The sequence below is a fragment of the Arvicola amphibius genome, chromosome 1, assembly GCF_903992535.2.
Source record: "Arvicola amphibius chromosome 1, mArvAmp1.2, whole genome shotgun sequence".
Lineage (NCBI taxonomy): Eukaryota > Metazoa > Chordata > Mammalia > Rodentia > Cricetidae > Arvicola > Arvicola amphibius.
The window spans coordinates 60,277,912-60,350,000 of NC_052047.1; the positions used below are offsets into that span (position 1 = coordinate 60,277,912).

At 42.3% G+C, this 72,089-nt stretch overlaps 1 protein-coding gene across 2 annotated transcripts; it reads left to right on the forward strand.

Moving 5' to 3' along the window:
• The first annotated feature begins 22,795 nt into the window (after window positions 1-22,795).
• Hs3st1 (heparan sulfate-glucosamine 3-sulfotransferase 1) lies at window positions 22,796-52,580 on the forward strand. 2 transcript variants are annotated; one of them, XM_038347414.1, is made up of 2 exons: window positions 22,796-22,996; window positions 51,266-52,580. In XM_038347414.1, exon 2 carries the CDS (start codon window positions 51,372-51,374, stop codon window positions 52,305-52,307), a length of 936 nt encoding a protein of 311 aa, XP_038203342.1. In that variant the 5' UTR covers window positions 22,796-22,996; window positions 51,266-51,371; the 3' UTR covers window positions 52,308-52,580. The 2 variants fall into 2 exon arrangements, with proteins under 2 accessions (XP_038203342.1, XP_038203349.1); XM_038347421.1 differs by lacking the exon at window positions 22,796-22,996 and adding an exon at window positions 27,578-27,692.
• The last annotated feature ends 19,509 nt before the right edge of the window (window positions 52,581-72,089 follow it).

Consider the following 72,089-nt stretch of genomic DNA (forward strand, 5'->3'; position numbering starts at 1 on the left):
TCCCATCTTCCTCTTCCATCTTTTCTTCTTCCTCATCTTCTTTCTTTTTCTTCCAGGCTCTTATGAGGCAAGCCTGTTAGGTGGCTCCACAGTCATGAGCTCAGGCTTATCTCAGCAACAATAAGGGCTAGTTGAATTAGGATAAAGTCCAGGTATGTCCATTCTCCTTTTCAATTGTTTTCCTTCTGATATTGTTACTGTGATAAGCAGTGAACACAATGGCAAGCCTTGGTGATCTGATAAAAGGAGCTTTTGCCTAGGGCCTTGAATGAAGTGTAAACAAAAATTAGTCAGTGGGAAGAACACCAGATTCTGAACCCCTGACCTCATTTTTCACATTCCCCTCCACTGTGTGTCCTCTGACTCCATTCTAGCCCCCTGCTGTCCTGCTGGCCTCAGAGCACAATAATCCTCAACTTTTCCAGCCAGCCAGAAAAGACTTTTCACTTAACTCCCCACTGCACAACTGAGGTGAGGCTGGAATTAAAAATAATGAAAATCAATAGGCCTTTTACTAAATGCTGAGGAGCAGAAACAGGGAATAAACAGCCCTATAATATCAAAACTTCATCTAAGAGGCTTTCCCTATCCCAGAGGGACTTGCAGGAAAGGAGGCTATGCCTGACTTCTTGTCCTCTAGGCCCCTGTCTTCCTTAACTTAGCGGTTGCTATTTTTATCTATGTCTATTATCTGGATGCCCCCAAGTCTAGACAAGCTGATGGGCAATGATTCTCTTCAAATTTGGTGCCTGCCCTCCAAGGTGCAGCCTCCTGTGTTAGAACTCACCCTTTATCCTTATGGGCTACCATTTCTTTATGATCTTTCAGAGACTGTCATGGCTACCATCTCTGAAATCGGAGCTGGATGTTGCCATGAATTAATGGCATAAATTTGGTGCAAGCATTAAACCTCTCCAAGTTTCCATTTTACTGTCAGCAAAATTAAGGGTTTGTATTGGCACTAACTCAGCCTGTTTCTGCATTCCCTGGGGCTTCCGGGGCCATCCAGTCACATGACTCAAGATGTTCAGACCATACACTTTGGTTCTGGGCTGTAATTCATTAAGGGACTTTCTGACCCTGGAAGTCTAGCATAGGATGAAGGCTCACTTCCCTAAGCTCAGGAGTCTCTTTTTCTTTAAAGAAATCCAAGTGTGCAGGGTTTGTGTTTTCTAGCCCTTTACACACCGTGTTGAACTACAAGAGGGATAAGAAGATCACTTTTGGGCAAGCTCCTCTGTGTGTCAAAGTAGCTGGTATGAAAATAAAGACCAAAACCTCAGAGTTTCCCTCAGGCCCCAATGTCCAGTCACTGAGGCATCAGAAACGACAAGCAGGATTCAAACTAACTCATGACATAAAGAACGTTCCCGGCCTTCAAATTATGACCTGAGTAAAGTGTCATAGGAATGTCAGCTCAGACACAGAAGTGACTCTCAGCCAAGCCCTGTGCTTAGAGTCCCATCATGCACCTATACAAAATATTTTGAATGACAACAATAATAAGCCTCAGACTGAAAATGGGAAAGAATCCCAGAGTATGTAACAAATGCTTTAGGTAAATCCACTGATATCACTTGCAGGGATCTCTGTGATGCGCCCACCTAAATCCCCACATACTATGCTACATTTAGCCTGCTAACTTTAAATGTTTTCACTTTAAAAGATAATGCTTTTTCTGCATTTTGAACTAAACAAGACACAGTTAAAAGTGTAGGTTAAATGAAAAGATCTAGGAATTAACCAAAGGAAAGGGCCTGATGTTCTTCTGATATCAGGGCAAGGTGATGCTTGTATCTTTCCCGAAAATAAATGCAGTCTCAGATGGCTCCTACTCCAATACATCTGACGAGGACAGCATCCCAGAGCCCATGGGATAAATGAAATGTCTGGAGTAGATGACAGGAGATATCAAGGCTTTAACTTCTCAAGTCGAGACCTTGGGAAGACAATAAGAACACAATACTGCTGACCCCCAAACAGTGCTGCTATGCTTACTGACTATATTACGTGTTAATTCTCAGCTTGTCAATGCAGATTTTAAAAGCCTTTTGTCAAGGGGGATAAAAGGCATACATGTAATAGGAGATGGTATGGAGTTATTTTGCCATGCTAAGAATTGTTTTTATGTATTTTATTACCAGTCCCAGGGATGATTACTGGAATAAAAGGAGAAGTTTCAAAAATGGCCTATATGTTTAGTAAATCTACTAATATTACAAAAAATCTAGCAGAAATTAACTAAGAGATGGGCAAATGGAGAACGACAATTTTACAAAATCAGGCTACTTCTGATTATCTGTTGCTCAGCTGTCATCTTTGTTGTCAACACGTATTGCTTTAATATGTCAGATTTCACTCACACTATAATCAATGGCCAAAATGATGATGCACATGAAGAGATAAGCAAAATCTCTCAAGTGACCTTTGAATGGACATCACAGTTAAGATATCTATGCCTTTCCTTAGCGCTATTAGATATTCTTATAATTCTGCTATGTTTATCTATATTAATTAGACCAGCCATTCAGGCAATACATTCAACCTTGCCCTTTATTACAGCCACAATTTTCTCTTTAAAAAAATTAAAGGGGAAGAGATGTCAGCGGCATGGAAGCACTTATGTTCACAGATAAGCACTAGGAAACCTGGAACGTTAACTTCGTGGGGTTGTTTCTTTAAAAGGAAGAGATGCATAACCTGTTAATCATGCAGAAGGCTGGGATCAAATGTGGCAAATAGCCTGGTTATCTTATGTACTATCTGTATGGCCAGAGACCACACTGGATCTTCCTCCAAATCCCTATCATAAGCTTGTTTTTTTTTTCTATAGAAATCATCTTTATGGAAGGTGCCAATGTGTACTTCACAAAGAGTTTTAATGCAGTCACATCCTATCTTTATTTAGCTTACCTTGTGCTTTACTGTACATGGGACTGAGTTAATTATCACCAGGAAAGTTTTCACCAAAATGTGCTGTGCTTAAATATGCCTGAAATAAACAACTCAATGTCAGGAATCCCAACGTTTGAACAAGCACCTTAGTTGTGTTGAACTGATCTGCCTTCGTGCTTACATCCTTACGCTCTTGATGATGGTGGTCCCAGAGATTCCCCAACCCCCAACAACTGGCATCTACTAAAATTCATGCTAATGACTGAAGTCTTTCACCAGTTAAGGAACTTAGAATGTGAAATGTTTCTCCTTGGGCAGAAAGACTAGGAGAATCAAAACTGCAAGATAAAGAATAGAAGCAAGATGTAAATATCGGCTTGTGTGAGCACAGGGGAAATTACATTGGGGAGCACTACATCAAAGGAGAGTCATAGTCAAGAGGTCAAGAGGAAAGGGAAGCAGCTATTCAGATCTGGGTGAGCATCAACAGATTGAAATGACAAGAAAAGGTGAGAGATGAGACCGCAGAAGCAGGTGGGTGCACAGAGAATTAGTCTGTGGAAGGGCTCCAGAGCCTCTAAATTTCTCCAGGAGCCAATAATAACCAGTAGCATCTAAGCAGCCAGAAGTGCGGGGAACAGAAATCATCACAGCTTCTCTGAGTCATTCTAGCCCTCTAAAAAGATATAGTTATCTGTTTAGTTGACCTCACAGTGTCATAGGCTTTTAATTTAATTTGGATCCTGTTTTTAGTTACATATAGAAGAGTTGTGCATTGATGGAGAAAAATAGCACATAATTTAGCACATCACAGGTTCTGGGGATCAGGAGCTAAGGCCTGACCGTATTTCATCCTATGCTTCCAAACTCCTTCTGGAATCTGCAGTCGAGGGTGAGGCAGGGTTGCAGCCTCCTTTCAATGTATGACTAGAGAACCATCCTTTCCAGGGCCTGTGTGTGCCTGCTGTTTCTTTCCAACAGCATGGGTAAGGGCCTCAGTTTCTTGTTCTCTACCAAATAGTAACTTCCCTCAGCTCCTAGCAATGTAGCCTTATCCCAACACAAAGCAACTATCAACATAGGAACTGATTTCTTCATAACTAGCAAGGTGAGACACTTAACAACACAATGTTGCTATTGTCTGTAATCTAGTCATGGGTGTGCAACCACATATACCCCAGCAGCCTTGTCTACCATATACTGTTGGTTAGAACCAAATGACAGAATATGCATTTGCACTCTCAGAGACTGAGATGGGGGAGCCACGTTAGAGTCTGTAACATAGAGACAACTAGTGTTGGTGCATGGTACCGGGGATCTTCTTCTTCATCAAACAAATAATATTCCACACCAGTACAAAGAGCAACATCACAAAATAAACTACAGGGAACAAGATGGGACAATGAGGTGCTCAAGCCATGTCAAGTTAATGGGACAAGGTTATTTCTTTCTTCTCTCTGCTCCTAGGTAGATTTCTTTCCCAGAAATCTAAGCCTTTCTTTTCCCAAATAGACAGAAACCACAAACACGGTGAAATTAGATGAGTAATCTAGCAGGAACAAGTGTAAAGATCAAGATTTGGGTCTCTAAATTGACTTCACAAGTTGAGGCAGGGCTGGGTAATAACGGCTTGTGAATAGGGCTTAAGGGATTTGGCTGACTCAGTGAGTCAGCAGCATGAGGTGGTTGCCAAGAATAGCAAAGCAATTGTGGGCAGCGTTAGACAAGTATAACTCCTCCATCCAGAGGGAGAGAGATGACCCTTCCTCACTGTGCTACTGTGAGGACACATGGAGAATGGTACACATTGTAGGCTCCCCATCCTAAGAGGAATATAGGTCAATTAAAGTACCTACAAAAGGGATGTCCTAGGAAACTAACATATTGAGATAACAGCGTGGTTATAAACCAAGACTATTCAATCTGCAAAGATAACATCCTACAGTGGATAACCATAACCTAGAGATCTTTGTTCAGGGTAAACAGTTAGATGGCATACCAGTGATTTGTCTGTTTGCTGTGACCAGATAACTAACAAAATGGAATTGCAGAAAAGAGGGGTTTGGCTCTTGTTTTCAGAAGAAAACATAGGCTATCATAACACAAAAGACTTAGCAGGAGTAGAGCATTCATGCATTAGGCCCACAGTCAGGAAATAAAGAAATGAATGCTGGTACTCAGCTTGCCCTTTCCTTTTTATTTTTGTAGGATTTCACCTCAAGGGATAGTGCCATATTTAGGGCAAGCCTTCTTTGCTAAGTTAAGCCTTTCTGTAAATAACCTCATAAACAAACCCACAGGCATGTTTAAGAGGTTGTTCCAGACCCTATGAAGTTGGCAATGAAGACTAACCATCAGAGATAATTTTATCTAGACAAAGAAACCCAAACTCATAAATAGAAATAAGTCCTGCAGGGGCAGCTTTTGCTTGGGGTGAAATCACTTCCCGTAGACATTGATGTCCTAGCAAGAAACGTATGCTTCCCACTGGAGGCTCTCATTGAACAGTGGACTTATTTCACTGACTGCCAAGCATAAGCCATGCCTAACAAAGAAGCTACATTCCCTGTCACCAGGTGGGTCCTGCGAATAAGACAAGCAAATAAACCTTTGGAGAAAAACTGGATCTCTTAAGTATTGCAAATAACCAGAAAAACTCAAATCTCCATTGCTTATTTCATGTGCATGTCAAATGCTAGTGGCCAAGGATCAATGTCTGTGGTTTCTGGAGTCTTCCTCTCATTCTTGGGATTGAGCTGAGGGAACTGTGGACACAGGAGCTGGTAGGGGTATATGCTTTTGGACTTTTCCCCTGATGCTGTTAATCAGATCACTCCATTGACTGAAGGAGGTCACATGGGCAAGGACAGCATGAAGGATGAAGAAGCATAATTTCACTGTAAGTGGATAGAATACTACAGATCTCACAGCAGTGGGCAAGTCCAACTCTCTATAGAAAAGGACCCCTGGGAGGCCAAAATACTCCTTTTCCTCACAAGTCAGATGTTTTCTATGGAAGCAATAGCTCTTTCAAAGAAATGCCCAAGAATAATTTTTTCCAGTCTGGGATTTTCATTCAGTTTTGGAAAGCTCTATTCACATATACAAAGGGTAGCAGTGAACTTCACTGTGAGCAACTATAAACTGATTAGCTCTGGTCTATGGAGAACACGTCCCCCACCTGGGAGAGAGGTGGAGGACAGAAATTACTTGGGAAGAGAAAGAAATCTACAGAAAATTCCAATCTTGTAAACGAAGCCCAACAGCTGAGAAGGCACCACAATGAAGAGCTAAATTAATCTGGGGCTGGGGGAAGGGAACAGATGAAAAGAAAAATAGAAGAAGCTGACTTTAATTAAGGGACCTTAAAAGAAAGTATTAGTAGCTAGTCTCTATCAGGAGTAATAAATGAAAACAGCCAAGTTGGGCAGCACAGGCATAAATTGTGGTGCCTCTTATGTTTCCTTCCCCCCAACTGAACTTATTTATCTGTGAAAATTCCATAGATGGTAGGAGAAAAATCAAACTGATTAAAGCTTATGCATCTGCTTTTCAGAAATTCTTATTGTCTTGGCCACCAGGAGTAGAACAGATCCCAGTGGTGTGGAGAAGAAACACTGTTCCTTGTTTCCTCAGTGTGCCCAGGATGCCAGGGGATGCTGGGCGAGACAAGGGACACTTAGCATAAAATACTCCACTATTCACCTGAGCATCCTCTAATTTTTAAAAGATTTTATTTTGGAATTCAAAGGGTAATTTTATTTGTTTCCTTGGTTTTTTTTTTTTCTCTTGTTACGACAATTTTTAATCTCTTATAATGCAGACTAGGGATGTCACTCAGTTGGTAGAGTGTTTGCCTAAAATGCATGAAGCTGTAGGTTCAATACTCAGATTCCTAAATTGAGGACTGGAGTGCATGCTTGTAATTCCAACACACTGGAGACAGGCAGGAGGCAGAAGTTCAAGGCCATCCTCAGCTACACAGTGATTTCAAAAACATCATGGGCTGGGCTACATGTGATCTTGTTTCAAATAAGTAAAGCAAAACACGCTCTTGAATTGTTCAAGTCCAAAACTACCTACATTACCCATAACTTATGAGAATTCAGATTACCAAGTAGCTCTGTTTCAAGACCAACTTGCTAGCCTATGGGGAAAACATGCCTTAAAAATTGTAGTGTGGTAGCCAGCTCAACATCGTTCACCTCTAAAGCTGGTATTATGGTTCAGGGTAGCAAGAAGGTGGTAAATGAGCAAAATTTCTGAATGTCAAGTCTTCATCAGGCCAATAAAAATTGAAAAACTTGTATGGAGGTCTCTGTCTCCAGGGAGCCCTCCAATCTTGGTTAACGCTATAAACACTAAGTTCTTACTTTATACCACATGTTTCTCAGATTTTGCTTGTAGTATCTCATAAAAATATCATATGTTAGAGACATTATTTTTGTGTCCAGTTCACATTATTTTTGAAAACAGAGCCAGAGTGGTAGGCTCGCACATATAAAAATTTATAGAAATTCATTATGCTAAAAAACCAATCAGTATGCCAAGTGTGGTGGCATAAACCTTTAACCCTAGCACTCAATAGGCAGAGAGCAGAGAACCCTCTGTGAATTCCATGCCATTTTTGTCTAAAGAGCAAGTTCCGTTACACAGTCAGTCAACAGTGTGTCCAAAATTGAGTGGATTGGTGTTACCAAGTCCTGGAGAAAGAACAGGGCAATACAATCAATGACACATGAGTAGATCCTGCAGCTTAGGAAGACAACTCAGAAGACTGCCAGGCTGGAGTTTGTTCTGGGAACTAGCAGCCTTACTTGGAGGTTTCACCAACATACATGTTTGTCATTGTGCACCAAAGATTGTAAAAGAGTGCTCTGAGAGGCAGAATTCGCCACACTGCTAACTACCCAGAAACCACAAAAATGACATCCACAGAAAGACAGCTAAGAAGACCTCTCACATTCAGGCCACAGCACCCGGAATTTAAAAGGAACTATAGCCATGTGCAAAGAACAGGTGAATTTTGTAAACAGTGATGAACAGTAGGAGAGAAAGAAACAAAATACATGGTGGCATTTAAAACAGGGAACCATTTGCAAAACTCAGGCCAAAACTGAAGTTATTAGGGGTTCAGGGAGAGAATGTTGGTGAGGAAGACCTCCAGGGCCTCCTGGAGTGACATCAGTATTCCACACTTTGCTGAGAGAAGAAAAGATGTCTGTAGGCTTCTTACATCCTGCTTCATGAATTGAGCTCACAAGGCTGTAGCTCAGTGGTAGAGCAGTCCTCATGTACACAAGAGGGCCTGGGACAATTCCCGACACCCAAATAAGTAACAATGATATATAAGAATGAAAATGACTGCAAGTTTATATACTGCTTGTACTTCTTTAGATCTCCATGTATAAGTATGCCGGTTTTAAATTTATTATCTTATATAGCAAGTGTTGAAGTAATTGCTTTTGAAATGAAAATTTCTGCTCTAATTGTACCCGAGCCTAAGAAATCAGGAAACTAAATAAACAATCAGCATTATGTTTAATAAAGCTAGATGCAGGTTGCTTTAAATGCTAAAGACCTAACAACGATGAAGTATAACAGATCAAAGGCTGAATTCCCCTCTCAGCTGAGTCTTGTTCTTCCCCAGTTCACATGTGAGAATTGCCTTTGGATAGTGGAATTACTGCTGCTTTCTTCTTTATGATTTCTAATTTTCCCAATCACCTTTAGTGTTTAAAAGGGAGTACTTTATAATGAACCAAATACAGAAGCATACCAACCATTGTGTTTAATTAAGTCTTGAAAGCCAAGATGAGGGGTTAGAAACAAGGCCCAGTGCTCTGGGTATTGGTCCCTCCTGCAGCGCCTGCTTCTGTGGCCACATCATCTCACAATATACTCAGCACAGAATGGGATCATTTGGATATCCTCCCAGGACAGTAAGGCCATGCTACATGAGTTGCTTTCTCTCATCTCTCTTGTGAGAACTACATTCTCTGACCAGCAAGAAAGAAACAGTACTCTGTAAGTCTTACTGGAGGATGCAGAAGGATTAGGATTTCATGGTCATCTTTAACTATGTGGAGAATTCTTGAACAGCCTAGACCGTATGTAACCTTGTCTCAAAAAAAAATCTCATTTTATTTTTTTATCTATGACCAGCATTTTCAGTACTGGTACACATTCTTAGGATAGAGTAATGTCCATATCATGAAGGATTAAATGGTTTACCAGTGTCTCCATTTTTAATTTAGGTTTACGTATTATTTTACATTTCATTATAATATTATTATCTATTATACAATGTGAAAGTCAGAAGAAAAATACCCAGAATACGACCTGAAAGATTTTTAAGAAATAATATATTGCAATTTATTGACCTTAAGGCTTTGTTTTTTAACATTTTAATGTCTGAGAAAATTGAAATGCCTCATAACTGAGGACAACTTACTCCTGCTGCTGGCCAAGTGGTCACATGGTGTTAGTGCCATAGATGCTGTTGTGCTATAGCTACTCCCTTGTGGAAGGATGTTTCCCTGTGCAAGGATGGACCCCTGTGGAAAGAGGCACCACTGCGGAAGGATGCAACCCTGTGCAAGGATGGGCCCTAGAGAAGATTGCACCGCAGCAGAAGGATGCACCACTGAATAAGGAGGCACCACTGCGGAAAGGTGCACAACTGCTAAAGGATGTGGCCCTGTGGAAAGAGGCAGCCCCGTGGAAAGATTCACCACTGCAGAAGGATGCACCCCTCTGGAAAAATGGACCCCTGTGGAAGGATCCACCACTGCAAAAGAATACACCACTGCAGAAGGATGTACCCCTGCAGAAAGACACACAACTACTGAAGGACGCAATCTGTGGAAGGATGCACCGCTGTGGAAGCATGCATGCTGCAGAAAGATGCACCCTTGTTGAAGGATGGACTCCTGTGGAAAGAAGTACTACTGTTGAAGGATGCACACTTGTGGAAGGATGCACCCCTGAAGACAGATACACCACTGCAGAAGGATGAAACACTGTGGAAGGATGCACCTTTGTTGAAAGATGCAGCACTAAAGAAGGATGCAACCCTGTAGAAAGATGCACCTCTGCAAAGGATGCACCCTTGTGGGAGAATGAAGCCCTGTGGAAAGAAGTGTCACTGCAGAAGGATGCAACCCTCTGGAAGGATGCACCCCCCGAGGAAAGATGCACCACTGCAGACAGATATAATCTTGTGGAAGGATACAGCCCTGTGGAAAGATGCACCTCTTTAGAAGCATTTACCCCTGTGGAAGGATGCACTCCTGTGGGAGGATGCACCTTTGCAGAAAAATGTACCCCTGCAGAATGATGCACCCCTGCAGAGTGATGCACCCCTGTGGAAGGATGCACCCGTACAGAAAGGCACACCACTGAACAAGGCTGCAGAATGAACGATGCACACCTGAAGAAGGCAGCCTTTAAGTTCCCTTCCAGTGACCCCAACTTCCAATACTTGTGTCAGCGTGAGAATGGGCTGGATGTGGTTTGTCTCCAAAATAAATGAAAATGGTAAATGAAAGAAGACACTTCAGAGATATGGTTACAAAGATGCTATGACACCTACCTTGGCTGACCTCTTTATTGTCATCTGCTCAGTCAGGAGGCTGACTACGTTCTATGAATTGCACTATGAAGAGACCACATAGGAAGGAGCTGAAGGAGGCCTCTGAAACAGATGTCAAAGAACTCAGCCCTCACACTAACAACTTGTCAAACAGGAGTTTCTCATTAGGCAATGTGGCCAGAGGTCCTCCCCCACAGAGCCTCTGCAGCCACAGAGATTCATACCTTGTGACTAAGATACTGTGTACTGAAACTAAAGACCCAGCTGTACCAACTGAGGTTCTGGACCCTGCATGAAACTACGAGATATGGTTTTAGGAGATGACATTAAAACATTTACAGTTTCAGGACAAGAACATTGGGGGTAATTCATCATGCAGCAATAGCTAACCAGTATGTGTATAGTAACACCAGTAAAAATTTACTGGCATGATTCAAAATATAAATGTGAAATATAACTTGGTTATCTTTAAAAATACACACTAAAATTTGAATTAGCCTCTAGTAGGAAGCCTGTACACAGAAATTAAAAGAAAAACAGAAATGGAAATGAAGCACTTTATAGCCCATATCCTTAGATAAAAGAGTAACCAGGAATTCTGCATTATTTTGTCAAGCCAAAATCAAACACTTGATGTGATTAAGGTATATAGTTTGTCTGTTCTAACATAGGTCCATAGAAAAGATGACCTAAACAAGAGACATTTATGATCTTACAATTTTAAAAGCATGGGAACTCTAAGGTCAAGGTCTGAGCAGGTTGGCTCCTTCTGAGGGTTGAAGGGAGAAAACCCTAGGCTTCTGTCTTTGGTTTGTTGATAGCTCAACTGCCTGTGTCTTTACAGTTTCTTCTGCATCTCACTCTGAGTCCTCATTTACTCTTTCCAAGGTTGCCATTTATATTGCATTTGGCCTGTGACTTACAAGGTGCAGGAAATGGAATCTGACCTCTGTGGTGAACTCATGACATCTCCTTAAAATATATTCTGGGGTTGCTGGGTGGTGGTGGTGCACACTTCAAATTCCAGCACACAGGCGGCAGAGGCAGGTAGATTTCTGAGATTGAGGCTAGCCTTGTCTACAGAGGAGGTTCCAGGACAGCCGGGGCTACATAAAGAAACCCTGTGTGTGTGTGGGGGGGGGGGGGATTCACTTCCTAATCTTTTCTAAATATAAGCAGGTACCAAAAGACAGAATATGAACACAGTGGAATTATAGTACCTTGAGCAAAGTCACAGGCCATGGACACAGCTAGAAAGTCAGATAGTGTTTAAGGGATGCAAATTGTGGAATTGTGGGTGGTAGAAGATAGTATCAGGATCCAGAAATGTATTTAATCAAGGAAGTTACCCCAGGGTTTTAAGAGGGCAAATGAGGGTATAAAGAGACTCAGCAATAGCTCCACTTTCCTATGCTGATATACCAAAGACTAAAACAGCTGAGAGCTAAGCATACTCCTTTCCATTGATGGAGCTTAAGCTGGAGAATGTTACCACAGAAGAGACAAGTAGCCTCATAGCTTACCCCACACCTGCCAACTTATGCTGGAGAAAGGAGCCCCCTAGACCAGGCAGACCTCCGCCATCTATCAGATCTCCTGAGTAACAGTTAGGAACTCTTGCCTGCTGGCCTCCCTGAAGACACTGTGCTCCCTAAAGAAAGAAGGGTTGAACTGATGGAAGCATCCACAGAGATCCTTTCCACATCTGCCAATCAATGTGCTCCTCTATCCTCTTTGGCAGGCAGCAGCCCTGCCAACTCAAAGTGGCTTCCAGGAAAAGGTGGACCTGCAGAGACAGACCCCCTCCAGAGAAGGAACCGGAGCTGGAAAAGGGCATGGAATCCTACATAACAGTGGGCCAACCCCTTTCTGACACATATCTCCCTGGAGACAGCTGGAAAAGGGCATGGAATCCTACATAACAGGGGGCCAACCCCTTTCTGACACGTATCTCCCTGGGGACAAAGTATCAGTATTACGTCACCTGTGTACCTCTATGGTCTATTATCTTCTTTGTTGGACTGAGTAGGAATGACCTTTGACACAAATGCTGATAGAGCATCACACTCAATCAAGGGCCTCAAAGAGAGCTAGGGTATGCCTGGGAACTTCGAGACCATAATAGCTTTCTAGTTAAAGGCTGATTATATGTGGGAAGAGGAGCCCAATTACACAGAGAACTGAGCTCTTAAGCCTAGCATTTTCTTTTGTCAATTAGTTTATGCAATGCAATTACAACAATATCATGAATATTGCATTTAAATACTTTATGGATAGTTACATTCCTGTAATGTAAGTACATTTTGAAGGCATGAAGAACTCAACTCTCTTTATCTGAGGAAGGAAATTGGGATATACTATACAACTCTCTTTGGGTTTGTGATGAACCTACACAAGGGAGACACAATGGCAGGTTTGACTTTGGCCTGCCTCTCCAGGCAACACACTGTTTGCAGATGGAACACTCAACCTCCAATTTTGAGTTTTCCATGTTCTTGTGTGAAAATGAGACATGGACAAAATGTATTCACATCTCCTAACATGGAGTTTAAAAATGATTTGCATTTTATCTACATGATTTTTTGTTTTGTTTTATGTTATCTAATTGAATTTTTAAATTTCATATAAGATATCTATTTTTAATTAATAAAAAGCTTACTTTATAATATTATGACATAGATGAAAGACATTTTATTTTAAATGTAAATTAACAAATTTTTATTTAAGAACTAATTACCTAAATTTCAAGAGCATTATTAAAGGTATTTATTTGTGACTATCACAAAAGTGCAGAGGATAGACAGACAGATAAACAGATCAATAAATAGGGGATAGACAGGTACATAAAAGGATTTATAGATGATAAGTAGGTAGGTGATAGAAAGATGTAGGTAGAAGATAGATACACGATTGGCAGATAAATGGATAGATAGATGATAAACAGGTAGACAGACTGATAATTGGTAGAGAGGTAGAGGGATATATAGATGATGGGCAAGCAGATAAACAAAAGATAGATATAGATTAGTATATAGATAAATGAATACTGAATAGATCTATAAACAGCTGATTGACAGATTATAGACAGATGATAGATGACTATATAGATAAATTAATACTAGATAGCTATATAAACAGGTGATAGATGATAGATTGATACAGATGGATAGATTCTGGAAAGATGATATACAGTGGCACTTTTAAGTGTAATTTAAAATTTAAGTGTAACTACAATTTATTTAATACTTTTTTTCCTAAAGAAGGCAAAGAGAAGCTTTACCAGTTTGAGGTACCTGAAAGGCCACAGGGAGAGAAGAGAGAGAGAGAGAAAGAGAGAGAGAGAGAGAGAGAGAGAGAGAGAGAGAGAGAGAGAGAGACTTTTACAGTTAACCCCAGAGAAGGAGCACTACCAAGCTTTCCTTATGCTGCTTAAAGAATACATTTGAAGGTGAGTTGGGAGGGCAGAGAACTCAGTGTCCCTTCTGCCTTCTTGGCACTTAAAGGGTCAGGAACTTGGGATACTTAAGGATACAACTATAGTTTTTTCTTCATACTATTATACTATTCCCATCAATGAGTTCCTTTTCTAATGGAATTTCATCTTCTCCATAAATCTCTCCCCACATGTGCAGTTCAGAGTTCCTGTGGATGAGGAAGTTTGAAAAAGTTGTTTTGACTGAATTGGTGGAGTTGTAGGGAAAGGGGAAGCTTTTTATTTTTATCTTTTCTGAATATGAGGTCATCCCTGGTGAAAAGATCCAAAGAAGAAACAGCACCAAGACCCTCAGAGGATCAGCTAACTTTGGTACCAGCAAATCTGTTGGAGGAGGGCTGCTTGTTTGTCCCGGCCACCTAGAACAGAAATAATCACACAGAAACTGTATTAATTAAAACACTGCTTGGAGCCGGGTGGTGGCGCACGCCTTTAATCCCAGCACTCGGGAGGCAGAGGCAGGCCGATCTCTGTGAGTTCGAGACCAGCCTGGTCTACAAGAGCTAGTTCCAGAACAGGCTCTAAAGCTGCAGAGAAATCCTGTCAAAAAAAAAAAAAAAAACAAAAACAAAAAAAAAAAAAACACTGCTTGGCCTATTAGCTCTAACTTCTTATGGGCCTCTCTTATATTTTAGTTTAACCCATCTCCATTAAACTGTGTATTGCCACGTGGCAGTGGCTTACCGGCAAAGTTTCTGCATATCTGACTCTGGCAGGAGCTACATGGCATCCCTCTGACTCTGCCTTCCTTCTCCCAGCATTCAGTCCAGGTTTCCCCACCTACCTAACTTATGCCCTATCAACAGGCCAGGGCAGTTTTTTTATTCATTAACCAATAAAAGCAACACATAGACAGAAGGCCCTCCCATACCACAAATCTAAAATCAGAAGGAGTGCCATGCTTTCTATTCCCTAAAGGTATTGCAGTCAACACAGAACTGAATAGTGTGAACAAAGAGAACACTTAGATCCTTCAGTGTGGCCACTTCTGTGGCACTAATGTGCTCAATTCAGGGCAAAGTTTGACCGGAGATGACAAATCAAAGCAGTATGTTGTTTACAGCTGTTAATCTAACCCAACAGAGGGATTCTCAGCATACAAAATACCCTTTAAGAGGCATCCTTCATTCTCATGAGCCAAGCACTCAGGCTAGGGGATCCTTTTCTCTGTGGAGCCAAACAACCTGGTCCTTAGCTGTCATTGGCTCAGGGTCTAGTATCCAGAATGCTTGGCGAGTCTATGAGTTTTACAATTCAGTTTAAAGTGAGAAGGGATGCAGATATAAAGTTCAAACCAACATTTGAACAAACAAGAATAACGCAGTTATTTTTCCACTCATAGTACCATAAAGTACAATTTAATTTGTGGGCATCTTAGTCAAGGTTTTGTTACCATCATATATATATATATAGTAGAGGCAGCCTGACTTAGAAGTGAAGGAAGTGTACTCACAACACAATTCTGGAGACTAAAGCCTATGCCTGTGGTACAGATTTCTTGCCAGGACTTCCCCTAGACTGGATTACCTGTTGTGGGTTGCAGTGGCCAGAGCAAGGGCTGAAGCAATCTAGCTTAACTCAAACTATGAAGGGATTGAATAGCCTTATGCTTTTTCTTTATTCTTTTATTATTTTATTTGTATATGTGTGTGTGTGTACCTGTGAATGGTGCTGTAATATGTGTGCATGTGTATGAAGATGTGCATATACATGCCTATGTGTGCTCATGTGGAAGCCAGAGAAAGACATCAGGCATTCTCATCCATCGCTCTCCATTTGATTTATTTATGTATTTTCGAGACAAGGGGTCTCATTTGAACCTGGAGCTTGCCATTTCCGCTCAACTGGCTGAGAAGTAAGTCTGTCTCTGACACACTCACTGCCGCATCCCTGCATGGGGCTGTAGCCATGTTCAGCTTTTATGTGAGTAACACAGGGAACTAGAACTCAGATTCTCCTCAGATTTTTGTGGGCTTACTCCTATTTAAATCACTCTCAGGACAATTAGTCAGGAATTCTCAGAGAACCATCTTAACCCCTTCCATGAGCCCCACTTCAGTGGCCCAAAGACCTTCCCTCAGCCTCAGCTATTGAAAATAACTTCCCCATCTTCCACATGGGACTAAGCCTTTAGCAATGGGCCATTGGTGGTGGTGGTAATTCCAACCATTTTTAAATTCTAGCAGATGAAAATGAAAGGACTTATAGAGTCAAAAATCCAAAGTTAGCCCTGTGATCACACAAGACAAGAAGAAATCAGGTCATGTTTTCAGAGAAAAGAAAGTCATCACATAACCTCTTAATCATAGGAGGGCGGATTGTTTTCATTTGAGTGGAGACAGATTGGGATTTGGGATGGGCAGGAGGGTAGGCATGTGATGGCCAGCTGAGTTGGAAGGACGCCCTAGCCTTCATGTTTGTGGACATGACCCTGGCTTCCTCTCTCCCAAGTAGACAACTCTGGCTAATTAGCAAATCAAAAGAAACAGAAACAGTCTTATACCCCAGCACAATCAAATTAGTGGAGTGATTTGGGGATGTCATTTCACACGGTGTAATCATGCTCTCTTTGTTGTGGTCAAAAGGAGTGAAAATTATCCTGCAACCCCAAAGTGTTCCCTGTAACCAACTGGCTCAAAGGATGGCTTCATTTCCTATCAGCTCTCTTCAATTTTAGATGATGGCTTTTGATGAAGACAGGAATGCACAATGCACAATTAAGCAATATCCATCAAGCCTCCCCTACGAGGAGGACCTTTTAAAAATACATTTGACTTTTAAGGTGATTCAGCACAGAGAGCCATTAGCACACCATCTAAATCAGGACCTGGAAAGTTTATTAAAATTGGATTTTTAACCTGATCCCAATTTCTACTGCTTGTAAAGAATCCCACTGGACTTCTTAAAATTCAGGCTATTAACCTGAAAGATTCAAGCATCCATTATGAGGATAGAGGATATAGGGCAGCCCTTCAGGCAGGGGTTGTAGGTAAGATTCCTCTGAGTCTGGTCAGGTAGTGAGTGTGAATCCTCAGAGTCCTCAGAAGAAGCAGGTTCACTTGGCTCCTCCTCTTCCTGCCTCCTCTCCTCCTGACCTTCTTCTCACCCATCACTTTATTGAAAGCAGGAAACAAATACCAATAACAAATATCACTAAACCATTCAAGTACTGAGAGCACTGGATGAAGAGTCAAGTTTTAACTGGAAGGGGAGCTGTCTAGATTAACTGCTTTACCCAGTGCACTAACCCTCAGTTGCAAAGTAGAGAAGGGTTAATGATCCCTGGGAATGGTTAAGAGGAACATATTGGTCTGTCACCTCAAACGGGGTTAACAGGTTCCTTTCTTTGTGGACTAGGTTATCCTACTTATAAAGTGGGGAATTTTGTGTTTCCAACAAGGCTGCTATAAAAACAGCAGATATATGAGGAAGGCAGAGCCTTTGTGTGGTGGGGGAGGGTAGACACTGGCCAGTCAGTTTACGGGAGTGGCAATTTCCAGGTTTATTGAGAGAACATGTCTTAAAAAATAAGGTGTTAGTATATAGAAAAGGCATTCAATCCAATCCAATCAACCTTTGCCCCCCCCATATACTACAAGTATACCTCCTCTCTCTCTCTCTCTCTCTCTCTCTCTCTCTCTCTCTCTCTCTCTCTCTCTCTCTCTCTCTCTCTCTCACCCCCCCCCACACACACACATTTGCCCAGCACCTGACACAAGCCTTAATCCATCTTAAATGTTATAACTGCAGATTGTTGACCAAAGTCATAGGTCACCAGTATTTATTTCCTTCTCATGGCTTTAGCTTTGATGCTTTGATGTGTAGTCAGAGTTTACAGTTTAGCCAAGATGAAGGAGTCTCTGCAAAGGTGGTTTGTGCATAAAAGCTTTACTGTTCCTTGAGGTAGTGACATTTTAATGTTCCCTTTCTCTCTCTTATCAAGTATCCAAAAACTGTTATAGTAGCTTATTACTGATGGTGTAGAAGTTATCTACAACACACTCTTGTTTTCTACTTGGTGGGACTGTCTTGGGTCATAGAACTGTGAATGACAGCTGGTTTTCTGGTTGATTATTAGCATGTCTCTTATGAGCATCAATTCTCACACCCAATGTACTGATATGAAAACTTGTCCGAACCAAATCAAATGATCCTTAAAATATCAAATAAGTAACCTTAAAAATATTTTCATTCTTAACTATAGGTGTGTGTCTGTGTATGTGCATGTTTGTGTGTGCACACTTGTATGTGAGAGCAGGGCCTGTTAGGCTAGAAGAGGGTATTGAATGCACTGGAGCTGAAGGTACAGATGATGTGAGTCCTCTATCTTAGGAACAGAACATTGATCTTCTGCTGGAGCAATGCTGACTCTTAACTAGTAACCCATCTCTCCAGACCCTACAGACTATTTTTTTATGGTTTTGTTTGTGTATTTGTTGTTTTTTTTTTCTTTTTGAAGCTATTTGGGGCAATGTTTGTTAATTTTTTGTTTTTGTTTTTTGTTTTAACCCTTAGGTTATATATCAGACAACCTACAAAAGGCTGGTAAGAGATAATTATATCGTGGTTACTCATGCCCAGTACTCTTCTAATCTACTGGAAAAGCCAGATGAAAAAGCAGTTCTGTGAGGAACAGTATTACAAATGATAGAGCAGAGCTGAGATCTATACTGAGTGAGCAGAATCTAGGCCAGGGAACATTGAGGAGAGAGATCAACGTCTAAATCCATGTAACCAAAGAACAGCAAAAAAGTCCATTGGTATGTTTATTTGCCTAAATATAAGAACACTGATTATTGATCAATAAGTGTCTGAGGAAATTGAGGTGAGGTAGGTTTTAACAACCGTTAAAACCTACGTTCCAATTCTTATAACTTGCTGGACATGCCTGGGGTCATTTCTGCAAAGGCAGGTGATGGTAGTGATATTTTGTTATTGCTATAACAAATAAATCTTCCCTGGGTATCAGAGTGTAGCTACTAGTTAGCTATAGAGGTCAGGCAATAGTGGCACACACCTTTGATCCCAGCACTTGAGAAATAGAGGCAGACAGATCTCTGTGAGTCCAATGCCTGCCCTTGCCATACCATCTGCATAATTCAGAAAGGAAGGGCTTTCTGTTTGGATTATGCTTAGAAAAACATTGTTTCTAGGAATAACCTGTTTAAACTCCCCTTTTAAGTGGTCTTGTTTACTGCAATTGAAACATTTGACATTTTAATTTTTCTTCAAATGCCTGGAAATCACCTCTGCTATTCAAGCATCATCATGGTCATGAGATTAAATATTGGTTGTGTCTCAGATCCATTCTTCCAAGGATGCTGATCTCGCCTTTAATGGCCTAATTATCCTTTTACATTGTGAAATAACATTTTCAAAAGCCAGAAATTGAATTTTTATTTGTTTATTATTCTGAATTTGGTATCATTCTATTTACTGCTTAAGTCAATCTTTGTAAGAAATAAATGAAGATTTCCTTCGGGTCCTATGTAACCACAGTAAATGACTCAATTTTCTTGCCTACTTCTCCAATTCTGTCCCAAGCTTTCAAAGCTGCTGCATGGCATAAAACCAAGGTGTCGTCATCATATAGAGCTTTCCTTTGTTTATTCGTATAATCTCCCTCTCTAAGAAGTTGGTCTTGGAAGATTTCTATACCTATAGCCGTACTTTGTTATTCAATGGTCTTAGCCTCATCTTTCTACCAGGTCCTCCACTGTAATTGAGGACCAGTCTCTAAGACTTCTGTAACCATATCTCTCCAGTCTTGAGGGACAGTTCTGTTACAAACTGACCATGAGTTTCACATCTGCTTCACAAAAGGTGAGCACGTACCATATGAAATTACTGCTTCCTTGAATCTCCTTAAATCTAATGTTTCCACTGGATTCCAGTGAGCCCTTAAACAGCCTTGGGGATATCTGTCATTTGATAGTTCTTGTAAGGTGACTGGATATATTAAGGTTGGCTGTTTGTAAACCTTAGTTCCTCTCTAACCTTATAACGAAACATTGAAATCGGTTTTCCTTTAAATTCATCTGTCTGGATCTGAGTATTTCTATGATCTGTTTTAATAAGTTTCTCTCTGTTTCTGTATTTTGGCAGTCTTATCAACTAACTTTTAAAAGGATAAACCAACAATTATCAAACAAATAAATAAAACAAATAAACAAATAAAAATTATCAAAATAATAATTAGCATATATCAATTCCAGTTAAATTAATTATCCCTTCATTTAATTGCTCAAATTTAAAACCATTCATCATGTAATCATACAAAGACCTAACTCTCTTTTTTGTATTAGTGTTTCCCATTTTTTAATGTGGGGAAAAAAACCTCTTTCTTTTAACTAATTCCTCCCTTTAAGCATTCACAATTGTCTCAGCAAATCTGTCAACAATGATGATTCAGATGATGGTAAAGTGTGAAGCTGACTGCTGTTGAGTAGAACAGTAGAAGCCCAAGAGGGTTTCGAGGCAGCTACCTAGCTTGGCAGCAGCCCAAGAAAACCAAGTGTAGCTCTGGACTCTGCCGGTGGCTGTAAAGTCAGAGGCAAGCAGCTTCTTCATGAATTCCTTCCCTAAAGTTGGATGTCACATTAGTGTGAATTCTAATTGATTTTAAGAATAAAACCCTGGAGTCAGGTATTAGGGCGTGAAAGGGAAAGCTCTGAGAAGCAGAGCATCCGGCCACTGGAGTTCTTACCTCTACAAAATCCTCAGACCGGAAAAGGGTCCTGTCTCTACAAGTCCTCAGACTGAACGACTTGAGCTCCTCCCACTTTGCAGTCCTCTCTCCACCCAGCCATATCTCTCTTCCTTTCTCCACTTTCCTAATGTTGGGATTAACAGCGTGTGACTCCCAAGTACTGGGATTAAAGGTGTGAGCCAACACCACCTGGCTGTGTTTCTCTTTGAAACTGGATCAATCTAGGGTAGCCCTGGGTAACCTTGAACTCACAGAGATCCGCCAGCCTCTCCCTTCCCAGTGTGGGGATTAAAGGTGTGTGCCACCACTGCCTGGTCTCTATGGTTAACTAGTGGCTCGCTCCACACTCTGATCCTCAGGCAAGCTTTATTACTTATAACACAAACAAAATATCACCACAGGTGACTAACAGAGACTTTGAGCCCAGGGCTGGGATTTTAGGTTCTTTTGAGGTTTTGTGGTAAGTAATTAAGAAAGCTGGTTGATTGTCCTCTGATTTCCAGGGTGTGAACAGAAGAATTGTCTTTGTCTCACGGATGACTTGGGGAATTCATAACCCTGTGCCAAGCACTGAAACCCATTGGACCCAGAGGAAAAATACCCTTAGACAACTTAGGGATCAACACCCTTCCCTGTGTTGAAGGACTCCTGATCGTCACTGTGCTTGGTGTCTGGTAGAAGCTTAAGTAGACCATAATTCAGCCATTTAAAGGATTTTCCTACAAGTTTGTAAAATGGGAGAAAAAAAGGCTGTCTCTAAATCTAATGTAAATTTTACATGCTAAGATATTTCAAGATACAGATTTAAAGTGACTTTTGTAAATGCATTTTTTTTTTCGACCTGAAATGGGCATGCCAACTTTACATTTACTCAAGGATTAAGTGGTCCAGATCTCCAAGATGCTTCTGGCTTTATCTGACACAATATGCTGTACTGGGCATTCCTTTGCCTTCTAAAAGGGCCTAGGCTAATCTTTGCACAAGTTAAGTGGTCAATTCCCCAAAGGAATTTTCCCCCTTGGATGAAAGAATATTGATTCTAGAAATGCAAATGATAAATATTTATATTCTAATTTTTAAGATATGGAAGATATTAAAAGCTAAAGGAAGTTGTTTTGATTTGTATTTGGCTCCTTCTTTCTCCTTTTCACCCCCACCCTCCTCCGCCCCTCTTTTCTTTCGGTAACTTGCTTTGTAAGGTGCCTTGCTTATGCTGAAGCAGCTCCGTGTCTCCAAGGAGATTCCAGCTACCCTGCCCTCTAGTTCTTAAGTTGAGTCACAATATACAGGTTGGCTTTCACACAAAAACCTCGCAGCTTCGGAACGCAGGAAGTCCTTGATTAGTTTCAGAGGTGAAATTTGCCAACCTAGTTACTTTTGCTAAAGGAGGGCTGAATCCTCCGCGCTAGCCTAGTTAAGTTCCAATTCTCTTTTTGAGGAGAAACCGAAGGAGAGAGAGGGTATTTGATGGCGACACTGTACCCTCTGAAGCGGCTCTTGTCCCCGCTGCAGCGCAAGACGGAGCGAAGGGCTCCGGAGGCCTCCGGGACTGCGTACCGAGCACAGGAGCCAAAGGCGGGTCACCTGCAGGTAGGGAACGCTCATGGGAACACACGTAGGTACTGCAAGGGTCTTGGGGACCACGCGCAGTTTGCGAATCGTTAACACGAACGTAGGGCCCCCGTTGAGACCTAGCGGGGGGGACAGTGAGTGCACTGGGAATCCAGGGTTTGTAAGGTTGATGAAGTCACCCAAGCCACACGCCCCACCCACTAGGCTGTGCTGGTCTCTCCCCTTAGACTGAAATCCGAGGTGTCGCCTAACTGCCTAACTGGGTGAACAGCGGACACTACTCCTTCGGGACCCAGAAGGTCAGAAACCGGGTGCTAAGCTAGGTCGCTGGAAGTCGACTCTCCGGGACGCACTGGGAGGCTGTACTCGGGGCAGCACCGGAGCCAGCGCGGCAGCAGTGGGCGCTCGCGATCCTCTTCTGCCCTCTGCCTTCTCCCGGAGAGTCGGCCTCCACTGTCCCCTCCTCCGGCTTCTGCTCCTCCTCCTGCTCCTCCCATTCTCGGATCCGGCACCAAAACGCCTGTCTGCAAGGTCCTCTGCGCGCTGCAGCCTCGAGCTGCCGCCACCGCCGGGTCTTGCTCGGTGAGTGACTGTGTCCCTTCCCCGCTCCCCTGCCCCGAGGTGACTGGGGATTTGCTCCGAGGAGCTCAGGTGCTCGGAGGCGGTACTGCCCATGGCCCGACCGGAGAGACGATTGAAGGAGCCTGACCGGCTGGACGGGTACCCGACTCAGGTGAGCGCTGCGCTCCAGGGGTAAAGGTGTCAGACTGGGGAGTGGCTGGTGAGGGTTGCCTAGGCACCTTCTTCTGGTGTCCCGACTTAGGGCAAGTCCAAAGCCTAAGGTGAGGGAGCAGAGACTCAAACAGAGTGGAGAGTACACGGAAGGAAGACTCGGGGTTTTCCAATCCTCCTGACTCCTGTCCTAGAACCTCATCTCTAGAATTCACGAGATGGGTTATAAGGGACCGGAGTTTCTGACTCTTAAAAGACTTCACTTATGTCCCTACCTGACACCACAGGGTCGTCGCTGCCCGCAGCTTGGCGCCGTGGATTCTCTCTAGGACCCTGTGCAAGTGCAGCTGGAGCGCTGCGCTTGGAGAGCCAGGGTACCACTTGGGGCGGAGAACTGGGCAGTGGGGACAGCTGACTGGAGTCACTCCGGGATGGGGCATCTGGGATGCGAAAGCCTTGGTCTGCTGTGCCTTTGCGTTCGTTAGCTGAAATGGGGAGACAGAGCACCTTCCAGGGTACTCCAAGAGGCAGGCGGCAGGCAGGACCGTAAGTATTAAGAAACCCAGTTAAACGGCTTTTGAATTTTCATATTACTTTTTACTCTTTTTCCCACCTGCTTTCTATTCCGGGTACCTCCGATAGAAGAGGTGGATTGAGGCATGTATGTTAAGGGATGTTCGGACACAAACCGGGGAGCCTGTATTTAGAATTAGCAGGGCTTACCCGACCTCTTCAGGTGCGCACCCCACAAACACCCCGCATTTGCAGCAGTGGACTTCGCTGCTTCCCCATCTGGAACCTGCCTTTCCTGGAACTGGACGGCCAGCTCTCAGAACCACCGCCGAAGGCAGATGCGGGTCAGGGATTGGTGGGTTGTGCCAGACTCAGCAATTATTTGTGGGTGCTTCAAATCATGTATGGCACAACCTAAGCTAAGGGGCCACCCGATCTTATTTGCACCCTCAGGGCTCTCCTCCGGAAAAGGAGTAGCACCCTTTCTCTCTAACCCCCACTAAGCAGAAGCTGTGGTATCCTTGCCTTGCCTTGCCTTGCGCGAGACTTACTCCTCCTCTTCCCCCTGCGTTATGTTATCCTGGGCTATTTTTATCCATAACTATGCTAAGATGCTCTGAGGGGGATCCCAAGGAGACAACTCTGGATCCACCTTCTGGAAGATGCTCTCCCAGAAGCAGTCTCTTGCTAGCCAGGAACTGGGGTGAGGAGAGGAGAGAGTTGACAAGGGAGAAGGAGAGTGTGCAGCTGCTCCAGTCTGAGCTCACCATTCTCAGGAAAGCTCCACCGACACCCAAGGCTGACCCAGCCTCTAGAACCCCATTCCCACCCCTGGGGAGCAGGTCTCCAGCTCAGTCCCTATGTGCCCCAGTCTTGGCTATTTGATCAGGGGCTAGAGCGAGAACAAAATCCTGTGGTCTCAGTTTTGCTCTCAAATCTCATTGTATTTGCTGAAATTCAATTACAGGCTTCCACCCAGGAGTTAATTGCAGGTAGTCTATATTTAACTTTAGTTTTTAATAAAAGAAGATAGAGATAGCTCAACTTCCACACCCCCAAGCCCTGAATTTCTAAAGCACGAATTCCTTTTGACACTGGGAATTAGTCTTGCCTTCCACTTCCCCAGCCAAAGTGAGTACAGGTAGAATTAGCCAGGCCTTCCAAAATTCAAGATGAGTGCTTAAGCTTCAAATCGCTGTGCTGTTCTTCTTTATTTCCAGCGTGCTTAGATTTTTTTTCCACTCACAGAACTGGAAAAATAACGTTGAAATGGACCGCTGTGTTATGTAAGGGAACCCTGTGCCCAACACCACCCTCCTCCACAGCCAGGTATGAGGGGAACTTTTCAAAGAGTTTCCTTGGTGTCAGTTACCCATCTAACTCTTGTTGAACAGGGATAGACAGCTTCCTGACTAAGCACTCTTAAGTCTCTGCAGTTAATTAGCCAGCAGCCAGAGATGTCTTTGTGAGCGGGGCTGGGCTCTGCTTCTGGGCTTCACATCCTATGCCAAGCTGCTGCGCATTGCAATGCAGAACGCCTTTAAGATGAGAAGTTTTCCAGCAGGGAAGCTGGTGAGAAAGTGATGCCTTGGTCTTGCAAAGGGAATTTTGGACCCATTGAAGGCCCTTGCTGCTGGCGTGAGAGCAAAGGCTTTATCCCTGCAGCAGATTATCGTCTTCCTACACCTTGTTAAACACAATGAGCTTTGCCTTACTCAAACTCCTTTATATAGCGGAGACTTGTGTTTTCATCCTTATAAGAAATTCTCTGCCTTGAAAAATCCCAGGGACTCTCTGAAGGGAAAAGCATCCTGGGAGCTTTTCTTGTCTTAAGTTAAAATTCAGTAGCGATTTGAAAGCACCCGAGAATGGGTAGGTGCTGCTTAACTTTGTGCTAGGCCTTTCTGAGACTAAGTGGCACACAGCAATCAGCAGGACTGAGACAGGTTCTCCCCTAAGTCATTAGATTGAGAGGCAAGGACAGTCAAACATGTGGATGCTTTGATGGGTTTTAACCTGTGCATGTCACAAGTATCTAGACAGCAGCTCCAGGGTCCCAGCTGGGAAGTGTGGCACTTTCCCGGCTGCTCTGGGACAAGTGTACTGGCTTCCTAGATATGGCAGAAGGTGGGGACTTGGCAGCTGTAGTCCCGAACCTGGGCACAAGGCCTTCTGCTTTCTGTCTAGACTGCCTTTCTGGAAAGAGAAAGCAAGAGACTGCAGGCTGGAGGAACGCCCACTTCTGGCCCCATGACCTTAGGCCTACAGTGTTCTCTCTCTAAGCCTCAAAGCTCTTCCTGCAGATTAGTGACTGGAGCATGATGAAGAGGAAGTAATAAAATACACATAAAAGACACTTCACCGACTATAACACTTGTGAAATTTTGTTTATCTAATTTACGATGCTGGCATTTTTATTTTATATCTAGCTAATGTTCATGTTAATTGTGATTGGGGTATACCTGATCTCATCACACTCGCTAAACATCAAACAAGAGCATATTTAAATAAGTGTTGGCTTGTGTGTGCTCTACACGAATTACATCAGCACTGAGTGCCACTGTTACTAAGAATTATAATTTTAATTTTCAGGATCAATATTCAGTTTTAGAGTTCTTTTTCTCCTTTTTTTTGTGATAGTCATATCCTAGGCTGACCTCAAATTTGCTGTGTAGCTAAAGATGACCTTGGATATCATCTGGTCCTCCTGTACCCAACTCCAAGTACTGGGGTTATTGAGATGAAGTATAGCACCCAATCATTGTGGTGCTGTAGTTCAAACCAGAGTGTTAAGCAAGTACTGTACTAGCTGACCTACATCCCTTGCCCTTTTACTGAAGTTTTGCTTTTAAGTTCAGTATGTATATGGATCTTTAGGAGGTATATTTAGAGGGAGTAACTTAAAATCGTTTAATCAAAACCAGAAAAGTTAAATAACAAAACCTCAGTTCGGGCAGAGCAAAGCACAACCAATTTTGTGGGGCTCCTTTGTTTAACTTGGTCATCTTCACAGAGTGCTTGCTTTTCTTTTTTCTTCTTTTTTCTTTTTCCCCAAAATTTGTCCCCAGAGCCTAGTTCAGTATCAAGCACTTAATAGGCAGTCCATAAATGTGTTTGGGAAAGTGAATGAATGATTGAGCGGAATCTGCGCAGCTATTCGGGAGAGCAGATGGCATCACTTCTATTTTAACAATTGAGAATCTGCAGATTAGGAAATGTTGTCAGTTCTCTAAAGGTACAGAGGATTCCAGATTGGAATGCAGATCTATGTGTTCTCATTACAATCTTCAGTACTGTTTTGGGGGCCTCTCCCTCCATCACCACTCAAAGTCCTGCTACATGACTGGAAGGTACCCAGCAACCAGATATCATATTCTCTAAAAACGTCTTGCTTCAAAGAGATGCTCCTAGTGGAAGGTGGGGTTTCTTTCCCTAGTTTGCACCTTGCAACCCTGAATGCATGTTCAGTTAAATGATCCCACCAGGGGATTGGAGTCTGGAGGGAGCAGTTTAAGGACACAGGAACTGCTGAGTGTTTATCACCCACTTGGGTCATGGATCAAGTGGCTGGCGTCAGCAGCAGCAGCATCCACATCTCAAGATGTGCTCCCAAGGGAACCATTCCTGGGGCACCATCTTGACATGATCCCTGGAGTCTGGTTCCCTTCATTCCTTCTCATTTTCCAATCCCGGATTTTCAGCATCTCATTAGTTCCTAGAGGCAACACATAGTCTTCAAGCAAATTCCTTTTTGTGTCTGAGTCAAGCCGCATTGTAAGCGGCTGATGCACACAGCCTCCACGATCCATCTTCAGGACTGCCTCTGGCTTGAAGCCTTCTCAGCTCCCTCCACCCACAGGGAATTAAGTCCATAGCTTTCGCAGGCCATTAGAATAATATTTACTGGGCCATAGTTTGTCAATAGTTATGTGCTACCAGGAGAGGACTAGAAAAAATGAATACATTATTCTTCCAAGGAATGCCTTAAACATAACAGAAATAGATCCCAAAGGACATTTTTTTTTTCTAATTTTTTCTCCAGCATGCTGCCTGCTTTTTGGTAATTTGCCAGCAGGGGTCGCAAATGGCAGTGCCTTCAGGAGCGGCCTGTGTAGAAGGAAACATAGGCCTGGAGCTCAAATCCAACTTCGTGGCCAGTGAAACCTGTGGCCTAAACTTGCCAGGTATTTTTTTTTTTTTCTGTTTAAGATAAATTGCAGGTTCGTAGTTTTACATAAAATTTACTGACATCGAGTTCTAGTACCTGTAGGCCCAACAGAGCATTTTTTATGTGCTCCTTGGAGCTCTCCCACCAGCCTGCAGTATGTGGCTTCTGGTGCCTGGGATAGACTGGAATTTGGGTTGGAATGCGACAATGAAGGTCTTACCTGTACAGTAAAAACAGGAGTTTGGGGGAAGGGGGATAGATGGCTCTGAAATCACTTCCTTCCACGTGGAGGATGGAGCATCTGCTTCAGTCCTTTGGGGATGCCTTTGGTCCTTGTCTCAGTAAGCAGTTTCAAAATCCCATTTACACCTTTAAGTCATTTGCTGAGTTCCAGCCAGGCAATGCTCACTGTTCTTCCTACCAGTAACACAGCAGGGAATAAAACAGATGGAAACCTTCACCCCTGCATACATCTTCTAGTGGAGGAGGCGAAGGGGGAGAATTAACGAAACTCTCTTCTACCTCGATCCGGATACACTAAGGGAAGTGAGATACAAAATGCCAGGTACCTGGTAAGTTGGGAGGCCTTCCGTAGGTACTCTAGATCCCAGTTTCAGTATAGTCACTAGTAAGTTTCACTATCTGACACAAAACACTTTTCAGTATGGGAATATAGGGATTTGATTGCATTTTGCAATTTCAAAATCATCTCTGATATTCCTCTGAATATCTAGTGTTTTTAAACCGATGAGCATCTTTCTGGTACCACTGTGTTAAATGTGATGCTGAATCACCAAATCAAGCAACAGACTAACAGGGAAGACATCAATACAGAATCACTGGCGGTTAGGTCACCGGAGGTATGGAGGGGAGTGGAGAAGATGTGCTTGTGGACAGTCCGTGCTCGGAACACTGGTGCTCAGCGCCTTTTGAGTCAAACAGTGAATTTGCATATGTGCCAGAACTTTCCATGCCTGGATTCCATCAGTAGTGAAGATTTCTTTGGAGCATTAATTTCCTTGTCTGGTACTGACTTTATAAAAACAATATTAGTATAGAAATTCACTTTGTCTTTCAGGAACCAAGTCTTTACTTTTTTTTTTAATCTGAGTATGAAGTGTGCTTGCGCCCTCAGAGACTCTGACGTTCCATCTCCCAAATCTGCCTGACCTTTGCTGATAGGCAGTTGTCCAGAAGATGAAGGAATACTTTAGGTTCCTGACGAACTTAGAGCTTAGTGAACGGTCACAAGACTTAACAAGGTTGTGCATAAAAGGTGTGGAATGTGAACCATCTTCAGAGGCCTCATCTCAGATAAGCCTCTATCGTCACCGCCCCCTTTGTTCACACCAGTACTGTCTTAAGACCATTGTGTAGCTCTCGAAAGTGCTTAGCTGTAGCTACCCTGCTACTTGACTGACTCACTTGCTTACTATGTCACACTCCCCCACAAGGAGATACGCTCCATGAGAGCAAAGACGTGGAGGTGTATGTTAGCTTCAGTTACTAGAATGCCACCGTGTCTGCTCCCAAGTACTGGCTCAAAAGAGAACCCCAAGAGTCTTCATTTGGGGAAATGGCAGAGGGTTTCATGGGGAAGGAATATTTAAGAAAAAAAAGAACAGTATTAGAGAGAAAAGAAAGAAATAAGCTGGGCGGTGGTGGCACATGTCCCTGAACTCAGGAGGCAAACACAGGCGGATCTCTGTGAGTTTGAGGCCAGCCTGGTGTACAAGAGCTAGTTCCAGGACAGGTACCAAAGCTACAGAGAAACCCTGTCTTGAAAAAAAAAAAAAAAAAAAAAAAAAAAAAGAAAGAAAGAAAAAATAATCAAACATGTCAAAATTGGTATAGATCTAATTATTGAGAACCCAACAAATTGTTTTAAGGTCTCCAACGTATAAATTCAGCTGCGTAACTGACCCTTCAGCAGGAGCCCATTGCTGAGTCCACCATAGTCATGCAAACCCCCTGCCTCCTAAAGAATGTAGTGATGAAAAGCCCTTCCTTAGGCAGCTGGTGATAATACCAGCTGTCTCCTTTCTCTCCCCTTTCAGCCCTGCAAAAGTGGAGGGAAGAGCTCAGCTTCTTTGATTTACATTTAAGGAAACTGAGGCCTCGAAATGATTCACTTTTCCCCCATTCCCTGCATGAAGCTGACCCGGTGCCGGACCTGCCGCCAGAATCCTCTACCTGTGCAAAGCAGATAGCTTGAGATTATTCATCCCCCAGAGGACAGAATGAGTAACCCGCACTCTGTAAGGGAAGGAAGGCGCTTAGCCTGAAAACTGTTCACGTCTCCTTTTATCCACCGAGAACTTCCACTTCAGCACTTTGCGTCCTGTTGCCTTTCCCCTGGAATTCCTGCAGATTCAGTGCATGTAAGCCCTGCAGTAGGTTGTTTTATGTAAATGTCTTCATTCTTTCATTTAGGAGAGTCAATCAAACTCCTATATCAGCAGTTAGAATACAGTGAGAGAAAGGTGATTGCAGATGAAGCTGAAATGAAAAGGCACGCTCGCCTTGCTGTGCTCAGAAAAAAATAACTACTTCAGAGGCAAGAAGCAGAATAAGCTGGGAGTCTCCTATAGAAAACGGGTTTGCCCTTGACTCCCACTGCTTCTCAAAACAGACCCCCCCCCCCCAGACTAGGGAGGAAGGAGGAACTGGCTGTCAGGAAAGATTGGAACTGAGGCTTTATTTTGGAACTACTTTGGTTTTGCTGGCAATATGCTCTTGTGTTGGCTTCCAGTAATGGGCGACTTTTCAGGACCTTAGTTTTCTCAACATTATCCCCAAGACATAAGGACATAAAAGTGCCCGGTGTCATGCTCAGAAAGTCGGCTTGTACAAAGCTGGTAGACTTTGCAGATGGAAATGTAAGACTGCCAAATAAATTTGAATTTTAGATAAATTATGAAGAACAGTGGAGGTATAGCCCAGACACTTAAGGATTCATTTACTGTGGTCTGAGAATATATGTCAGCAGTAGGGTGTGTGCTTCGAATCCCTGAGTTTTGGGGTCCAACTGTGGTCATGTGTGTCTTCGATCCTATATCTTACGAAGTCTTACTAGGTTCCTGAGTCTTCTGAATTTTTTTTTTTTTTGAAAACTCTGCATCATATGAAGGTAAAGAAAGGGTTGCACTGTAATCTCAAAGGTGAAATGGTTTATCCTGGGGGAACGGTCTAAGATGAAAAGGAAATGTTTTCCCTGGTGAACTAAGCAAGGAACAACCTAGCCTAGGTGACCTTATTTACCTTCTAAAAAGAGGGTACCAGAACCTGGTATGTATTTAGTAACTCAGGCACACATTCTCTCTTTATGGCAATGGTATCATGAGCCATATCTTTCTCAACAGTCTCTGTAAAGAAGGAATGTCAACTAGAGGAATACTGGTCCACTAAGTCAGGCCCTTATTAAATGTAAATATGGCTCCAAGGCCATCTCTATAGACCTAGTATTAGAATCCCTAATTCTGTGTGTTTTGCTTGCAGAAGCTGTAGAAGCCAGGAAACTAGAAAGAGGCCATGGGGAGGGTTATGGTACAAGGAGGGGAGAATAGTAGAACATAGGCGTTGTGAAAACAGGGCAGGGGTGAGGGGATAGAGGGAAGATTTAAACACAAATGGGTGGGAGGATAGGAGAGACAGCAGGGCAGTAGGGAAGAGGGTTAAGCAAATGAAAGGATATTAAAAAAAAACTCTATGGAAACCTACTATCTTGTAACCAAATTAAAATATATAATTTATTTTTTAATAAGCTATTTGAAGGGAAATGCCCAGACCGGCTGGGAAACATTGCCCCTAGAAGCCATGGGATATTAAAATAAAAACTCATGCCAGGGATAAGATACTTCCTTATGAGTTGTTGGTCAGGGATTTCCCCAAAAGTACAAGCTCTTATCATTTTCTTGGTTGTCGGCCAGAACTAGATGGTAAGACAGTGTTGCTAAAGACACTACATTGCCTGGGATGCACAACACAGAAGCAATCTGGAATGGAAGTGGAAACACCCCATCTGCGGGCTAGCCTTCATAGTCCCAGAAGGTGCCTTACAGACTGCTGGGGACATGGGAGGAGATGTCAATCAATGGCCCTACACAGTTGTGAATCTGGGAAAGCAGCTGCCAGGCAAGATGTAGCTACTTGTGTGACAGTGGGGCTACTGTAACATGTGTAATCTGTTCTCTGGTTGGATTTGAGACCTGCCCCACCAGAGAGAACCCATGCCTGGTACTGTAAACCTGGTTTTAAAAACAAAATAGAACAAAACAACAACAACAACAACAACAAAACAAACATGGCAGGAGTGATAATGGGTCCTAGTGGGAACTGAATACCATTGGTTAAATTGACAGTGCCAAGATTCCTTCTAAATAGTCGTGTTTATACACATAAATGTATCCTCTCTTTGTGGTGAACAGCCCTGAATGCGAGTGGCTCATATATGCACCAGGTACTGAGAATGAGTTATAGTGCTTAGCCTGAAACAAATCATTTATGTCAGCTCCTCCGAGGCAAAGGGAACATTACTGAAGAAAGGGAGGAAAGAATCTAAGAGTCAGGCGGTAGGGAGTAGGGCTGTGGTTATCTTATAGCCAAGACAGAGCCACTGCGATCATGGCCTCAGAGCAGCTGAAGGTACAGGCACTAGTTCTGCGCAAGTCAAGCATGGTCAGGAGAGGGACGCCTAGGGCTGAACTATTAGCTCCTGTTGATTTAGGGAGAGGACAGAAGCATTGTCTTTAGGCGCACCCCCACTGGTGACCCCATCAGGCTCCAGGGCAGGGTTCCAAACAAGTGGCCACATGGATGGCTCTGGTGAAGCCAAGTAAGGCACAAAATCAACCCAAAAGCTGTGAGTCGGAAAAAGGGACTGCTGGCAGTGGTGGGTGGTGTTCTAAAGAGATGGAAGGGAGATTAAGGGGCGGCGAGTGATGGCAGCATTTTGTATAAATGCGTGAAATTGTCAAACAGCAAAACTAATAATGAAGGAAAGGCTAAGTCCCACAGGACTCCACTGGGGCCACATGTCCACTGCTTTCCAAGCTCACTCTGGAAACGGCTCTTCCATCAGATGACTACAAAGTTCGTCAGCCCATTAGATGGCCGGGCCTGGTGTGCTGGACTGGGGTTAGAAACTGAACGGCAATCTCCCTAAGATTCTTGAAACATGTTATTTATGAGGATGGATGTGAGTGTGTCTGATCAGGCAGCCACTACTTGATAGGGAATCAGATTAACAAGGAGTCTGCTTCTTGTATAGTTTAAGGTATTTTTTTTATAGCTTCCTCGGTGGTAAGCTATTGCTTAAGATAAAGTAATCCTTTTATGTTGCATATGATATTAGTACCTCGGGTAACATGAACTGCTTACTAGCAGTGTGTTCCTAGGCAATACTGTCTAGAGAAACATGGGTACGGTGACATTCAGTTAGCCAGCCAGTTGGATGATGCATTTGGAATTTGCTTTAATATATATATATATATGAACCATGCTATAAAAAGTAAGTTGCTTTACATGGTTAAGCCTCAGTTTTCACATCTGGGAAATGGGCATGCTTCAGTTTATAAGAGGTGGTTGTTTAATGCTCAACTAACAAATAAATTGGGTCAAGAGATACATGGTGCCTGACAGACACTGCCACTTGAAGCCTACAACAAAAAGTGACAGTGACCCGGGATAGGAAGTTGAATACTGTGTCCTGGGAGCCGAGAACTACAACTCATACATCGCATTTGTAGGATAGTGTCTCAGTATTTTGCTTTTCCAACTATAATTTTGTCTTGCCCACCTGAAACAGCAGTGAAGAATCAGTATAGAAGGAAAAGACCCAGAGAGTATGTTGTGGGAGAGAAAAATGGAGAGAGAAAGAAGCAGAGGATAGAGGGAGGGAAGAGAAGGTGAGACAACAGAAAGCCCTGAGCAGCAAACAGCTTGAATAGGGACAGGGAATCCAGTAATGTGTGACAAGACTGTCCTCAGCAGGCCCTGCTTGTGTCTTTGTGCAGGCACTTAGGTTAACGCCGCCACCTCTGTTCAGTGTCCCACGGCACAGGTTTCCAAAGTAATGCTGTTGACATGGAGGGAAAGGAATAGAAAACTTTACCTGTCAAGCTGGAGAGAAGCCCCGATCCTGTGCAGGGTGAAATTGCAGATGAAAAGACCAGAGTGCCTAGTGCCACCTTGTGGAGGGACTGGCCGCTGTGCCCCGTGGGCCTCTGGGGAGGTGGGGCTCCACTTTAACTGGGCTTGACATTTGCATTGTTTAAATTAACTCTTGGAGAGCATTCCAGAGTGGCGTTGTGTCTGCTCTGTGCTCTGTGGGAATGGGTCTTCAGAAAGAATTCCCCCTCTTCCTGCTCCTCTCAGTTCCCCCTGCGCACCTTGTGTGAGTCCCTTCCTGGGGCCAATGGAGCCATCTTTTATCAGCTCACTGAAGAGCAAAACCACACAGAGCTAGCTAGCTAGAGCTCTGTTCCCAGAGTAGTTTGAAGTTCATAGTGACTCTGGGCACAAGAGACTATCCCTGAGCAAGAAAGAAGTGTTTTTCCATGGTATTTCACATTTGGGAAGTGACTTTGCTTTTAAAAACCTTCATTGTCTTATCTGTAAAATGTCTTTCTATTTGACGAGGAATCTTATTTGTAAGGTACATAGAGCATCCATTAGGAAGCCTGGCACATAGCCAGCATCAACATGGTGGCATCTAATGCTCATTATTAGCTTCTCTTGCCGGAAAGACAGGTTTTGCTGAAAATCAGATGAAGAGTGCCATCTTGAGAATAGCTGATTGTCCCTTTCTGTGTGCCGGTGTCCCACCCCACATTGGTGAAAGGGCATAGTGTCCCCCGCACAGGTGATCTCATCACTTGGCTCTTAAACAAGAAGAGATTGAGTTGGGGAACCCCCCCCCCCTTTCCTTTAAACAGAAAGAGAACCAAAAAAAAAAAAAAAAACCTCTAGATTTTCCCAGTAGTTCCTAGCAGCCAGAAATTAGCCCAAAGGTAAATAGGTGTGTGTGTGTCTGTGTCTGTGTGTATGTGTGTGAATATAATAGGAAACTGAGGCACAGAGGCATTTGCAATGATGAAAGCAGAAAATTAATTGACTATGACAGCCCTGAATCGATCCCACTTACTTTGAGCAACTATTACAGCTGTGTTTGTACACGGCAGTCAGTGATTGATCAGGCTGAGGCTCATAACTTCTTTTTTATTGCTATGTTCAGCTGAAATACAGATCTTTTATTCTTCTGCTTTCCTCTCTTTTTCTCCTCTGGCTCCATAACATCTGCAATCGTTTGCAGTCTGCAACATGTCTCCCTGTTAGTCTCTCCTGACGTCCTGAGTCATATCCGCAAAACTCGGAGATAAGCAGAAACCTGCCTGTCTCCTCCATGCAAAGGGAAACCCCAGGAGCTACTGGGTTAGACTCTTGGATGTAGAAGCGATCTCGTCCCTCAATGTAAGGTTTCAGTGCAGAGGCCACCTTGAAAAAGTAAATCATCTCTTTCTTCCTTAGGTATTCACTCATAATTTCAATTAACACAGTTCTCTTTGCCCATTTATTTAATATTAAGTCTATTTCAAGAGATGAAGTTATAGAATTTGGGGCATTTGTCTACAGCCCCCCAAAGCCCAGCAGATTGTTGTTGACACATAATAACTGTTGAATGAAAACACAAGAAACCCTGCCACCTTCCTTTTAAGTCTTCAAGATTAAGTGCAATGATGCATTTAATGGTGATTTTAATGACAGTCCATTTAATTAGTTGGAGCATTTAATGCATATAGTAGGTGTGTAAAAGCTCTCTCTTCTCAATCTGTTTTGCTTTTAAAAAGTGAAAGTATTAATGAGCCTCCAAGTTGGGCAGCTGCTGTGAAATCCTTCACCACTTTCCTGTCTGGAATGTGATGGCGGGGGCTCTGTGATTTCAGTGATATGCGTATCCCCAGGTTTGGTGCACACTGCTTCCTGTCTGAAGACTGCGTCTTCTTCTTCTTATCAGGTTCACACTGGGTCCTTCTTTATGGTCTCTCTGGCTGATCTTCTGATGCATGGCAAATTACTTCCTTTGTGGAGAAAAGCACAGATCTCTTTTCTAGGTATATGATGGTTCTAAACTTAACTTCTCAGGTGACACAACACCAATGGATATGTCACCTGACTTGCAAATTTAGGAGCCATTTTGTGTTTGCTGCATTGGGGTGTGTTCACTTTCCCTTTAAGCTGATGACAGGCTCTGCTTGTAACAGTGGCTGCTCTCTTCAGGATCCCTGAAAGGTTTGAGTGTGCAGAGGCCTGTTGCCAGCCTGCACGAGACAAGCCATTCATGGAGGAAATGCTGAGAAGTAGGCACTCACTTCAAGTGTAAGCACCTTGAATAAGTATGAATACCTCTCCTGTGCTGAGCAAGCACTACTCTTTTAGATGACATGGTTATGACCACTGTTGACTTGGCTATATCCCTGAGGACTTGGGTCCCAGACAACAGAACAAACAACTCCGCATGCTTCTTGATGCCTTGCACTGAGTCCAGGTGCAACAATGCAATCGAGAATAAAATGTATGTAGACGGATTTGTTGAGCAAGATTCAATAGAGGGATGTGGTCCCTGAAGTTGGGAAGTGAAAGTACCGTTATTACAAATTCAAAGCGCATTTATTATAAATAGAAACACCAGCATTGAGGGCAATCACATGTGCTAGTTTAGACTTCCTGAGTTCAGATGCACAGCTGCCCTTTGTCTCCTAAACACCTTAACGCAGCCTGTGCAGATGTCCGTTCTGTGGTCAAGGCCATTGCTCCCAGTGCTCTGTCTGGCTGGGCTCACTCACCAGTGTCTGTCTGTGAAGCAGCTCTCCCAGGACTCAAAGGCTTCTGCTCCCAGGACACCATTACATTTTTAGTCTTGTAGGTTGAGCCTGCTTGTACTGATCCCGGTCCTCAGTCTCAACTTCATCACATGTATTCCAAAGGAAGCTGTGGAAGGGTCCTTCGGATGATGTCAGGCCACTTGTGGGGAACCTGGTTGCATGCCCACTAGGGCTGGTCTTGGTTGGCTCAAGCAGATCTGTGTATGAGATTATCATCACTTACTTTCTTTCCTTACCTGGGTAGTCTTTAAGGTTCTCCAGTAATGACTAATTGTCTCCTAATTGGTGTCCTTCATGAACACCAGGCTAGGCACAGTTGTCTTCTAAAGTCTACCTTTTTTCTGTTATTGTTTTCTTTGTAGCTAACAGTATGCAACATTTTTGTATTTTGAGAAAAAAAAACTCTTTTTTTTTTCCAAAAGTGTATTTGAAATGTTTCAATTCCCTCCTGTACTTTGGGAAATTATTTAAGGAGATAAAAAAAAGTAGCTCTTTAAAGACCCAAATTCTTGTCATTATTATCTTTTGATTTTTTTTCTCTTCAAGTATCACTAGGTTATGAAAGATCACATATCACAAAGTTTCTGTTTACTGAAAATATACCTTCTATCAAGAAAGTTAGCATGATTTTTATAATAGTTAATTTAATTCTTATATCCACCCATGTAGGACAGCAGGGTGCCCTTTCTCACTTTTTGGACAGAAAACTGAGACTCTAAAGGAGAAGTGGAGCCTTCAGGGAGACAGACCTGATCCAGGACTTAAAATTGAGGTCACTCAAGCACATCACTGTATGTATACATTTCCCCGTCCCTGTGCTGGAGCCTGGATGTTACTCAAATGCATTGACCTTTGTTCTTATTCTCATTAGACTCCCAAGTGGTCTTCAGTGTAGTCTCCAAGAAGCATACTGAAAACTTCTTTCAGTTGCTAAAATCGGATCAACTCCATTCTTTGGCCTCTCCTTGTGAAAGTGATTGATTCACTGCCCATAGTTTCCTGGTACAATGGGCTCTTAGAGAGGGAGGGACAGTCAAACCTCCACATATCCATAACAGTATCAATCTCCTGCCATCATGTCTTACCTTGTTCTTGTAATAATTAGGCATCTTTTATAGACTGTTGTTTAGTCTGTTTGGTCTACTCTAAACCAGGTCTTTGGGTCAATTAAAATTCACTGAATAAGTGTTAGCTAGGATCTGAGGACAATAGATTTACTTATTAAAAATGATGTTATTCCCCTACTTCTCCTCATCAAGAACACCTTAACAGCATGGAAATTTGGTATGTGTTGCTACCTTTAACCTGTGCCTGTCAGACTGATGGTCGGGTAAGTGATAAGGCTTTATGGCTAACTGAGCAGGAATCATACTGTTTGGAATCTGGGGTAATTACTAAGGCACATGAATATGTCTTAATTTCTGAATATTTCCCTTCTAAGGTGTGTGTTAAATAGTTAGAACCTGTATCCTAATTATTTCCCTGTTTAAACGAGCTCTAGAATATCCTCAAATCTTGGACAAGGTCACAAAAAAGTCAGAGTACACTGCTGGACTGGATCCTAGCTCCTGACAGTAGTGTAACAGAAATCCATTCCCATGCAATGGCCCTTTCAAGCAAGGGAGCTTTTGTGAAGACCTGTTGTGTGTGGCTGAGATTATCTAGGTTAGTTACTTAGACTCCCTGAATAGATAGAGCCTTTATCAACTACAGTGGAAGACAGAAGTCAGAGAGTGACAATGGCTGACATTTCATGAGGCTTTTCTCTATGCCAGGCCCTCTCTTTAGCCTTTTCTGTATTAACACTTCCTTTGGTTCTCATGACAATCGTACAAAGTCGGTACTGTTGCAATCTTCACATCTCAGATACGAAACGAGGCACACAGATCACAGGATTTGATCTGGGTTACACAGGGGAATATCTGTGCAGCTGGGATTCAAAGCCAAACTGTTAACTCCCCAAACCTTTCCATTGTGAGTGCCAGGATTCATCTAGTTAATTCTAGAAATTTTCTTGTTGATAACGTGTTTCAAGTGCTTTATCTGGGTAAAAATATGTAATACTTTAAAGGTACGAAGTGTAAGCCAGTCATTTAGTATTCATATTCTGGAAGAATGAAAAATGAGGCTCATAATGATCACTGTTGACAAATGTCATCATATTAGATCTGAAGATATTGAGGTTATAGTAAGAAATAATAAGAGAACCCCAACAGAGTTATGTCAAGGGCAGCAATACATATGGATAAATGACATGGCTTTTATATGAGCAAGATAACAAAACAGGTGTCCCTTGTTTACAGTAATTTCATTATGGATAAATTGAGGTTTGAGTTGGAAAGATTGAGGCAAAATTAATTTTGTAGCACCAAGGCTGAATGTAACAAAGGTGTGTTGAACTCAAGTAGCATTTAAATGCTGTTGCTTTCATAAAGTAAAATTCACCATTGTTTATGTGTGTTTATGGGTGTGTGTATTTGTATCAGGGGAAGGCCATTATATTCAGAAAAAGATATGGTCACTATGAAATCACTACCTACTGGGTGCCAGACTTTGATTATTTCCATTATATTTGGTATGTGTTGCTACCTTTAACCTGTGCCTGTCAGACTGATGGTTGGGTAAATGATAAGGCTTTATGGCTAACTGAGCAGGAATCATCCTGTTTGGAATCTGGGGTAATTACTAAGGCACATAAATATTTCCCTTTTAATAGTTAGGACCTGTATCCTAAATATTTCCCTCTCTCTCCTCTCTCCTGAGTTCTTCATGGGCATAGTTTTGTCTTTAAAGATATGTATATGTGTGTGCATCTATGTCTATGACATGCCTGCATATAATGTCTCTGTGTGCATCTATGACTATGATTTGTGTTTATGTGATGTGTGTGTGCATCTATGTCGATGATGTGTTTCTCTCTCTCTCTCTCTCTCTCTCTCTCTCTGTGTGTGTGTGTGTGTGTGTGTGTGTGTGTGTGTGTGTGTGTGTGTGTGTGTGTATTTTTACCCACACATGCAGGTTGAGGGCAGAGGACCACCTAATGCATAGGTGCACCTTTCACCTTATTCAAGACAGGGTTTCTCTTTTGTTGTTCATAGTTGTTCATGCCAGATCAGCTGGCCTTTGAGCTTCTCAGGATTCTCCCATTTCCACCTCCTATCTCACTGTTGCAACACTGGTATACATGTCACCACAAGGAGCTTTACATGGGGTCTAGGGATTCAAACTCAGGTCTACTTGCATACACAGAGAATCTCCCCAGCCTGCGGTTGTGTCTGTGGCATTGTTCTCTCTGTGGTGCATTCATGGTGCTAGGCAATACAGATAAGATGTGATATTAACATAGGACTTTTTAACTTTACTCTGGTGAGAAAGTGATATACATTCTGCAGAAATTGTATTTTCGTTTAAGTTTGAAGTTGTGCCTGAGCCAGCAATGTTTGGTACCATCCTCTCTTGGGATGTTGGGCAGCTCTCTGCTGCACCTGCAAGTCAGGTGTGAGGTCACTACGGAAACAACAAACACTCTGTGGCGCACCTTGCTGCTCAGATGGCATATCCCATAGGCTGAATTATTCAACGTAAATGTTGCAGCACTATGTCAGGGCAACTAGTTCCCCGTCAGTGCAGAGGCCTGTGTACAAATTGTTAGGTTTTCATTTTACTTTGTATTTGAGAGAGGGTCTCATTGTGAGAGGAGTCATTCTGCCTTTGCTTCCTAAGCATTAGGATTCCAAGTTTATATCACCATGCCTGGCCTAAATGCTTGTTTTTTTTCATGTCCATGATAAGCCAAGCACACATGTAAAGAAAAATCTCTGTGCGGAAATTTCCAAGAATTTCCAGTAATTTTCCTCAGGATAGAATCTATCCAATGAAGTGTTCTTGCAGGAAGTCAAACTCAGAATATTGTGTCTGATCTTCTGTTGGGCTTCTACACCGTGGAGTTCCCAGGCTCCTGAAATTTCATCTCTGTCAACAGTCACCAACAGCATGTGAGCCCCACAGCAAATGCTAGGTTAGAGGGTGCACACACATAGCCCCGTTTCTTGCCCCCCCCCCCAAAAAAAACTAAAACAAGTGCCCTTTTAAGGAACCCTGTCTCCTACATGATTGTGCCCGGGTATCGCCTCCCCTGTGGCCTCTTTTTAGGTACAGCTTGCTTCTCTCCAATTCTCTACCATCTAAGCCTTTTATTTACATGAGTCTCCCTTCATGTTCACTCAGAAACTTTGCAATTGGTTCCTTTTGTGTGTCTTCCACGTTAGAGCTCTTCAAAGACAAAAGCGTGGATTGTTTATGTATCTCTAGAATTCTATGCAAGAACAGAAACCTTGCAGAAGCCACTGGGGAACAGTGAGTGCTCACCTGCAGGAGAACTGGGGATCTTAGCCGATCAGAAATCACAGGTTTGGTTTCCTCTCCCTCTTTGTTTTCTTAGCTTCTACTTATTTAGCAACAAATATTCATGTATCACGTTAATAAAAACCAATATTTCTCACATTACTGTCTGTAGTCGAGTCTAGAAAAACTGGACTATCAGACCATTCTAGCCCTTGGACTTGAATGACATCTGCCAGTGCGGACAGTAGCTACTCAGCTGTCGATCGTGTGCCCAGCTTGCTTGCCACAGCCCCTAGCAGACAACTGACTTGCTACATGATGTCACTGCCTAGGTCCAGCAGGCAGTCCTGTGCTTACACAGCAGAAGGGCTTCCAGAAAAAGCTTAGTTCTGCTGTTCTGTCCCTGAGGACTTTGTGCTAGTGGAGCTATTCTACGTAGATGCTAGGGATAGGTGCTCAAAAGGCAGGCATTCATTGCTCACAGTCCTAAAGGATGAGATCTCAAGAGCAAGGTGTGGAAAAACTCATTTCTTTATGTGCTTTTCTTCCTGCCCTACAGACAGCTCCCTTGTTTCTTTGTTTCACATGTAAAGAACTCATTTCATTTCTTTTTCTTAGAAGGATACCTGTCCTTTCAAATCAAGACCCCAGCTGCATGACCTCACCTAAATCACTTCTCAAAGAAGCAACTTGCAAATACAATCGTATTGGGCATCAGTGTTTCAAGTATAGATGTTGAAAAGACATGGTTGTTTATTCCTTTAAAGTGACCTAAGAAATGAGCAAATCCTCTCCTGAGTTTTGTATAAAAGGAAGAATTTGCTTTGCTTTGCTTTGCTTTACATACATTTGTTTACAACTGCAAATTGTTCTGGTCTCCCCGCCTAAAGCTCAGATCCAAAGAGGAGTTTGTGTACATAAGGATGGAGTCAGCATTCATTCCATGCTACCGTCCTCTGTGTAGCACCCCTGTGCATGTCTTCGTGGTTCTTGCTCTTTGCTTATGTAAGTTTATCATTCTGTGAAATGGTCCCCAAATATGACAGCTAAAGATATTGGTACATGGCCTTTGTGCCTTTTATATCTCTTGTATCTTTGCATTTCTGGAAAAATACACAGAACTCGTGAGTGCTTGCCACTCGTGGCATGATAGATGATTCTGCCCTACCCAGGAAGGCCCCTGCAGCTAAGAGTGCACCTGTCAGAGATTGAGTCTCAGCTAGAGCAGGACGACAGGCATGCACAGAAGAGTCTACAACACCTGGCTCCAGCACACAGTCTACTGGCAGGTCTTTATTTCCACTCAGCAACACAGTAATGCGAGAGGCCCTGTCCTCCCTCCTACACAGAGCTCCACCGTGTGCTGCCTGTGCCACTGTGTTTCTGTGTGTAACGAAGGATTTATTTAGGTCATTGCTGCCTTCTGTGCCCAACAACGGCACATGAAGCACATTGAGAAGGAACATCGCCTCCTTCCCTTCTCAGGGGCTGTAGTTACTTGCTCCTGCTGTTCCGCTTTGTCTGAGGGGGCGGGGCACTTACGAAGGCCCTACTCTGTGCTGCCAGCCTGATGCTGTCCGTATGCCACTGTCCTTTCTCCCTTTAGCTTCTGTCGGGTTGAGTCACTGCAGCAGTTTGGCTCATGAACAAATGCATTTGACTAATTATCCTCCCTAGATCCTATTTATACTGTGCAGCATTTTTAGGGATAAAATTAGCCGCCATGGCTTGAAGCGTTGCCATATGAACTACGTCATAAAATAGTGTCCTAAGTGCTCCATATGTACTATTTTATTTAATCCTTACAAGAAAAATACAGGGTCAAAACTCTTAAGAGTTTCAGGGCTGTCCTGCAGGTTTTAAATTATAGAATTGAGATAGAAACCTGGGTTTTGCCTGGAAATCCTCTGTTAATTCCAAATTCTTGTTATCGTCTTCCTTGAAGAGCTCCGCCTCTGTGGCCAGACTGGTCTTTCTTTTTGTTGTCTACCAGGATTGTTCTTAATCCTGGGTTTAAAGCAAGCTATGTCCACCAGTGAAAAACAAATGAGAAACAAAGCACAGCCCTTCCCTGGGCTAAAACACTGAGTGGGGTCGTGGGCACGGAGGTTGCAGAGGCATTCCATGGGCTGGTCAGGAGACCAGAGCCCCTGAAAACTGAGGTATGCAGAGAATTACACCTCTCCCCCAACCTTTGGAGTGCCATTTTCCTCTCTAAGTAGACCCCCAAATGGTTGGGGTGTAGACTCCTGCTTGGATAGCTGTAATTCTTCAGATTGTTATGTAGCCTGGACTGCTGGGTAAAGAAGCTGGAGTCACTTCCAACCCCTCCTCAGGGTCCTTAGGTCTGAATCTTGTACCTGGAGGGGAGGACGCTGTTGTGTTTCTTGACTTCCAGCTACCCTGTAGGGGAGATAGGATTCCACGATCCTGCAAGGGCACATGGTGTCTTCCTGTCCTTGCCAAGATACAGCGCCCCTCCTTCCCCCGCAACTTAATCCTGTCCAGCAGTGTTCATTATACAGGTAACCTTTTGTGGATTTGGAACCTTTCAGCATTGTGGAGGACTCCAGGGAACTCGGAAAGCTTGGAGGGACAGCATCCCAAGAATGTGAATCACTTTGAAGGGAACTTGGGCTCACTTTTACTTGTTTTCTTCAGACGGCAAATGCAATCCGAGAACACTTATTAACATTACGTGAGCTGCCCTTTGGTCTTCCTACCCTGCACCCTTCCCGGTCCATCCTACCGCACGGCAATTATCATAGCTCCAGACAAAGCCGAACGTCAATGTTGGCTGACAAGTGTCATGTATAGGCAATTTCAAGAAAATAAATATTTATGGAGGTCTTGAAATACCCATGTCCTTTCGCAGACTGACAGGCGCAGACTGAATCTGTTTCCTATTCCTTGCCTTCCAAGATGCCCTGCCAAGGATGGAAATGTGACACCGTGGCAGCAGACTCTTAAATCACTGCGCAGAGATGAAAGTGAAGATGTTTTTGACTCTTCCAGATGAACAAATAACCTGATGCTTTCGATTGCCCAGTTTAGTTGCATAAAAAAAAAAAAAAAAAAAGACAGTTCTGTGGCGCAAACTGTCCCTACTCAGGTTTCAGTACATTCCAGAAAATTAAATCGCTCGTCACCATGGGAGATTGGAATGAAGCAGGTTTTGCACAACAGTTTATTAGAACTGTGGCCTCCTGCCATCGTCTCTCGCTTTTTCCACCTCTGCCTGGATTGCACTTGTTGCATCCACAGAGAAGTTTCCTGTCCAGTGTGGGGCGAAGGCAAAGTGAGGGTCCGGGAGAAGGACCCTGACATTGAGGTTTGACACTTCCTGGTTCTGTGGCCTTGAAGAGGCTGCTGAACATTAACAGTTAATAGTGTGCTCCCATAACTGCCATGGGGAGAAAAGCAAAACACTGCTGTTTGTTGAGTGTGCTAGACCCTCACTGTGATGCATGTTTAGCATGAGTAATGTTTTATACTGGAGTGCCCACATGTGCTGTAGGTTTAGACCCATTTCGTAGATCTGTATAGGCATGGCTCCAAGTCTCTGGGCCGCTGACTGAAGCTTTCCAGGTCCTGTGTCCAAGGACAAAGAATCGGATGTGGGGCATGAGGCTCATGACTGCTTATCAGTCTGTTCAGTAGTACCTGCCTCAGTCATGCCCGTGAATCTCCGCTTATCTCAGACATGTTCTGTTTCTTTCATCTCCGCCAGGTCAGGAAGCATTCCCAGCCCTTCCCTGCAAACTGGCTTCTCTCACATGTTCATCTCGATGCTGCTGTCTCGAGGCCCACTCTCCCGACACAGCACCCCCCTGACAGCTGTGGTTCCGTATAGTTTCCTGTAGAGCAGAGAGGGGCGGTACACTGAGTCCTTACGAGGTGATGTACTTACGTGGTATCATTTAGCTGTACGAACTCCCATTTGGGAGCTAAATGTCCGATTGCCAGAGCTTCCGGGCATTTTCATCATTCTGTACCACCTTTACGTTGCTTAAACATAGGGAATAAGATGTGAATAACCACTCTTGTGGCGGTGTCACGGGTATCAGAGCAAACCTTTGCTTGGGTGCTTACTGTCTGGCACACAGTGGTGGCTCAGCAAATAATCCACCTCGTCCTTTCCATCTCTTTTGCTAAATTTCAAAGTCCCTTCCTCTAGAGAACTTCTTTTCTTGGGCCAGCTGTGCGTTCTCCTGTCAGGTGGAGAGACTGCGATAGTATCTTGAAGACAGAGGCACGTGGACACCACTGTTTCTCTCATGAGCTAGTCTGCTTATTTCCTCTCATGTGAATACGTTCACGATCAGACTGGGGGGACTGTGAGGGTATATTAAAGTTAATTACATTTGGAGTCTGAGTCATAATGTGAATTATGTAATAAGGAGACTTATGGAGAAAACTGAAATATTTTTGAAGGGTTATTTCATAGCTACCCCTCCTTTTTAATTAAGATGTTTTCTAGACTCCTGGGTGATCTTGTCCAATCACCGAGCAATAGGAAGCCCCCTTTCAACATCTGGCTTCTTGACTCTCTTGGAATAGAATAGATGTTGCATTTTGGCAGTCTTTTCAGCGCATAGACTGCTGTGCTTCCCTGTTTGCTAAACTGAAATCTGTTCCCAGTAACATAGCCATTGGCCTTACTGGCCCCTGCATTTGACAAGTTCATGGAGGAAATAGATCTCTGCCCCTACAATGTGCCAGGAATCATGGCATACCCTGAAACGGGCATCTCAGGAAGATAAGACACTGCCAGGAGACTCAATGTTCTGCATGACTGGGTGGAGAGGTAGATGGCAAAGGTGATTTGAAAAATGAATGGGGACTTTAAAATGGGCTGATGTGAAAACAGTTGATGGAAAGCTGACATTTGAAATAAAACCTGAATGGCAAGAAAGAGACGGCTTCACAAAGCCTGGGGCACAGCATTCTGAAAACGGGGAGCTGAGAATGCCAGGTCCATAGCTGGGGTACACTTGCTGGACTATGAAGACTAGAGAAGCTAGAGTGGTCGGCGCTTGGCTAAAGAAAGAGAGGCATGCAGGCCCCACACTAAGAACTCCCCAGCCTGCACAGTCTGGAGTGAATTCGAAGCACATTGAAGGAGACCCTGTGGGAGAGTCTGTGGACACGTTTTTCCATTCCTGGTTTTCGACATTGTCAAGCGGGGGCCTAGGATGTCTGCAGCCTTCTGATTCTTAATGTGTCACCCCAGCACACAGGAAACAGTCTCTTTGCTTGAAGAAGCAGGAAGATGGATGACTTCCCTCTTAGTCTTAGAACCCGTCTATAAAAGATGAGGATTAATTTTGTCAGCCTAGCCAGTATGAGTCTTCACAGAAATATTGTCCTTCATTTGAGATATTAAAATGGGCCTTAAAACTAAAGACTTGTTAGATACACGGTTTGGTTAAGAATCCAACAAAGGCGCTGGAGAGATGATGTCTCAGTGATTAAGGGCACTTGCTGCTCTTCCTGAAGACCCAGCTTTGATTCCCAGCATCCACAGTAATCCCAGGCACTGTGAAGGAGTGAGAGGCACAGCAAGACGCTGGGTCGGCTTTCCCAGATTCCATTTGGAGGCTAGCTCGGCTCACTCTTTCCTGACAGACCCCTCATTCTTTTGTGTCCAGTTTTCCAATACCAACACTAGTTGTTTGGGGCTCATTGTCAGGCCTGCTGGCCTATGTGTAAAGCTGCCAGTCCAAAGCCTATTGCTAAGGGAAGCTGGAGCTGCTGTCATTGTTCTGGCTGGGGTGCCTGGCCTCAGGTCCAGTGGTGTGGCGTAGTCTCTGTCTGTGCCCCTGGCAGCTCCAAGCTTTCAGATAGCCTTCTGTGTTCAAGGTCACCAGGTTTATTTCCTGTGAGAGAATAATGAAGTCACGAACAGATAAAATATGAATGTATTTATCTCACCTGAAAATTCAGGCTTGCCTTCCTTGTCCTTTTCCTGCATAGGAACATCTTCCCTGTGAGTTGGGTGGGGGCCTCTCTCACGGCTTTCCCAGCCCTCGGTCCCTACCCGCCTCAGTCACCCCGGCCCCACAGTGCCCTAGAGTGGACTGCGGTTGTCAGAGACACACGCTGGATCATCAAGACTCACTGAAAAATTGCTCATTAATTTTAGAAAGTGATTTTATTCTGGAACAATGACATTGTTTATACACTGAGTTTCATGAAATGCTTATCTCTCGTGTGGTTTCTAGGAAAATTTAAAGTACAAACATGGTCCATTTCTGTTAGGTAATTCTCTCTGGTACACACATCTTCATTCACATTTCAAAGCAATCACTTGGGGTTGACGGAAACACTCTTATTTCACAGTTGATCAGACCGAGGCAGAGAGACAAAGTCACTTTGACTAAAGTAAAAACTAGAGAAAGGACTTCTGGCTCCACAGGCTACAGATCTTGTGTCCCAACTACTCCCTAAAAACAATATATGCATTTAATGCGATGCTAAGTGTACTCTGCATTTGACTTCTAGAACTGGGAGCTGGGGGATTGTCATAGCTGAGTGTATTACGTGGGGTCTTTCTTTTATAACATCCCTAGCACTATCATTGTTATATATCAAGATCACCTGTTTGGGAGACAGTTATGATAGCACCCGGGCCACTAGACCGGAACTCAGGGGCCAAAAGTTGCAGGCAGCAGAGTTTCCATGCGGCTATCGTCAAGTTATCGCGGGATCTCTAGTGTGTGAAATGAGGTAAACTAAAGGGCTGGCTTCTTTGTTGCTTGAAAACTCACTGTCAAGGTCAGGATGCCCCAGAGATTGTTTGCAGGCTCATGAGCACTTGCAGATGTGTTTCTTTCCTTTGAGTAAAAGACCAAGTAATTCTGGTTGTGTCACCAGGAGTGTGAATTATCAAAACACAAGAAACATAAGTCTACTGTGTGCATATATATTATATGCAGAAATGTGTTCATATAGTGATGTGTATATTCTATACGTTTACATAGGCAACATGCATAAATACATATGTTCAAATCTTAGCTACATCCATGGCATTTGTATAGCATGTAGGTAGATTTAAATGTATGTACTCTCTATATTGGTACATATGTGTATATACATACGTATTACATATAATGTGGGGGGAGTAGTCAGCTTTAGCAATATACTACAAATATATTTAGAATAAAAATGATATAGGTACAATACAAGGCATTTTCGAAAGTATGGAAGAGAAACAAACAAGGAGCTTTTAAATTACTAACTGTCCAGTTTTAAATTTTTCTTTTATTATTCATATTGTAATATAATTACATCACTTCTCCTTTCCATTTTCTTCTTCCAAAACCTTCCATATACCCCTTCCAGCTCTCTGTCAAATTAATGGTTTTTTTTTCCATTAATTGTTATTGCATTCATATGTTTATATGTAGATATACCCAAACAGGATACATACACACATATATCCCGCTCAGTGTCTATAATGTTACTTGTATGTTTGTTTTCCGGGCTGATCATCTGGTATTGGATAACCAGTTGGACTATTTTTCTCACTCTTAGCATTCCAGACAAACTATATTTAGTATCTTCTCTGCTGTCTGCTGGTAATTCCCAGTTAAGATGAAGTCTCAGGGGCATTCTGTGCTGACCCAATTGCTTCAAGTTAAAGCAGAGAAAGCCTGGACAGACAGATAATACAGATGTTAGTTGTGGGCTCGATGTTTGCCCCATGAGTGTTGGGTGCTGTGAATGATTGGTTGTTCCTGAGTCCTGAGTCCAAAGGCAGAGAACTCCAAGAACAAGACAATAGTGCCACTACACATGGCGAGGCACTCCAGCCTGGCAGAGATAGTGCCACCCATGTTTCACCTGTGCTTTATTTTTTCAGCCTGACCTTCTGTGCACTCCACCCTCAAAGGCATAAAAGGCAGGCACAAATGGCTCATTACCTTCACCTATTCAAACAGTGGAGAAGGAAGTGAAATCTGAATCCTTTCATTGAGCAAAGAAGTTCTGTCACTGAGGTCACTCCCTTTGCAAACCCAACCCATTGCACATGGTGTAGTCACAGCCCCATGAGCACCTTTCCCCCAAGGGCTTCCTCACTGATCTCAAGTTCCTTGTTGTAAGCTTATATGGTCCATAAGTCCATTTTTCTGTGTGTTTGGCTCTCTCTCAAGACTTCTGTCTGGTTCAGTGCTCAAGATTTTTGCTTTGTTTTCTGTTTTTTTACTTCCTATTAATTATTATTATAGTTTTATTTCATGTGTATGAATATTTTATCTTCAGGTATGTATGTACACCTCATGTGTGTCTGGTGACTGTGGAGGTCAGAAGGGGGTATCAAATCCCCTGGAAGTGGAGTCACAACCAGTAGTGAGACATCGTGTGGGTGCTGGGAAGGAAACTGGATCCTCTGGAAGAACAGCAAGTTCTTTTCATTGCTGAGCCATCTGCCAGTTCTGTGCTCATGTTTTGAACATATACTTTTCAGGCTACATAACCTCGTGTCTGGGGGAAATAGAAGAACTTAGTGTGGCCACAAAATTGGGAGTCTTGGATTTGCCCTTTGTCCATGTACTCTAGCAAGTAAATTCTAAGCTTGATTAAAAGAAGAAGAAAGCATTTCATTGAGTGCAAAAACCCTACCATCCCAATCTTTGGGATTTTCTAATCCTTTGGGAATGACCAAAGCAAATTAGGGCCATTACTTTTTTAAAGGAGAATGGAAAACACAGGTCCTTGTGTGTCTGCTCTTCAGAGCAGTACCCATGCTTGTCATCTGTGTGAGTCCCCGCATCTAAGCTGGCAGTTAATGTCCCGGGAGGACTTTATCCCAACAAATGATGCAGTTCAGATAAGAGGAGGGAGGAATTCTCTAAGCATAAAGGTCTTCATTTAGATCTTTTAATTTGGGTCCTGAGTTTTGAAGTGAATGATGACTTTTTTATGTCCTTACATAAGACCGTCAACAATAAACTGGTGACGATAGTAGCCCTGATCCCCTACACCATACTGCGTGGTGGTGGTGACGATGAACTCTGCCAGCTATGAGCCACTTTATAACACTGCATGCCCAAGAAATCTATGTGCTCTAGTGGTGACGTCGCCTTTTTAATCCCATTAGGCACACCTCATTGTCTTCCTCTGTTATGGAGACTTTCCAGTTGTCTAGGCAAATGAGTAAAATTCTCTTGATATAATATGGTGCTAACATACCACTCAACCTGTTCCAGTCACCCAACTGCCTACTGCCTGCAGTCAGTGTACACACAACCACCTCGGCCAAATTTAACGAACCATCCCCAAACCCAGTGACTGAACCATAGCCATTGGTTCTTGCTCATGAGTCAAGGACGATGTCCTTCCTTTCACTCAGACCTGTAGCTGACCAGACCTGTTCTTATTGCAAGGGTGTAGCTTCAGATATGGGTTTAGCATATTGTCATATCTGCCTGTACACCTTTTGTTAAATCCCAAGCTCTTGAAGCATAGTGCCCAGGATGAGGCAGCAGCCAAAATCTGATGCTGGGTAAAGCATTAGAATATTCATTTACTCCTCCACATAGGCATATCAACCCCCATTGAAATAGAAAGCTCTGGTGGGAGATATGGGGTGCAGAACCCCACCTATGTCTCTAGCACCTGCATCTCTGCAAGAGGCTGACACAAAGAAGATATTTATCAGATGCTTTCTGGAGTCGACAGGATGTTCCTAGTCCTTTTCTTTGTACCAGGAATTTATAAACTATGGCTAATAGGGAATCCCCTTTTTGTACAACCGTCCAGCTAAACATAAAGATTATTTCAAGAATAACAATATTGAAGAGGTTTAGAAAGATGATCCTGGGGCTAAGAGCACATAAAGCTCTTGCAAAGGACCCGAGTTCACTTCCTGACACAACTGCTTACAATTGCCTGTAACTCCAACCTGGAGGGAATCATAGGCCTTTTGCCTCTGCTGCCACCTACACACATGTGCAAAGACCTGTAAACACACACACACACTTAAAACTAAAATAACTCTTAAATTAAAATTAAATTAAATTAGAATATTTAATACCACATGAGAATTATTTGGCACTCAAACTTTTGTGTCCATGAACAAAGTTTTATTGAAACACAGCCGCACCCCTGCTCTGTCTATTGTCTCTGGCTTCTTCAGATATATAAAAGCAGTTGGCATTGGAGTTACCATGGAAACCGTATGTCCCACAAATCCTAAAATATTTACTTGCTAGCCCTTTTCAGAAGATGTCTGCCACTCCTACTTTAGAGAATAAAGGGAGCATTCGGGAGAGGTGAGGGCAGGACTCACGACTATAGATGTTGGTTGGATTATTTCCATGTTTGCTTGGAGTTAATAGCTTCTTCCTTTCCTCCCTAGTAACTGGCACCTGGAGACACTCATGTTTCAGTAATCAGAAGGCATCCCTATCTCCACTTCATGATCCAGGGGCCTGTGGCTCAGTGAAGTTCCCAAGGTGTACAGCATGACCTTGCTGCTCCTGGGCGTGGTGCTGCTGGTGGCCCAGCCCCAGCTTGTGCCTTCCCATCCGGCAGTTCCTGGTCTGGAGCCCAGAGAGCAGGAGCTTCTGCGGAAAGTGGGTCCCCTCCAGGAGGACATCCGAGAAAGTGTAGCGACCAATGGTTCCACACAGCAGCTACCACAGACCATCATCATTGGGGTGCGCAAGGGTGGCACCCGAGCTCTGCTGGAGATGCTCAGCCTGCATCCAGATGTGGCGGCGGCTGAGAATGAGGTCCATTTCTTTGACTGGGAGGAGCATTACAGCCAAGGCCTGGGCTGGTACCTAACCCAGATGCCCTTCTCCTCCCCGAACCAGCTCACCGTGGAGAAGACACCTGCCTACTTCACTTCGCCCAAAGTGCCTGAGAGAATCCACAGCATGAACCCTGCCATCCGCCTGCTGCTCATCCTGAGGGACCCATCAGAGCGCGTGCTGTCTGACTACACCCAGGTGTTGTACAACCACCTTCAGAAGCGCAAGCCCTACCCGCCCATCGAGGACCTCCTGGTGAGGGACGGCCGGCTCAACTTGGACTACAAGGCTCTCAACCGCAGCCTGTACCATGCACACATGCTGAACTGGCTGCGTTTCTTCCCTCTGGGCCACATCCACATTGTGGATGGCGACCGCCTCATCAGAGACCCTTTCCCTGAGATCCAGAAGGTAGAAAGGTTCCTGAAGCTGTCGCCGCAGATCAACGCCTCGAACTTCTACTTTAACAAAACCAAGGGCTTCTACTGCCTGCGGGACAGCGGCAAGGACCGCTGCTTACACGAGTCCAAAGGTCGGGCGCACCCCCAAGTGGATCCCAAACTGCTCGATAAACTGCACGAATATTTTCATGAGCCAAATAAGAAATTCTTCGAGCTCGTGGGCAGGACATTCGACTGGCATTGATTTGCCACCAGTTAGGCTCGGGATTTTCCCTGTTGTAACTTCTGGTGTACATCTGAGGGCGGGGTGGGGAAAGAATTTTAAAAAGGCATTTAAGCTATAATTTATTTGTAAAACCCACAAAGGACTTCTGTACAGTATTAGATTCACAGTTGCCATATATAGTAGTTATATTTTTCTACTTGTTAAATGGAGGGCGTTTTGTATTGTTTTACATGGTTGTTAACATTGTGTATATGTCTCTATAATATGAAGGAACTTAACTATTGCACTGAAAAAAAAATTTCTGGAGACGTCTTTTTTTTTTTTAAATATAATTAACTTGCCTCCAATCCAAATAGCTGTCTGTTTGCACCCTTCTTGTCAAATCTATATTCTTTTTCTGTTTAAGTTTTTTCTTATTGGTAGTATAGATTTCTCTGCATTCTGAATTTGTTCTTTTAATTTTTAATGTCTCACTGTGGTCATCAGATTAAGTTTCTACTTGCACTTTAAATTTCCTCTTCACAGAGAGTTGCTATTATTTTTGGAAGTGACAGTTATATCCATTCTCAGGTCAGCCTGCATATGGGTCTAACACCTGCAGCCTACATGTTGGTCTAACCCCTGCGGCCTGCATATGGGCCTAACCCCTGCAGCCTGCATATGTATCTAACCCGTGTAGCCTGCACACCTGTAGCCTGCACCTCCTGTAGCCTGCATATGTGTCTAACCCCTGCAGCTTGCATGTAGATTTAGCTCGTGTGAGTTTCAAGTGCCTAAGATGGTACTGAGGACAGAAACACAGTTGATAACTGCAAAGAACTTCCCTAAGATCAGTCTTGGAGGACATCTGTACATACCTCTGATCTCAGCAATGGGCAAAACCCCTAATACACAAGATTACACCCTTGGATTTCAAGATGATCTTGGGGCTGTTAACTTTGCCTCTTGGAGCCATTGGTCTCTGAAAAGCTGCTTAACAGGGAGAAGGAAACAGGCAAGGTCCCTTGGTGTGCATCTGTTTATTCTGTAGCTTGCAGGAGAAGCAGAGTAAGGGGTAGCCTTTGCTCACTCTGGCTGGCATTTGTTTTCTGAAAGATCAATATGCACTTATCATCTTCTATTTTATACTTTAAACATATAAGTGACATATTTAGACATTAAGACATGTAAACATTTATGCTTCAAAATCAGCTCCAACTTTAAAGTCCTGGGTACGAAAGAAAATTAAAACTCCCAAGGGCTGAAGTTAAGATGTGGAAAGGTCCCAGCAGAAAGCCTGTGCACCTGCACACTTCAGTGAGAGATTCACGTCTCCCCAGAACCGCCTTTTAGCAGAAGCTGCTCACAACAGCCGGTTCTAAAGCCTCTGGATCGTTATGTAATTCTTGTGCATACCTGTCAATCAGCCTTTAAGTTAAACAAATTAGACCCTTTCCATAAGAAAGTAGCATGTGGTCATTACAGTAGGAGAACATACTCACCAGCAGTATGAAACCATTTCCTGACAGTTTGTTCGGAAGGACTGAAACACAAATGGGCATTATTGATTGTATTCTCTATCTAATGCTCTCTGAAACTTCCTCCAAGCAAACTCAAGATGAAGGGGTTATTCTGGCAAGTTCAAAGACTAGAGAATAAGCCCACAAGCCCGAGGGACTTGCTGAAGGTCACACTGTCAGGCTTCGAGCCCAGTTGTAGCCAATGCGCGAGCAACCTGGTTCTCATTTATTTACTTCTACCCGGCTCTTTCTGAACTCTAAAGACACAGCTCAAACTCAGAGGAAATGTTTTTCTGACTTGACCTGACATGTCTTTCCTGGTGCCAAAAGTCTTCCGCCCTAAGAGCAGTGTTTGAGCTAGAGGAAGAGAAAGGGGGAAACAAAATATTTCTCAGCAGTCTTCTGAGGGAAATGAGTCACGTTGGGTGTGTTAGTGGTCCCAACCTGACCCGACCATTGTCTGGCCTACACCCCATTCCTGACTAAGCTCTAACAGCACAGAGGATGCCCTCCTCTTTGGGACCCATTAGGGTTGTCATTCAACCACCGCCTCCTCAGAAAGATTATTTATAGCCGATCTCTGTAGACTTGGTGATACGCAGAGTGCTTCCCTCTGCAGTGTATCCTTGAGTCTTTTATGTCATTTAACCTGAAGAATGAGAGCACCCACAAAGGTTAAATTAAGTTTCCAAAGCTACCCGGCAATGTTGTGAATGAAAGGAGGCTCTAGTGGGAATCCCTAGTGCCCAAGAAGATGCCTGGGTGGAGATGCTATGATTGGAGCCTGGTCTACTACACACAGAGGTGCTGGTTAGGAAGGAGGAAAGTTGGAACTGGCACCAGGGCTAAGTTTCAGCTGTTAGAACTATCATAGCTGATGACGTGGGGTAACACACTGTAAGATATTAGTAAATGTAAATTCTTTTAATTGCTTTTCTTGGGCACAAAATATTGACTTAGGGAATCATGTTCCTGCATACCACTAGGGAAGATACCAGGGGCCCCAGTGGGTCATCAGTACATTCTAAGGGGCAAGGGAACATTACTTCCTACTTTGCTCCAGGAATCATCCAAGCCCTGTTACCTTCAGAGGATGATGCAATGGACCCATGGCCATTCCTGTCAGAGCGAAATGCAGTGAGGCAGGGGTCAAATGGTATTTGGTTCCTCTTAACTGTATTGCATGCCAATCCTATTAACAAAGATAGTATCCTGATGGGAGTTGTAGGTTCCTACTCCAGCCGGGCCACAGTCACCTGAGAGTTCCAGAGAAGCAGCTGAGATTTGTGGAGTCAAGCATCACCCATGGGGTTGGATTCACACCTCATTTGTTATTCCAGAGTAAGAATAGCATCCATATTCCTTCTTCCGGGAATCAGGCAGTGTTAAAATCCTGTTGATATTATGTGACTATCAGTTAGTAGCCTGGAGATTGGTTAGTTTAGGAAAAACCATGAGAGGCCTCTGAGCTCCGGCTGCCTTGTTCCTTCTATTCTCAGCAGAAGAGACATGGAGTGTAGAACAGGCCAGTGTCCGTCATGTCTGTTGCTTAGAGATGTGGGGACAAAGTTCATTATATTCATTAGAATGACCTTTTTCTTAGTTCCTATTATGTAGCAAGTGTGGTGTTAATTCTTCGAAAGTATAAAAAGAAAATCCACAGGAAATAAGAGTCATTGACTGGATGGGGTTTTCATAAGAACCAAAGTGTTAAGAAGGCAAGAGAAATGGTCTTGAGTTGTGTACAGACGGGACAGGACAATAAGTTTGGCATCAACTCAACCACATCCGTAGGAGAAATCAGCTAGCCCACATGAAAAGAATGAGTGAGGAATGGGATATGAGATTTTCCTGATTTTCAATCCTTTCTTTTATTTTTTCTTTTTAGAAGAAAGAAAAAATATATTACCTAAAGTTTGCATTAGAGCTATGGCAAAGCCATTTAATTCAAGGATCACAAAGACCCTGCCCTTTTGTAGGAAGGCTTTGTGGAGGAATTGCCCTGGAGCCAGAAAATCAAGGCCATTGATGTTACCAAAGGGAAATATGCATAAGGGCATCTCTCGAATCAGAAAATAGTGACGGGAAAGGGAAAGGGGGTAGGAAAAGCACAGAAAAAGTCTTGTCTAATAAGTGAGTAGCTTGGATTAAACACATTAAACAACCAAGACATATCAGCCACTTATAGCCATTGAAGCTAGTTTCCAAGATAGAGGTGCTGAACACCTCACAGCCGCCCCCATATGTCTTTGACTCCTGTATAGGTTTATTGATTACATAAGAATAACCATCATACCTACTATGTGCTTGGTATCTTAAATAAATTGCTTCTAACCTACATACAAACTCTGAGAGATAGGAAATAGTGCCCTAGTTTCAAAAAGAAGAAATTCAAGATCAGAGATTAAAGGGCTCTCCTGTGATGAAAGAGAAAGTTTTTATTTCATTTGCATGTTTTTTTATAGTGTCCTAAATCTAATCAATTTCTATCCAACCCGTGGTGAGTAAAGGGAAGAAGTAATACACAGATGTCTGTCAAGAAGGCAACATCTAACACAGAAGTTATAGGGTATGAGGTTGGAGACACGAGGATACCGGAAAGTCACCTTGCATACAATTACATATGAAGGATGTTCTAAGGTGTGTTGCAGCCAGCAGAAATTAAAAGGAAAAAAATAAATCACTGAGCATGAGATAAAGGGCAGAAGTAGCCTCGAATCTTCAGGTCACACTGGGGCCAAGAGAGCTCCATTTCCCTCATATTCTACAGTTAGGTAAAAAGAAAGAAGAAGCAATTATAGTCAGGAGACCTGGATGTAGATTCAATTTTGGCCATGTGACCTTCAGCTCAAATTCTCAGAGCCTTAATTTCTATTTTTGGTGAAAATGGGCTGATGTTTCACTCAGTTTGGGGGCAAAAGTCAATGAGATGAACTGCCAAGACCATCAAGCTGGTGCACACCTATGGCTAAACGGGAAACAAGGCTAATGGGTTTAAGAGACAGACAGGCACTGATTTAAAATGGTCAGCAGAACCCCACTGTCTTTGTTCATTCATTCACCCCCTAGCTATGTGACTATAGGCATTGCTGTTAGTGGTCCAGTCAATTCCTCTTTTCCAATCCGTCTCCATCTTCCATCTCTCACAAAGGCAGACTATTAACAACTATACAGGAATACGTTCTTGAAGTTTTAGCCAAAGTCATGTTACCTAGAGATGGCTATACCCCCTCTTGCTGGGAGCAAGTCACTAATGTTTGACTGGTATGTTGTGGAGGAGAGTGAGCTGGGTGGTGATGGGGAATGGCTCAGTTTCCTTGCCTCTGCACAGGTGACTTCACAGTACAATGTCTGCTCATAGCTCCTCCTGAAATTAGCCTAGATACTAACTCCTAAAAAAAAAATGTGCCTGTTTGTTTCTCCTCATACTTTTCTCCTCCCGTCATTGTGGTCATTTCTTTTGTCACCACATCATCAGTAAATGAATTCCAGCTCAACTTCTGCTTCTAGGACCCTTCCTATCAGATGGTTAAATGTGCATTCATGTCTTATTCTATGTATATAATATTTAGTATGACCAACCTATAGACATAATTTTTCTAGCTAAATACAGAATAGAAAGCAAGTCTATTTTATTGGTTAGCATATAGAAAGATTAATTATAATAACAGATGAAATTATTATCAAGTAACTCTTTTCCTTGGATTATTAGGCTACCATCAAAACCCCATCAATGCAGTTTGGAATGTTAGCACATGCCTACAATCCCAGCACCTGTCAGGTTGAGGCAAAGGGATCACTAGTTCAAAGCCAGCAGGAGCTACACAGGGAGACTCCATCTCAGGAAAGAAAAAAAGCATCATTACATCATTGAAAAACTCCAGGTTCCAGTTCACAAAATATTTCCGGGTCCTATAGAGAAAATTGCATTGCCCTGATTTATTTCTGTTCCACACTACAGTGATTCTATTCATTTGCAATGTTCCTTTCAGGGTGAGTACAGGGGTGAGTCTTCCTCTTGGTTCCAACCTTGTGGTACTTTGCATTGTGCCTGCCTAAGTAGGAGGTAGACAGAAAGTACTTGTTTGCGGCTTGGATGATGAATCTTGTCTAGTTGTCAATCTATTGTGAAAATTCTCTCCATCACATCCCAGTCTCACAGTGTGGCCTCCCCCTGGGAGTCCTTTATTTGGTCCAGGAACAGCTAGGCACTTAACAATATGGTGTTTTATTTAGTCCTCGAAAAACCCCCGGGGAAATAACCAAACCGAGTCCTATGTGTTTGCTTATTAACATATTGCCAGCAAATAGTACAATACTTGATGTTGGAGTTGCAAATGTTTATTAACTAAACAAATCCTCCTGCTGCTCAGCCTCCTTCTACCCTGCTATACTCTTCTGCTTCTTGAATATTCAACTACCTGATAATTCAGTATTCTCCTAGGAAACCCATTATGTTTTCAAACCGACTGTTGACATTCATGCTTTCTAGACTTATATTCTCTAGCTTTTGCCTATAGATCCACTAATGAATATTCCTTAAATCCCAAATATCTGGGTTTAGAAGTTTAACATTTATTATTTTGTGCATTTTCTTATCCATTTATTGCGTGGGTGAGTATGCAATGTCACAGTTCATATTTGGAGGTCAGAAGACAATTAGTGGGAGTCAGCTCTCTCTTTCTACCATGTAGTTTCTAGGGAATGAACTCCAATCTTTATACTTGGATATTAAATCCTTAAACATTAAAGCATTTCATCAGCCAAAATTTAGAGCTTTATAGTAGCCTTGTTTATAGTTAAATGAATTTGGACAAATTTCTTTATTTCTCTGAATTTCTAGTAGGAGAAATAATGCCTTTCCCACAAAGTCTCTGAGTAATACATGAATACTGGACAATTAAACACTTTTGAAGTCATAATTCATAAGCATTAGGTAAATCATATTTTAGTCTTCATAGTAACTTACAGGCCTTTGTTGCCATTAACCTTGTTTATGCATGAGGAAACCAGAGGACAATGATGGCATTTGCCTAGACTCCTGTCTAGTAAGAAAGAACCATAACTCACCTCTGTGTAGTCGCTTGGCCTCCAGAACTCTCCCCTGGGTGGTCTCTAGGACACTTGATCTCCAGAACACTCCCCTGGGTGGTCTCTAGGACACTTGAGCTCCAGAACTCTCCCCTGGATGGTTTCTAGGACACTTGAGCTCCAGAACTCTTCCCTGGTTGGTCTCTAGGATACTTGACCTCCAGAACTCTCCCCTGGGTGGTCTCTAGGACACTTGAGCTCCAGAACTCTCCCCTGGGTGGTCTCTAGCGTGCTTGATCTCCAGGCTTCACTCCAAAGAAGAAGAGAGATCCTTTGTCAGTGACAAAAGTAAGTGCAAAGAAGTCAAAGACAGGTGAAGAGCTCAAGACAAATACCACTCAAAAGTCTCTTTTAGAAAGAATTTTAGACTGGCCCCATGACACCCACCCCTTTGGTGTATATTTCTTGTTTAGCAACCTCCCTTCACATTTCAGTAACATTTAAAAAGATGTGCAATTTATTATCTTAACTCTGTGTGGCAAAAGTAATGGGACGTGATTAAGTAGACCAGTTCAGAAAGAGAGGGAGTAGGAGATAAAGGACAGAGAGATCGATATCACTGGCTTTGCCTTCAGTGCATAACTAGACTCTGAGAAATGATATAATAAAGGACTGTTGTAAATAGTAGTTGCTAAGAATATTTCTAGAAACATCCAGCAGGGGTGTTTGTAAAACTCTCATTTTTCCAACAATGGTGAGCAGGGAAAAAGACATTATTAGAAAATGTTCTGGCAATAACCTTGTTTGTTTCTGGGGAGACCACCCCAGGGTAGGCTTGGATTCCTGAGTCACACTGAACTAATAGATATATGTTGTTTTGACCTGCTTGTATCTAGTAACATTCTTGCTTTTATGTCAATACAGTCTTGAGTTAATTTTTCTAGTCCATTCAAATGGCTTAAGCTCACTTCTCTATATCATCCTTCAAAACAAACAAAATCCATGTTTTTGTTGTTGTTACCAAATAAATATATGTACATCATATAATAACCAAAGTCTTCATTTTGAGTACTCACACACAATTATTGACAGCATTCATTCTTATATCCTCCTGATTTTTTTAACCTGAGACCCACACCACCATGTGCTGTATTTTTATATTTTCGATCTTATCACTTGCTGCCTAAAATAGTCTTGTGGCACCATACACTGCCTATGGAAGCTAGTATCTCATCCATTCCTTGATAGAGAGCAGAAGTCCAGATAGAAGTTTCCAGTTAAAGCAGAAGTTCAGATAGAAGTCTCCAGTTAAAGCTGTGCTTCTTGATTAGTAGTGTCTTGGAAGTGAAGGTAGTATCAGTCAGACCTGGTTTACTTGTTATTCACCTCTCTGTAGCAAAACACACCAACTCAGTGACAAATGTCCGATCTCATAGACCTGGGAAGTTAGAGGAGCATAACTGGGCACATCTTACCTCACAGAGCCGCTCCTGTAATCAGATGTTGGCAATAAAAGAAAACACTGGAGATCGGAACTGGTCAAATATCCAATATTATGTATTGAATCCCATGTCTGAATCCTAAGTTGGGACGAATGTAGCACCCTCCTCTTCCCCAACTCTCTCTCCCTCCTTTTCCTCCTCTTTCCATTTTGCCAACTTGGGTGTGTTCATAGCATGACAGAACCAGGATAATAGGCAGACATCACCTATGGTTGGCTTGTTCTAGAGAGCTCCAAAAGAGAAAGTTATCAGATAATAAAGCAAACTTGTGGTGACATTCTGCTGCTCCAAAAATAGCAGCTGGGATTCCTTAAAGGAAAGGACCACACAAGGGGCTAAATAATGTGAGGCGTTGTTCATGGGGGTCCATTTAGAGAGGCTACCTGCTTATTTGCCTACTACACAATCTTTAACAATAAAATGGACAGCACACCTGCTTAATGGATCATTGGTCATACTTTAAGGGGGGATTAATATAAGGTTAAGCTTCCATGATATCAAAGTCCATTACACTAATGCATGTTATTATAAGTCCTTGTGCCTCCTATGTAATTTTAGCTATTTTGACCTCAGTCGTTTGACTCTTTTCAACCCAATCCTTTGATGATATTGATGGTGATTAAGTGATTTTACATAAATCCATCCACAACACAGGTAGAATGCAGGCTTGTTGCTATGTTGCTTCTTCTGAATTTTTGCTGTGTGATTTCACAGAGCCATTTAAAGAACAGACACACTTAAAACAAATTGCAGGTTGAAAGCTCCTCGGGAAACTGTGCTATATAGAAGAACGCAGCCTGGCAGACCTACCACACTTCTTAGACAATTTGTCAAACACTAAAAAGTGTTGCCGAGACTTTTAACACTGGATATTAAAAGCTATGTATGGCATTTCAACACGAATGCATGGCAGGTTCTATTTCCAGCTCCCCAATTTGGAAGTTCTATCTTTAGCAGCAATTTACATTTTCCACACAATTAAAGACTACCTCATTCTGATTTGCTCTTCAAGTATACAATTCATCTGTAATTTACATTTTTATTTATCTGATAATCTCCTCAGAAACAAACAGCCACACACACATGCACAAAAAAATGCCAGGTTTTAAATGTTGGCAAAAGGCCTTAGAACCTGAGTTTACTAGGAAATATGGACTAAGCATCTCAGAGGGTCAGTTTGCCGGCATGTTGAACGGAAATTAGAAATGGCTCTAGCCCTTAAAGCTTACAAGCATATCCAGGAACACAGGTATATCCAGCATTTATATACTTAATATCATTTTAACATACTTTCCATCTAAATGGTCAAATGGTTCTTAAGTAGCAATTTACAACTGGCAAAACAGCATTCCTTCAGCCATAACTGAAACACCCTAAACACCAACAATACATCTAAATTTTATTTTTAAAATGAACTGTGTCTCTACATATGAATAGTCACAGAGATTGAATTAAGGTTCTGGGTAGTTGTGATATAGTCAGAAAATGCGTACTGTATTTTGGTCTCATCTCTTTCTTGACTAGGAATTTCTAAACTGTTGGATTTCTTAAGTATTAAGAATAATAAAGGAGAAACCTTTGGTTGATCATAAAGGGTCATACTTTAGTGTGTGTCAATGAACAGTCTTTGCTTTGGACAATGATAGGATGGGATACAGTTACCAGAGGGGCCAGCCTCGTCACAAGAAGTTTTGAGTTTCCTCTGACTACCACTACTTTGGCCTTCCTTCTAGGTTACAGACAGCAGGCAATGAAGGTTGAATTATATCTTCAACAATTTAATTAACTGAGTCTCCTGAGCAAAACTTTTGTAACAGTCATAAAACATTGACCCAAGCAGACAGAATCTCAAGAGGCCCTGGGCTCATGGGGATGTGAAAGCCGTGGGTAGGACTTCCCACAATTACATGGAAGCCTCTTGACCCTATGTCATTCCTTTCTTTGCCTGTTCGCAAACTGTATCCTTGGTAATAAACTGTGAATCAAATGAAAACACTATGTGTTGCACGAGTTCTAATTGTTCTTAATAATAAAAACCCAGAGCCAGATACTGGGGCAAATGCCAAATGATCAGAGAGAGAAAGGAGCAAGCCACAGCCAACTCTTGCCTTGCTAACTCCTCAACTGAAAGAGGGCTGAGCTACTCTCCTCCTGCATGATATTCCTCTCTCCACCCAGCTTTATCACTTCCTGTCTGTCTGTACAGATTTCCAGATATCTATGGTTAACTATGGCTAACTCTTCCCTCTGGTCTTAGGAAAGCTTTATTTGTTAGAGTACAAAAACAAATCACCACAGCTATTAAATTCTATTAGGCATTCAAGAAAATGATAGAACCCGAAGAAAGGATTTAGGAACATTTCATTTGTAGCAAATGAATCAGAAATGCTACAGGTTATATGGATGTTCATTGTCACCTAAAATTTATGGAGCTCAGACTTTTGCCTATGAAATCAGAGGGTATTTCAGAATATTGTCAGAATTAAAATAAAAACCAGGACTCTGGAGTAGTATCTGTCAAGAACTGGAGATGTGTTTGTTGTCAGGAAAAAAAACACTCAATATATTTAATGACCAACAGAAACAAAACAGTGAGTGAGTGATTCAAAATATAGACAAAGACATTTGTATTTATTGCGCTATCAACAAATGCAATTTTTTGAGCCAACTCTCTGAAAAGTAAAGGTCATTTTGTTTCCATGTAATATTCAAATAGTGAAAAAGTAAAGGCAGGATGGTCCCTGTTTCTTCTCTAAGTGATGCAGATAAGGACATCATTTTTTAAAAGTGCTTCTAGTAAGCCATTTGGAAATTTATTTTTATCCCTTTGGGAAGTAGAGGTTGTTAACTATTTCACAAACATAAAGTGGCTTCTTTTTTATTTTAGCAGTTTATTTTTTAATCTTGCCACAGTTATTCCTTGAAAATTAAGTTTTTTGCCTCTATAAATGTGCAACGACCTATTTAATTTTCTTCTCCTTCCCTTGGGAGAAAGGATGACAATGTGGAAAGCACCCTTGCAGGAGTCGCAGGTGTGGTAGCCTCACCATTTCCACATAGAGTCAAGGGTAATTTTATTTACAGTTGAAAGGAAGGAACAGACAATTGGATCAGTTACTTTTCTATTGCTGTGTTAAAACACCATGGCCAAGGCAACTCACAGAAGGAAGGGTTCACTGGGGGCTTACAGTTACACAGTGTTAGAGTCCATAATAGTGGAGTAGAGGTAATATTTGAGAGTTCACAACTCGAACCACAAATACGAACCAGAGAGAGTGCACTCAAAATGTTGGAAGCCTTTTGATACTTCAAAGCCCACCCCCAGTGACATACATCTTCCAACAAGACCACACCTCCTACACTTCCCCAGTCAGGCACCAACTGGGGATAAAGTGTTCCAATTCTGGATACTTATGAGGGACATCTCTTTCAAATTTTAACACCAATTGTTCTCAGTACTGGATAGATAAAATACAATACAATGTAGCCATGTGATACTTATCTTATTATTACTATGACATTTAATCAAATATCTATGCACTAGAATCACACTGTTATCAGGAACCTATTTTTCCTGGTGGCTCCTGGGGAACATTCTTTTCTTGGAATCCCAAGTCAGCGTATCACAGATATATTTTCACCTTAGCTATTTACAATAGCTAAACTACAACCCCAACTTAATATTCAACAACAGAGGAATGAACAAAGAAAATGCAGTGTATATATGTATATTTATATAGTATATACATAGACAGCTACATACAAATATCCATATTAACCCAGTTATATAAAGAAAACTGTCTAAGCTATGTCAGATTGCCTTCACCTAGAGTCTGCCTCTTGATCTGCTTTCATAGAGCTCTGCAGACAACTCAGAACAGGCTCTCACCTCAAAATTCTAAACCCCATGCACAAATTCCCTTCCCATATAAAGTAGCTTATTCACAGAATGTCATAGCTTAGGTCATGGATATCTCCAAGGTCTTCCTCCTTCCTCTTGACAGTCTCCAGGACAGAGTTCAGATCTGCCTAAAGATATAGACTCAAGGTGAGCAGCCTCAGGTTGGAGACATGAGACAAGAGGAAGAAGAGCAGACTTCCTACACTAGGAAGGCCCTTTGCTCATCTAAGGAGCCCAGTTATCCAAGAGAGCACAACTATTTATTTGAGAAATGAAGGGGAGATTTGGGTTGATAGTTTTGACAGCTAACTCCCATTGCCCAAGGCTGCATTCTGATTCTAAGCCAGGTCTATACTGAGAAGTAGAGTCAAGATGGTAGGCTCGTCTTGTCTCTGGTTCTTTTGATCTCAAATCACAGTTGGTGCCTTTCTGTCTGCATTCCAAAATCCAAGTTAAGGGCTAGTGTCTCAGATGCTCCCTCTCTCCTGGAGGTGCCTGTGGTCCAGTGAAGGGGGCAGAGATGTAAATGGAGAGTGTGTTCTCTTCTGACCACTCAATAAAGCCTTTGCTGTTGCTGATATACTGGTTATAACTAAGATCTGGACAACTCCCCTCAAAGTGGAAAATGGAGTGACTGCTCCCAAGGGGCATAGCCTGCTTCTACTGTACTTGAGAAATGCCCTAGAAGTGGGTTGCAATATTCAGGGGCATACTGTGCATGACTGTCTGTTACCCAGGCTCAAGATTTCCATTCTTCCAACTGATCAGAAGGTTGAGACCATAGGCATAGGTGAAAGAGTAAAGGAAATGGAGTGTCTTTAGGAACTGTCCATCCTAATGGCTCTGATGATGACAAAAGACACATTCTAATGATGCAGTATCATGAAGTTAGTTATGCCAGAGCTAAGTAGACTGAACATACTGAAAAATTCAAGAAACTGCTTCCATAATCAGTGACAATTCCTTAAGATTGCCATTGCACCTGTGTGCACCTGTGTGCTCCTCAGAAAACACCTACTCAACAAAAGTCTGGGAAATGCAACCTCTCCTTGTAATAAAAATACATATACATATGTGTGTGTGTGTGTGTGTGTGTGTGTGTATTTAACGCACACATTTGTAATACATACACACATCAATTTCAATGATGGAAAATGAAGTTCAGATTTAAAATATATATGTACTGTATATAGTATATATAGAGAGCTAACTATATATACATTATATATAGCATACATATGTAGTATATTTATTCTTCCTTGTTTTTCTGTTGTAAATAGAACTCAATTCTTAAGGTATTAACTGTGTGTTTATTAAGATTGGATACTATTTAGGCTTTCCTAACAGGAGCTTGTTTTTGTAAGAATATAGACTTTGTATTTCCTAGAAGAGCCCGAAGCCTATAAAGTTGAACAGCTGCAAGTGAATGATTGAATGAATGAAGGGAGTGAAGGAATAAATGGCTCACTAATTGTCTCTAGGAAATAAAGAACATGTTGAAGATCTACAGAGGGAGAGCTTTGTGAGGACCTCTCATGGGTCTGTGTGGTTTATGCCTTCTCTCAGAATGAAAAGTGAGACTTGAACATCAAAAACACATAGACAGGATTAGCACCGGAATTCTAAGACAGGTCTATTTTATCATCTTCTTCTACTATTCACTTCATATGAACTGCACAGAGCAGTTGGTTAGGGACATAGAGTTGTAAAGGGTTCCTTACGCCGATAGTAACACGAAGCCATCCTTACACCTTAGATGTATTTATAAATTGTCCACAAAAGACCTAAATACCATGAGGCCCTCCTTAAACCTTGGACAGATCTATAAACTGTCCACAAAGGCCACAGTAGCATGAGGCCCTCCTTAAACCTTAGACAGAACTGTAAACTGTCTACAAAGACCACAGCAACATGAGGCCATCCTTACATATTATATATTACCACAACACACTGTCTCAAACAAATGGTACAGGTTTTCTCTCATCCATGTTTGAGATATCTAAAAATAAAAATCCCCATTTTGTGTAGTGAATAAAGAAGAAAGAGTGGAGGGGATCAGGACAGGGAGTCACAAAAGAGAATAAGGGTATAACCTAATAGAGCATTTCATTGGTTTTTTTTTTTAATTAAAATCTTCATATTAGTAGTTCATCCTTGGCCAGGGGTTATGCACTTGAAGTTGTTTACCTTCCTAGAGGGATTTCTCCTTAGTTTCTTGGGAAGGGATCCTTTGCACTTGCCAAGGGAGAGTCCAGAGGCCCCTCCTGCTGGGGCCTCCCTTCACTAACTTCAGACTAGCTCAGCCAAGTCCCAGGCTGCCCTTCCCTGAAAACAGACAGAGACTCGAAGAGCAATGCACTCTCAGTATGGGGGCAAATCACTTTTGTACACACAGTATCAGACTGTGTCCCTTAAACAGGCATAGAAAAGAGAATCACAAAGAGTGGCCTTCCTCTCTTTGAGCTCTTGTTTATATATCTAGACAGCAGAACATAGGAATGATATATCTAGTCTCAGTTTATTTACTGGCTCTTGGATTTTTTTGGGCAAGAATCTTCTCTAAGCCTCAAATCTTCACAAAAACTGTCATACGAGTGGATGATTTGCAAGGTCTATGCAATTTCAAATATGTTACAGACTTTCCTAGGTGATAAGAAGAGGAAAGAGGTTAGAGGAAAGGTTTAGTGCTTAAGGGAGCATGCTGCTCTTGAAGAAGAACTGAGTTTGATTCCCAGCACCTACATCCGCTTGGAACTCCTACCTGAGAGTATCTGATGCCACAAGTTTCCCTGAGAGTCTACACTCGTGTACATATATCACCCCCACACATACACAGACAACACACATACACATACTGTGTGTTTGGAAACTGTGGTGGTTTGAAAGAAAATGGCGTCCAAAGGGAGTGGCACAATTAGGAAGTGTGGTCTTGTTGAAATGGATATGGCCTTTTTAGGAATAAGTGTGTTAACTGTGGGGGTGGACTTTGAGGTCTCCTTTGCTCAGTCTCAGATACTGCCCAGTTTTTCAGTTCAAGTTCACTTCCTATTTCCTGAGGAAGATGCAGAACTCTCAGCTATGACCCAGCGCTATGTCTACCTACATGCTGCCATTTTCCACCACGATGATAATGAACCAAACCTCTGAACTGTAATCCACCCAGTTCAATGGTTTCTTTTCTAAGACTTGCTGTGGTCATGGTATCTATTCACAGCAATAGAGACCCTTTGTTCCCCAGCCATGTAGAAATGATGACTAGTGCATATAAGGGTCACTAGCACTAATACCACCTGAACTCTGGGTGGATCCAATGGCAGTAGCTCAATGTGCATAAAACCTATAATATCTGGGGATTTTCCTCTCATAAGGCAGTCATACCTTATTCAGACTGAACAACCTACAAAATAGAGATGATACCGTGACCAATAATGAGTACAAAAGTTTCCATTGACATGGGGGAAAAGTATACAAAGACATTGACATGAGACTGAGATTCTGAACCTGAGCTCAGAGCACTCAACAGCACTGGGACTTGGAGTGGACTATGGGCATGAACTTTCTTGGGAAAAGAGCTTACATCTTTAAGTGCTGCATCTCCTTAAATTTGTACTGTGTTTCCTTAGAAGAAAGGGAACCAGACAGTGGCACAGGCTTGACTGTCTTGAACAAAAGTAAGTGTTCACCCAGTCAACAAACAACACTGATTTTCTTTTCTATGTGCTCTGCTCCCTGGGTTTGCATCACTTTAATGCACATGTAATCATGTCAAGCTATGTGTTTTTACTACACTAGAGACAACGGGCTTTTCATATGGAAGACCTTGACACAATCATAGCTGAAACAGAAGCAATGACTGAATGAAATACTCTGAAATTGATTGTTCTGCCTTTGAAAACTATTTGCACCTTAACCTGTGAGTTCTTTCCCTGAGATGTGGGCGTGTAGGAACAAATAGGACGACAAGAGTTTCAGTGTGAAAGGGGTCCTGTTTCCATGGCTGATGAGCCTCTATTTCAAAAACTTTATTTGTTTAAATGTTACATTTGAGCTATGGTATAGATAGTCATTAACAAGCATCAGTGGGTATCTGAGGTTCAGAAACACAGCAGTCATAATGATATAAGAACCTTGATGTAGAGAGTAGGTGGAAGAGATGGAACTCCCTGTGTTCCATCTTCCAGACTGAAGACGGTTCCTTTTGGTCATAACTAGCATAAGTAGCAGGAGTGTTGCAAGTTTTCTGAAATCATGGGGATTAAAACCAAAACCATAGCTAATGGTCTTGAGAGGGTAGAAAATGAATCTGTGAGTGGCATGGCCTTTGGAAAACAAATAAAATTAGATATGCTTGGGTAAGAGCACCCATGATTAAGTCCTGGTGACTTTAGATGAAAGACAGACACTGTTGTAGGAGGCTGCTTGTTTGTCCCAGCCATTCAGAACCGAAATAACCACACCGAACTGTATTAATTAAATCACTGCTTGGCCTATTAGCTCTAACCTCTTATTGGCTAACTCTTACATAATAATTTAACCCATTTCTATTAATCTGTGTATCGCCACGTGGCTGTTGCTTATAGGCTAAAGTTCCAGCATCTGTCTCTGGTAGGGCTACATAACTTCTCTTTTTTCTGCCTTCCTTCTCCCAGCATTCAGTTTAGTTTTCCTCAGCTAACTAAGTTCTACCTTGTTATAGGCCAAGCCAGTTTCTTTATTTATTAACCAATAAAAGCAACACATAGACGAAAGGACTTCACACACCAAGACACCAGTGCATATATGTGTACACACACACACACACCAGACTTGCCAAATGATAGTAGATAACATCTGCCAGCTATGAGCTAAAGAAACCCATCTCCTTTTTCATTATTTTCTTTATTTTTCATTATTATTATGTGAGTTTATCTCAAGTATTTCATTGTAATAGCAAAAATATGACTAGAGAATGGTTCATTTCATTTCTAGTACTAACTCAATAGGTTAGACAACTAATTATTTGAGAGCCTGCTGAATTTGGTGTCACACAGCTATCCAATGGTCATGTATGAGATTAAAAATCTGTACAAAGCTTTCTTGAATAGCAAGCAAACGCCGAACAATATAAAACCTTTTCTTATAAATTATGCCCTTTCTCTATAGGCCTATATGTTAGTGACAAGAAAATGAAGTTTAAGAGCTTGATTAAGTAAGCTTTCACAGAGATGTTCTACAGAAAAGTTCTCTCTACTATGTGACTTATATTGTCTCAAGATGTATGTTTTTCAAAATATATAGGTCAAAGCACTTTGGGGGACTCTCACAGACTCACGGTATATTTGACTTGTATCTTTTAAGTGCTCTAAAGGTAACCAACATATGGATTACACGTCATAGCCATTGCAAGCCTCCAGGTCACTACTCATGTGTGAAATAGATTCAGCAAGAACCATGTTTCTAAAAAACACAATGCTGAGACATTGGATGCAACATACTTTGAGCACTACATGCCACCTGCCATTTCTTCCTGTATTGTCTCTCTACTTGGGTTTGAAGAGTGGAAAAGTGAAGAGCTGCAGAGGCACTGTAGGAGATCCATGAGGACAGTGGGGAGACTCTGAGCTATAGGAAGGAGGGAGACATGTAGGCACTCTATGCAAAGTGAGCAAAAATAGAGATAACTGTTCAGTTGCTCCAGCAATATTTCAAAGGTAATCATAACAAAATTAAATGTCTTCTACCCATCAACTTGTCAAGTATACAGGTTATTTTAAAAATATTTAACACTGGCAAGGATCTGTTAATTGGGACATTCTCCTACAACAATCTCAAATTTAAATGTCAAAAATATTCCAAAAATCCACTGAGAATCATGAATCAAGATCCCCAAGAATAGGTACATTTTTCTATTAAAACAACTCCATTTCCAGAAAACTCCGATAAGGAACTCATAACTCAGCAAAGACTTTGGAGTGAAGATTGCACAAGTTACTGCTGCATTGATAATGTGAAAGTGATATGGAAAGCTATGAAATATGTATTGAAAATGGATGTTGACCTGGGGAGATGGCTCAGGAGTTAAGAGAACTTGCTGTTCTTGCGGAGGACCAGGGTTTGATTTCCAGCATTCACACAGCAGCTTACAGCCATCTATAACAGCAGTTCCCAGGGAACTGACCTCCTGCCACATCTATGGGCCCTTCATGCACGTGGGATGCTTCTATACACACAGGCTAAACACTCATAAACATAAAACAAACAAATATTTTTTAAAAACATATGTATGTCCTCTCACACAGACAGTGAATAATTTATAGGCATCGTGATCCCTTGATATAACGTCAAGAGCAAATCTTGTCTGTAGGAGAAACTATACCATAATAGCTAGTATTTTGTGCCTCTGTGTTGGAATCTCAAGGATCATTTGTGTAATTGATAGGGCATCAGTCAAACGATGCCAGCAGTAGTAGAAGCGTGACATTAATAAAGTCTGCACTAATGACAATATCTTGCTGGCCAAGATGTGGTTACATAGAAATTCTTACAGAATGCATGGCAGTAGAGATTGATGATAACTTTGGTGCTTTAGTCTGCAGAGGTAATTCTGAGAGTGAAATGTAAGGGAGAAAATACAAACAAAGAACAATAACAGAAACTCTTGCTTCAAAGATGTCCATTCCAACATTCATAATAGTTCAGGTTTAATAATTAAAACAATAATCAAATAACAATATATGTCAAATGATCAGAAAAGGTTAAGCAGCTTGTAATACAGAAACAACACGGTATGCTCCATGGACTTTAGGGCCTCCTGCTTCAAAAGCAACAGGAAGAACGTGTTTATAAAAGTAGTTGGAAATAAATGATAAATATGAGCATAGGAATATAGTATGTGAAAATATTCTACACATGAAAAAGACAAAATATTTAGAAAATGATTAACTGGGTAGGTTTAAGTGGATTTGTGTGGCAGCTCTAGATTCCTTGTCTATTTTATTATTAATTAACTTATTTATTCATTTGTTTTGGAGGTAGTGAGGATGGAACTCAGGGACTCATGCCTCATACATACTAATCAAGCATTTTGTCCCTGATTTACACAAACACACAGATAGATAGGTAAATAGATAGATAGATAGATAGATAGATAGATAGATAGATACATACATACATACATACATACATACATACATACATACATACATACATACATAGAGATTCTGAATCTCACTTAATTTTTCAAGTTGACTTGAATTTGTGATTCTCATGCTTCAGCCTCCCAAGAAGGTGGAAGAGTGGTAGAGGCCCATATTACCAGGCCCTGCTTGCCTGTTCTTTCTCGATCTTACTAGCTCACTTGCTCTCTCTTTGTTTATCTGTAGGTAGAGTTTCTCTGTGTCCTAGCAGCTACTCCTAAATAACCACAAAGAGACTTATTATTAATTATAAATGCTTGGTTGATAGCTTAGGTTTGCTTTTAGCTAGCTCTTATAACCTAAATTAACCCATTTCTCTTCATCTATCTGTTGTCCCAAGGGTCATTTACCTCATACACAAACTTCTCATCCTGCTGCTCTGTCTCATCTCACTATGTCTTTCTCTCCATCATTCCCTCTTTCCCCAAAATCCTGCCTAGCCATTGGCCAATCAGTTTTCTATTAACAATGAAAGCAACACATCTTCACACCATATAGAAGGATTATTCCACAGCATCTCTCATGTAGGATTCCCCTCTGTATGCTGCAAATAAGTTTTATTACCATTGACTAATAAAGAAGCTGCTTTGGATCTATAGCAGGGCACAATATAGCCAGGTGATAAATATGATATATATAGAGAGTGGGCAGAGTCAGAAAGAAGTCAGGTAGCTGCCACAGGAGACAGATAC

Coding starts and splice junctions, on each gene's coding strand:
- Hs3st1 (XM_038347414.1), top strand. CDS start 51,372: ATGACCTTGCTGCTCCTGGGCGTGGTGCTGCTGGTGGCCCAGCCCCAG.